The 55,822-nt window shown below is 21.8% G+C and overlaps 4 protein-coding genes across 7 annotated transcripts; all 4 read left to right on the top strand.

Moving 5' to 3' along the window:
• The first annotated feature begins 9,448 nt into the window (after window positions 1-9,448).
• Window positions 9,449-14,164, top strand: LOC122511269 (polycomb group protein Pc-like). The gene is made up of 3 exons (XM_043626414.1): window positions 9,449-9,856; window positions 11,445-11,589; window positions 13,225-14,164. The coding sequence occupies exons 1-3, from the start codon at window positions 9,842-9,844 to the stop codon at window positions 13,518-13,520; spliced, it is 456 nt and encodes a 151-aa protein (XP_043482349.1). The 5' UTR covers window positions 9,449-9,841; the 3' UTR covers window positions 13,521-14,164.
• A 13,075-nt stretch (window positions 14,165-27,239) lies between these two features.
• LOC122511319 lies at window positions 27,240-38,877 on the top strand. Its single transcript, XM_043626478.1, has 11 exons — window positions 27,240-27,871; window positions 28,152-28,489; window positions 30,782-31,015; window positions 31,414-31,665; window positions 31,931-32,091; window positions 35,218-35,488; window positions 36,177-36,546; window positions 36,963-37,297; window positions 37,370-37,603; window positions 38,118-38,369; window positions 38,523-38,877. Exons 1-11 carry the CDS (start codon window positions 27,315-27,317, stop codon window positions 38,681-38,683), a joined length of 3,165 nt encoding a protein of 1,054 aa, XP_043482413.1. The 5' UTR covers window positions 27,240-27,314; the 3' UTR covers window positions 38,684-38,877.
• A 334-nt stretch (window positions 38,878-39,211) lies between these two features.
• LOC122511161 (probable cytochrome P450 6a14) lies at window positions 39,212-45,263 on the top strand. Its single transcript, XM_043626230.1, has 6 exons — window positions 39,212-39,789; window positions 42,612-42,975; window positions 43,093-43,427; window positions 43,541-43,774; window positions 44,047-44,298; window positions 45,020-45,263. The coding sequence occupies exons 1-6, from the start codon at window positions 39,603-39,605 to the stop codon at window positions 45,181-45,183; spliced, it is 1,536 nt and encodes a 511-aa protein (XP_043482165.1). The 5' UTR covers window positions 39,212-39,602; the 3' UTR covers window positions 45,184-45,263.
• A 659-nt stretch (window positions 45,264-45,922) lies between these two features.
• On the top strand, window positions 45,923-55,531 carry LOC122511159. 4 transcript variants are annotated; one of them, XM_043626227.1, is made up of 4 exons: window positions 45,923-46,610; window positions 48,812-48,914; window positions 49,019-49,151; window positions 51,275-55,531. In XM_043626227.1, exon 4 carries the CDS (start codon window positions 52,759-52,761, stop codon window positions 54,016-54,018), a length of 1,260 nt encoding a protein of 419 aa, XP_043482162.1. In that variant the 5' UTR covers window positions 45,923-46,610; window positions 48,812-48,914; window positions 49,019-49,151; window positions 51,275-52,758; the 3' UTR covers window positions 54,019-55,531. The 4 variants fall into 4 exon arrangements, with proteins under 4 accessions (XP_043482162.1, XP_043482164.1, XP_043482163.1 ...); XM_043626229.1 differs by having other exon boundaries at window positions 48,812-49,151; window positions 51,275-51,493; window positions 51,782-55,531; XM_043626228.1 differs by adding an exon at window positions 50,508-50,519 and having other exon boundaries at window positions 48,812-49,151.
• Window positions 55,532-55,822: the final 291 nt, after the last annotated feature.

Genomic DNA, 55,822 nt, shown 5'->3' with positions numbered 1-55,822 from the left:
TATTTACTTATAAATTAGTAGTAAAAATTTTCTAGTAAAAATTTCGATATTTAGTAAATTTTACTAGTATTTAGAAAAATTTACTAATAAATAGTAATTTCTATAGTAAAAATTCCAATATTTTACTAATAAATTTAATATTTACTTAAATTTTACTAATATTTAAAAACTGTTACTAATAAATAGTAATTTTTACTAATAATTTAGTAATTTCTACTAATAAATAATTTCTAGTAATAATTTCAATATTTAGTAAAATTTTCTAATTCATTATTTTTAATTATTTCAGTACTTAGTAAATTTTACTAATAAATTAGTGATTTCTGGTAACAATTTCAATATTTAGTAAATTTTACCAAGACATAGTAATCTCTACTAATACATTAGTAATTACTATAGTAAAATTTTCAATATTTAGTAAATTATTCTAATAAATTAATAATTTCTAGTAAAAAATTCAATATTTAGCAAATTTCATTAATATTTTGAACAATTGACTAATAAACTAGTAATTTTTCGCAAAAATTTCAGTATTTAGATAATTTTACTAATAAATTATAGTAATTTCCTTTAACAATTTCAATATTTAGTAAATTTTACTTATATTTACACAAATTTACTAATAAATAGTAATTTCTACAAATAATTTAGTAATTTCTACTAATAAATTAGTAATTTCTAGTAAAAATTTCAATAATTAGTAAATTCTACTAATTCACTATTTTAATTATTTCAGTACTTAGTAAATTTTATTATAAATGAATAATTTCTCGTAAAAATTTTAATATTTTGTAAAATTTACTAATAAATTAGTAATTTCTAGTAAAAATGTTAATATTTAGTAAATTTTACTAATATTTAGTATAATTTATTAATAAATTAAATAGTAATTTCTACTAATAAACTAGTATAGTTTAGTAAAAATTTCAACATTTAGTATATTTTACCAATTCATTATTTTTAATTATTTGAGTATTTAGTAAATTTTACTAATAAATATAGTAATATTCACTTATAAATTAGTATAGTAAAAATTTTCTAGTAAAAATTTCGATTTTTATTAAATTTTACTAGTATTTAGAAAAATGTACTAATAAATAGTAATTTCTATATTAAAAAATTCTAATATTTTACTAATAAATTTAATATTTACCTAAATTTTACTCATATTTAGAAACATTTACTAATAAATATTAAATAGTAATTTTTACTAATAATTTAGTAATTTCAACTATTAAATTTGTAATTTCTAGTAAAAACTTCAATATTTAGTCAATGTTACTAATAAATAGTAATTAAATACTAATAAATATATAATTAATTAAATTAATTTTTTTTCATAAATATTATTATTAGGATTAATTTATATTTTTTCTTAACCGGACTCGGAGTGATTTATTATTTATTATGAATTTAATTTTAAAAGATGGACTCACTGCTCATTAAATATCACGATGATAAAAGTTTGGGTCAAATTGACCCAGTGAGTTGATGTCATGGCGTGGCGAATAATTACGTTACCAACGGAAAGTTAAAGATTGAGTAATAATCTGGGATCACAAAAGGCTAAAAACAATAAAAATGATAAATAAATGAAATGAATAGAAAATTAATACAGAAAAAAATAGAAAATTAATTGAATGATTAAGAATAATAGTGGATCATAGAAAGTTTACAAAGATAAAATTTGAGAAATGAATAAATAAAAAATGCAAATAGAAAATTAATGGAATGATTAAAAATAATAGTGGATCATAAAAAGGTAACAAAGATAAAATTTGAGAAATAAATATTATATAGAAATTGAATATAATAATGGTGGATCATAAAAGGGTAACAAAAATAAAAATGATAAATAAATAAATACAAAGAATTAATAATAATATTGATGGACCATAAAAAACAAAAAAGAAAGATAGATAAATAAAAAAATAATAATAATGGTGGACCTTTAAAAGGTATAACAAAGATAAAATTTGAGAAATAAATAAATAAATAAATAGAAAATAAAAATTTATTTCGTGCATGTATATATATAATAAAATAGATGAAATATGTCGGAAAATTTCTTGAGCCGAATTGAATTTTTGTGCTTGCAAAATTATCGAAAAACACAGACACACGTACCATAATAAATAAACATGTCTAATAAATATAACAATTGGGAGATAGTGAAGGAAGATTATGGTAGCCATGGGATTTATTGCAAGAATCCTCCAGGTGATGTTCTCTCTATGGGAGTGTCGAAGGTGTGGAGGGGTGCCTAGAATCGTATCGACCGACGGGGTCACGCGAGGTCACTAAAGTTCATAGCGTCTCCTGGTTCCCGAACCCTCCGAGTTTTGCTTTTCCCCTCAAACCCCCAACTTTGTTTTCCTATATTTCTAATTCTCTCTCTATACCCGCATCTATGTATCAGAGCAATTTCAATTATTTTATTATTTTCAACTCTAATCAAATTATAAGAAATTCAATAATAATTATACTCTTTTTGTATCAAAAATGCAAGAAATTATTTCTCAAAATCTGTTCTTTCCACATTTTTTCGAATTTTTATTTCTAATTTTCGAAAATTGTTTTTTGGATGAATGAATTTTTTTTTGTTTTTTTTTTGTTTTTGTTATCTGTTCGCAAGAACAGATTTTCAGAAATATTTTTTTGTACTTCACACTTTACCTGGAGACAATTTTCAAAAACTAGAAAAAAAATTAAAATTAAAATACAAAAAGAAAACGATAGAAATTTCTACCGTTTTTTTAAAACAAAATTTAAAATAAAAATACAAAAAGAAAACGGTAGAAATTTCTACCGTTTTTTTAAAACAAAAACTAAAATAAAAATACAAAAAAAAACGATAAAAATTTCTACTGTTTTTTTTTTTTTTGTATTTTTATTTTAATTTTTATTTCTACTTATCGAAAATTGTTTCCAGTTGTAAAGTGTAAAGTAAAAAAAATGGAAACATATATTTTAATTTTTATTTTTATTTCTATTCTTCAAAAATTCTTTCCACTTTTAAAGTGTAAAGTATAAAAAAATTATTTCTCAAATTTTCTTCTTTCCACCGTTTTCAAAAACGTATTTTTGTTTTAATTTTTACTTCTTTCAAAAATTGTTTCCAGTTAGAATTAAAAATAAAATGAAAAAAATACCGAAAAATTCTTTCTATTTCTATTTCTCTTTTTCAAAGATTATTATTCTCGGTAATAAAGTGAAAAGCACCAAACTACAGATTTCGTGTGGAAAAATTCTCTTTTATTTCAACATTTCGAAAATTGTTCTCAAGTGTAAAGTACCAAAATAAATAACTAATAGAACAATGTTTCCTCCTATATACCTTTGGAATGTATACGGATTTTTCAATTCTCGTTTCGAGAAGCTTGAATGAACATAAGTAAAATTTACGAGAGCTTTAGAAAATAATGGAAAAAGAGGTAATTCCTATATGAAATACATATTTGAAAACTTTAAACTTTACTCAAAGTATTTTTCACTTGAATGATTTCTTTTTATATAAATATAAAAAAAAATCGAAAAGAATTTATGATTTTATGACGAGAAAAAAAATAAGAAAATTCACGTCTATTCTTCTTTGCTGACTCGACGATTTTTGTGTTGAGATATGAATCCTTTTTCTATATAGGAAAGGAAAAACTATTCTTCTTCAGGTGAAAATTAAATAAAATACCGCTTATGTAAACAGAATGTTGAAGCTTTTCCTTTGGAAAAAAAATTTTTAATAACTTTATAAAACTCAATAATAATAATATAATTATAATAATAATAAAAAAATATAATAATAATAAGTTTAATAATAAATTTTACTAAAAACTATAGTCAGTTCTACTAATAAATTAGAAGTTTCTAGTAAAAATTTCAATATTTAGTAAACTTTACTAATTCATTATTTTCTATTATTTTAATATTTAGTAAATTTTATTATTTCAAAATTTTAAATTATTTCTGTGTCTAGTAAATTTTATTATTTCAAAATTTTCAATTATTTCAGTTACTAGTAACTTTTACTAATTCATTACTTTCAATAATTTCATTATCTCGTGAATTTTACTGCTACGTTAGTAATTTCTAGTAAAAATTTTTAAATTTAGTAAATTTCAATATTGTTTAAAAAAAATGAACTAATAAATAGTAATTTCTAGTAAAAATTTAACAATTTAGTAACTTACACTAATTCATTCTTTTAAATTACTTCAGTATTTAGTAAATTTTACTAATAAAATAATAATTTCTAGTAGAAATTTATTTATTTAAATTTTAATTTAGAAATTAAATTTTTTAATTATTTAGTAAAATTTACTAATAAGTTGGTAACTTTTCGTAAAAATTTCAGAATTTTGTAAATTTTTCTAATAAATTAGTAATTTCTAGTAAAAATTTCAATATTTAGTAAATTTTAGTAATATTTAGAAAAATTTACTAATAAATAGTAATTTCTAGTAAAAATAATATTTAGTAAAATTTACTAAAAAAATAGTAATTTCTACTAATAAATTAGTAATTTCTATTGAAAATTTCAATATTAAGTAAATTTTACTAATGAAGTATAGTAATATTTCGTAAAAATTTCAGTATTTAGTAAATTTTACAAATAAATTAACAATTTCTAGTTAAAATTTCTATATATGACGGGTTCCACGTTAAGTGACCCAGGTCAAAATTTTAAATGTTTGGGATCGGGTTAAAATTTTGCAGAAACAGTAGTCCTATTAGATACAATTAAAAATACCAAATATTATTAATTTATTTAAACAAATATTAAAACTGGAGGGGGTCAAAGTTTAAATTTTTGGTCTAACATGGAATATTTGAAAAATTTGTAGTTTCTTTAAAACAAAACGAAAATACGTTTTCTATTTTGGGTTTTTCTGCTGTTTTTCAACACTCTCTAATGGTGTAAACAAATGTAGAGAAAAAAAATGTTAGACCTTGAAAAATTAAATTAAAAAATAAAATTTCATTTTTTCATCAAATGGACAGTTTTTATTTTAAAAAAAAAATTTTTATCATAAAGGTGACGTTTTTTCCTAAAAAAAATGTATAGGTCAAAACGTGGGACAAGAACTTTTAACTGGTCGAAATAAACATTTACTTCTGCAATCCACCGCCCCTGCTCGTTGTTGGGCTATATATTGTTTATAACAATTGAAATAAATTATTTTATGCTTTATTAATTATCTGGTGGTCATATTGGATGAATTTAAATTGATTTAGATCATGTGCATCAACGAAATAAGAAAATAAACCTCCTTTTTTTAAAAAAGTGTATTAATTTGTTAACTTTGATTTAAAAAAAATTATAAATAATTAAAATCTCCAAAATCTGCCTCGAAGGATGTCTTAAGAATTTATTCCCCTTTAACTTAAGACAAAGAACACTCAAATCGGTTAAAAATTGTAAGCTATAGACATTTTTTAATAGTAAATTGTAAAAAAAATTCCACTGTGGGACGGTGCACGGCAGAAGTAAATGCTTAATTTGACTAGTTAAAAGTTCTTGTCCCACGTTTTGACCTATACATTTTTTTTAGGAAAAAACCTCACCTTTATGATAAAATTTTTTTTAAAAAAATACAAACTGCCCATTTGATAAAAAAATGAAATTTTATTTTTTAATTTAATTTTTCAAGGTCAAACAATTTTTTTTCTCTACATTTGTTCACACTATTAGAAAGTGTTGAAAAACAGCAGCAAAACCCAAAATAGAAAACGTATTTTCGTTTTGTTTTAAAGAAACTACAAATTTTTCAAATATTCCATGTAAATTTTTGACCTGGGTCACTTGACGTGGAACCCGTCATATTTAGTCAATTTTATTAATATTTAGGAAAATTTAATAATGAATATTAATTTCTAGTACAAATTTCAATACTTATTACCAAAATTTTACTAATATTTAGAAAAATTTACTAATAAATAGTAATTTCTACTAATAATTTAATCATTTCTTCTAATAAATTAGTAATTTCTAGTAAAAATTTCAATATTTAGTAAATTCTTTTAATTTATTATTTCAATTATTTCGGTATTTAGTAAATTTCAATATTTAGTGAATTTTATTAATATTTTCTAAAATTTACTAATAAATTAGTAATTTTTCGCAAAAAATTTAGTATTTAGTAAATTTTACTAATAAATTAGTAATTTTTCGTAAAGATTTCAGTATTTAGTCAATTTTACTAATAAATTAGTATTTTCTTGTAAAAATTTTAATATTTAGTAAATTTTACTGATGTTTAGTAAAATTTACTAATAAATAGTAATTTCTAATAATAAATTAGGAATTTCTAGTAAAAATTTTAATATTTAGTAAATTTTACTTTTAAATTTTTTTTAATTATTTAAATATTTTTTAGTCAATTTTATTAACAATTAGTAATTTCTACTAATTTAATAGCAAAATTTACTAATATTCAAAAACAAAAAGTCAGTAAATAAATTGAAATTAGTCAACATTTTTACTAATCCAAAATTAAGAGAGAAAGTTATTAAAAAAAATTTCTTTTTTTTAATTAATTTAGTTCAGTTTAATTAAATTACAGATATAAAATATTGTAATTTAAAAAAAAAACGATTTCATACAAGACAAACTTTTTTTATATAAAATATTTGATATGAACTTTAATAAGAAAATGGGTGGAAATCAGCTGTAGAATAGGAAAGATATATAGATATACGAAAGAATAGGAAAGAAAATAGGTGGTTAATTTAAATGAAATGAAGTTGAAATTTTTCTTTTTTTCTCTAATAATTTAGGATGATCGGAGCAATGCCAGCCGTGGCTGTTCGTCACGAGAGGAGAAGACAAGAGAAAAGGTTGAAGCGACCAAGCCAGCTTTACATAGGGGGCCAATGGATGCCACCCCTTCAGGGATCACCACCTACTCCAAGTCCACACACTCATAATGCTCACCTTGATCCAATGCCTGAGCTTTATCTATGCGGCAAGGTAAATTTTTTATAGCACAATACAACATCGAACAAACTTTTTTTTTCTTCTTCGCCCCTTAAAACAAAAAAAAAAACAAAAAAAATCAGAAGTCATTTATTCATTCCCTCCGGTAGGAATTAAAATGTTTTTTTCCACATTTATATATTGGAGAATATTAAATGAACGCCTGTCAATTTTTCTGGATTATAAATAAGAAATTAAAAAAAAAATTGTTTGTAAAAATTTATTACAACTTTTTTAATAAAATAAGGTTTTAATTTATTTTTTATTAAAAACTTTTCCATTTCGTTCAGTTTCTGATAAAAACTTCACCAGGGGGTTGATTGTGGAAATTTCTACTTTGACTTTCATTTTCACTTGAAATTTTATTTTGATAATTTTTATATTTATTTTCATTTACACCATGGCAGGTTTATTTACTTTCAGTTTAGTTTTTATTTTTATTTAAATAAAATTTTTTAATTTACTTTCGGTTTTTTCAGTTTCTTTGTCACTTTCATTTTTAGTTTGATAGATTTTTATACTCATTTTCATTTTCACTTTGATAGCTTTTTATTTTCAGTTTCATTTTCACTTTAATTTTTATTTTGATAGATTTTTATACTCATTTTCATTTCAACCAACACTTTTTATTTTTCAAAGTGAAAATAAAAATACAGCACAGTAAAAATAAAAGTAAAGTAAAAATAAAAATCAAAGTGAAAGCAAAAATAAAAAATGAAAATTTGAATACAATGAAAAGCTGGACATTAAAGATCGATTTTTGTATTTTTCATAATCGAATTATCAAAATCTATGCATGTGAATTGAAGAAAAGAATCATGTCAGCGAATAAATAATGTTTAGCACACTGCCAAGCAATGTGTGCGTAATGGAAAATATGCATATATGTATATGAGAGAGATACGTATATGTCTACTTTAAAAACCTCAGGAGGGATGTGAGAAAGCTTTCAACCCTTATATGCATTAACTTGTGAACACTTTCAAGCGGCAAATGTTTCCAGAAGAGTGCACTAAAATGAAGCAAAATTACAATATATACTGTATATTTCTAAAAAGCTGGAAGATTTCCAAATTTAATTTTATTCAAAAAAGAATGAAAGAAAAAAATTAAAAAAAGGATTTTCACAAGTGTGGAAATATTTGATTTTTACAACCTACTGCTTATATAGACTTAAATTTAAATAATGCTTGAAATTACAAAAGTGTACTTAAACTTGGTACAGTTTTCCTTATTGGAAGGTTTTAAATTGGTACTAAATAAGAGTTTAAAGAATGGGAATGAGCTAAAGGGACTATAAATTTAAAGAAAGAGTTGTGCACTAGTATTGCGATGATTCTTTGGAAAGCCGAAAGTGTAATAAAAAAATAGAGAATAATAAGAGAAAAACTAGAAAAAAATAGAAAAATCTAGAAACAATCGGAAGAAACTGGAAAAAATTAGAAAAAATAGAAGAAGCTAGAAAAAATCTAGAAAAAATTGTAAAAAGTGGAGAAAAACTAAAGAGAAACTAGAAAGAACTAAAAAAACTAGAGAAAAGTTACAAAAAAATTAAATGGAAGCTACAAATAACTAGAAAAAGCTCCAAAAAAGTCAAATAGAAACTACAAATAACTAGAAAAAAGCTCGAAAAAAACTAGAAAGAAACTATCAAAATCAGAAAAAAATAGAAGAAATTAGGTAAAATCTGGAAAACTAGAAAAAAAACTAGAGAGAAACTAGAAAGAACTAAAAACTAGAGAAAAGTTACAAAAAATCAAATGGAATCCACAAATAACAAGAAAAAACTAGAAAGAAACTGTAAAAATTAGAAAAAATAGTATAAATTAGGGCAAATCTGAAAAACCAGAGAGAAACTAGAAAGAAATAAAAAAACTAGAGAAATGCTACAAAAATCAAATAGAAATTACAAATAACTAGAAAAAACTATAGAAATAAACTGTAAAAATTAGAAAAAAATAGATGAAATTAGGGCAAATCTGGAAAAACTAGATAGAAACTAGAAAGAACTAAAAAAATTAGAGAAAAGCTACAACAAAATTGATAGAGACTATAAAGAACTAGAAAGAACTTAGAAAAAACTAGAAGAAGTAAAATAAAACTAGAAAGAAAGTAGAAAACAATATAAAAAACTGGAAAAATTAGAAAAAAAGAATAAATTAGTACTAAAAATCTAGAAAAAACTGTGAAATCTAGAGACAATCTAGAAAGAAATTAAAAAAATTAGAGAAAACAAAAATAACAAAAATCACAGACTGTTTGTTAAAAAATTAATTTTTAAATAAGAAAATATAAGATATTACAGTTTTTTAGATAAAAATTTTAAAGTAATTAACTAATTAGGTAGTTTTTTTTGGTAAAATTGTTTGTTTGTATGTGGAAGTCAAAAATATGGACAAATATTGGTTATGAATTTCATAAATTCTTCTATTTTCGAATATCCGTCTTTGTGGTTTTCCGTCAAGGTTTTGGTCCGGTGCCTGACGGAAAATCAAAGTTCCATTATATGTTGCTGCGCAAATTAATATTATATCGAGAATTAAAATTGAAAATGTATTTCGACAATTCTATTGTAGTAATAGAACAATGACGTGTGAGTCATTCACAAATTATATCGACGAGAAACCAAATTTTGAGAGTTAGTACTCGATCCGACGTTGAATAGCTTAGTTGATTATATTTGTAATTATATTTTATGAATTGTGTGTAAATTGTAATAATTTTATTTAATTAATTTTTGAAACTGTTGTTCTCTCTACGAATGTGAAGTAAAAAAAAGACTGTGTTAAACTGACTATTAATCTTTATTGTGCAACTCTATATATTATAAACAAATTATTAAATCGTTGCTTTGTGTAGTTCGTTTATATGTTCAAAATAAATGTGAGTTGTGACAATGTGATTTTGGATTACTTTGCATTCCCCACCAATCTACAAAGAAAATTCTAAGTGAATTATATTTCTGTGGCTTTGTAAGATTGTTCATTATATAAAAAACTAAAAAACTAGAGAAAAGCTACAAAAAACTAGATAGAGACTATAAAGAACTAGAAAAAAGTTAGAAGAAATTAAATAAAACTAGAAATTAATTTGAAAACACAAGAAAAAACTCGAAAAAATTAGAAAGAAATAGAAAAAATTAATACTAAAAATCTTGAAAAAACTATGAAAACTAGAGAGAAACTGGAGAGAAATAAAAATCTAGAGAAAATCTACCAAAAAATAGAGAAAACTAGTAGAAACTAGAAAGATACAAAAAAGAACTAAAATACATTAGAAGAAACTAGAAAAAATCTATAAAAAACTAAAAACTAGAGAAAAGCTAGAAAAAAACTAGATAGGAACTAGTAAGAACTAGAAAAAAGTTTCAGAAAAATTAGAAGAAGTTAAATATAACTAGAAAAAAACTAGAAATAAACTCGAAAAAATTAGAAATAAATAGAAAAAACTAGTAAAAATGTAAAAAAATCTGGAAAAACTGGGGAAAAGTTAAATCAAAACTAGAAAAAAAATCTAGAAAAACTGGGGAAAAGTTAAATCAAAACTAGAAAAAACTAGAGAAAAGCTATAAGAAAACTGAATAGAAACTACAAATAAGCAGAAAAAACTAGAAAGATACTGTAAAAATTAGAAAAAAATAGAAGAAAGTACGACAAATCCGGAGAAAAACTGGACAAAGTAGAAAAAAACTAGAGAGAAACTAGAGAGAACTAAAAATCTAGAGAAAATCTACCAAAAAACAGAGAAAACTAGTAGAAACTAGAAAGATACAAAAAAGAACTAAAATACATTAGAAGAAACTAGAAAAAATCTAGAAAAAACTAAAAACTAGAGAAAAGCTAGAAAAAACTAGATAGAGACTAGAAAGAACTAGAAAAAAATTGAAATAAAAATGTACAAAACAGCTACATAGAAAACAGAAAGAATTAGAAAAAAGTAAGAAAATATAGAGAGAACTAGAACAAACTAGAGAAAAGTTAAAAAAAACTAAATAAAAACTGGAAAAAATTTGAAACAACTGAGTATAGTAGGGAAGTAGAAAAAACAGTAAAAACTAGAGAGAAACTAGAAAGAACTGGAAAAGAAACTAGAGAAAAGCTATAAGAAAACGAAGAAAACTGAATAAAAACTAGAAAGAACTAGATATAATCTAGAAAAAACTAGATATAAACTAGTAAGTACTAGAAAATTCTAAAAGAAACTGAAAAAAATTGTAAAAATATAGGAAAAACTAGTGGAAATCTGGAAAAATTAGAGAGAAACTAGAAAAGTGTTAAAAACAAGAGAGAAACTAAAAAGAACTAAAAATAAACTAGAGAAATGCTAGAAAAACCAGATAGAAACTAGAAAGAACTAGAAAAAAGGTAGAAATTGAAGAAAGAATGAAAAAATTATTAAAAAATAAAAATATAAAAATTGAATTTTATATATATATATATATATATAGCATAAACATTTTTTTGGTTTTCAGATTTCCGGCTTACAAGCGGTGGTATCTTGCCTTTTGTTAGGAGCTATAGTTCTTGTGGTCGGTTTGGTTCAGCTTGCTCCAGGAGCAACAACTACCGACCACCGACTTGCTTTACTCATAGCTGGGGCTACTTTGCTTCTTATGGGTAAGTTCGCTTTGATATTTTTTCCCCGGCGTTATAAAAAAAATTATACACTTTCAATTTTCAAATAGGTCATTCCATTATACACTATACGATCGAAATCGTTACGCCGTAAATTTTCAGATAATTTCCAAACGTACCACAATCCAACTTTTTATTTCACATTTTTTTTTATTTAAAAAAAAAATTTTTTATTTATTCATTTTTTTAAATTAATTTAAAATATATCTAATTTATTAGAAAAAACCAATTTATTTAAAAATCCAATTCAAATACTCGATTCCTTGATTATTATCGAGAAAAAATTATTGCCATGGAATAATTTTCCGAGTCAGTCAAAATAAATTTCGAATAAAATTTACTTAATTATTTAATTAATATAAAATAAAGATTTATATCAATAAAGTAACAAGGAAATTTATTTAAAAATAATTATTTGGATTAAGTGGATTTTTCTTGTTAAGTAATCGTTTATTTGAATTTACTATTTTTATGTCTCTAAATGTTTTGAACGTCAATATTTTTGTTATTACTTCTTTTACTTTTTATTTAATTATTATTACTTTGTATATTAATAGAAAAAATTCTAGTCTATACAAATTTTGAATAATTACGTTTTTTTTCAATTGAATACAGTAACTTTGGAAATTATTTTAAAAAAAAAATTCCATCATTTGAACGTTGAAAATTTTAGTGAAATTATATTCAGTGCGTGTTATTATTTTAATAGAAAACAATAGAAGAACTGAAAAAATTTAGATAAAAAATATTTTGTCACTGGGTAATTATTATAAATAGTCTAAATTTATTCACGGCAATTTGTTTAATGTGTACAAAAATTTTGAAAAAACTATGTATATATGTAAAAATTGATTTTTAATGTTATCTATTAAATGTCAAGTCTTTAGAACATTATATGTTTATACTATATATTAAAAAGTAATTATGACTATTTAATTCTACAAAGTAGAAAAATACAAAATTTGATATAATTTTCAAAAATTGTTACAAATTTTCTGAACGAAAACACAATTGAAATTTTCTTCGTCATTAAAAATTAATTATCACCATTTCTATACAAAGAATAAATTAATTTAATCATTGATAATTTTCGGCCTTATTAAAATAAATGAATACACTGAGTTAAAATGATTTTAACTTTGACTGAAAATAAAGAAACATATTGTTCTACTTTCTAAATCTAAATTAGTAGAACTGTTTAGTAATTTTAATTAGTGACTGATTTTTTGCTTTTGAATTATTCAAATTTACTAATAAATATTAATTTCTACTAATTTATTAGTAAAATTAACTAATTCATAAGCATGAAGTTTAATAGTAAATTTTTACTAATAAATAGAAATTTCTACTAATTTATTATTAAAATTTTACTAATTGAAAAGCAAAAAGTTTATTAGTAAATTTTACTAATAAATAATAATTTCTACTAATTTATTAGTTGCTCACTTTTAATTAACTTTACTACATTTAAAACTAATTGGAATTTAAAATATAGAGAAGAAAAAAAAAGAAAAAAGAAAAAAGTAGAGAGTAGAGAAAAAAATAAAAAATAAACGAAATGAAATGAAATTTTGATGGGAGAATTAATTGTTTTATTTCGGAAAACAATTTTTGCAGGCATTCTATTGGCAGCTGTTAGGTGTTACGTTTTACACTGCATACCCCTGTCAAGTGAATCACCCTTGGCCACGCCGTTGCCGCAAACAGTTTCCGAAGAATCACCAGAAACACGAGCCACACTCGACCTTCTGGTAGGTCACGAAAATCAACCAGAAACTGATACTCCAACGAATGGAGATCGCGCTCGTCAACACCAGAATCATCACCGCCATCATCAACATCATCATCATCATCATCATGACAACCACAAGAAAAAACGTAGCTCTCAAAGCTCTCACTCAGAAGATGCTTAACTTCCTTAATAATAATAATAATAATAAAAATAATTAAAATAACATATATAATAAATATGCTGGGAGTACCATTTTAGATTCAATGAATAATGTCGTGCCTAATCGATGTACACTTACATACAAAAAAAAAGGAGAAGAAAGGAGATCAAGAAAGAGAAAGATTTTTTTTATTGATAATAATTTTTAAATTCTTTTCTTCTATTTTATACAAACACAAAAAATTTAAATTATTGAATTTTAAATAATTAATTTAATATTGAAAATTGAAATAATTAATTAATTCAATTAATCGATTATTTGAATAAATAAATAAATAAAAAAAATAGACCAAAACAGTAACTGACGATCAATGTTAGAAAAAATAATCCTACACAGTAACAACAAAAAAAAAAAATTAATCTGGATTTTCAAAATTAAATGTCAATGAAGTTAGGGTTGACGCTATTGTTTTAGATTTTTAGAAACGAAAAAGTCACTAATTCCACGTCTTTTCTTTATCTAGAGAACTAGCAACTTCTTACTGCCTTTTTAAAATAAAATTAGCAATTTTAAAAATAATAAAATTTGAAAATTTTTTAATTTAAATTTTTGTTGAAAACACTAAAAAAAATTTTATTTTGGAGAAATTACAAATAATTGCAGAAATTCAATTATTTTCAACAACAACAAAAAATTCTTCTTCTAAAATTCTATGTTCAAAATTTGAAAAAATTTCTCGTAAAAATCCTAATTATCTTTATAAATAATAAAATTCTTCTCCAAAGTTCAATTATTTTCATAAATGTCAAAAAAAATTCTTGTCCTAATTTTAATTATTTTCAAAAAATTTTCTAATTTCAATGATTTTCAATATCTAATATTTTAATAAAATTTCCCAAAAAGAATTCAATTATTTAAAAAAAATGTTAATAAAATTGTATGCAAACATTTAATTATTTTCATAAAAAATAAAAAACTCACAGGAATTCAATTATTTTCATAAATAATAAAATTTCTTTAGGTAATTCAATTATTTTCAAAACAAAAAAAAAATTCAACTATGTTCAAAATTTAAAAAAAATTCTCGTAAAAATCACAATTATCTTTATAAATAACAAAATTCTTCTCCAAAGTTCAATTATTTTCAAAAACTTTTCTAATTTCAATGATTTTCAATATCTAATATTTTAATAAAATTTCCCAAAAAGAATTCAATTATTTAAAAAAAATGTTAATAAAATTGTATGCAAACATTTAATTATTTTCATAAATAATAAAAATTTTACAGGAATTCAATTATTTTCATAAATAATAATTTTTTTTTAAGGAATTCAATTATTTCCAAAAAAAAAAAAAAAAAAAAATTCAACTATGTTTAAAAATTGAAAAAAATTGTCGTAAAAATCCCAATTATCTTTATAAATAACAAAATTCTTTTCCAAAGTTCAATTATTTTCAAAAATTTTAATTAAATTCTTGTCCTAATTTCAATTATTTTTAAAAAATTTTCTAATTTCAGTGATTTTCAATATCTAATATTTTAATAAAATTTCCCAAAATGAATGAATTAATTAAACATTTAATTATTTTCATAAATAATAAAAATTTTACAGGAATTCAATTATTTTCATAAATAATAAATTTTTTTTAAGGAATTCAATTATTTTCAAAAAAATTAACTATGTTCAAAAATTTCAATTATTTTCAAAAAATTTTCTAATTTTAATCATTTTTAATATCTAATATTTTAATAACATTTTCCAAGAAGAATTCAATTATTAAAAAAAAATTTTAATAAAAATTGTATGCAAACATTTAATTATTTTCATAAATAGTAAAACATTCACAGGAATTTAATTATTTTTATGAACAAAAAAATTTTTTTTAAGGAATTCAAATATTTTCATAAAAAATAATTTAAAATTCTAGAAAATAAAAATTAAATTAAAATGATGAAAATGATTTTGATGAAGTCACAGTGACAATATTCTTATAATATAATTGAATTGATTTTATCACTCGGTCATTTTTAATTTAGAAAACATGAACATGAACAAATATGTTTGTATTTTTTCGGATTTGGGAAAAATAATTGTTTTCGACTTTCAGCGTCGACGCTAATTTCAAAGACCTTTCAAAAGAAATTTATATAAATTATAAAATTGAAAAAATTCAAATTAAGCAAATTAAAATTCATTGAAACCTAAAAAAATGAAATTTTCATTTATTTATTATTTAAATTATTATTTAAATAGGTATAAAAATTGAAAACTCAAAATTAAGAAAATGAAAATTCACAAAAAATAAAAATTCGTATAAATTAAGAAAAAAATTGAGTTGCTCATATTGTGCCAATATTTAAACCAACTATCAGTATTCAAGAGTAAATGGAAACTTTCTCTCTCTTCTTCTCCGACGATTTCTAAACAATCTTTCCTACTTTTAAGAAAATTATTTCAAGAAAAAAAAGAATAACTTTTAAATACTTAAAAAAAATTGATATTAAAACGATCTGACTGCATAAAAACCGGATTTAATTCAAGAAAAAAGAATATATATTGTGGCACAGAAAATTCTATTTAAATGCCAAAAACAATGAATATTTTTATTCCATTTTTACTCGAAATGTTTATTACTCTTATCAATATATTTAACTTATATAAAAGATCAATATTAATAATATTGACTTATGGAATTAATATATGAATTGAATATGATTAGGATATTGATATATTATTTTTATATTTGTATTTATAATTTATACTCTACATTATTGATATATTTATTAGTATTTATTAGTATTATTGATAATTAATATATTAATATTTTACACTACAGGAATTTATGAACTTTCAAATGATCCTAAAATTCTGCGGGTTCAAATAAACGGAATTTTATTTACATTCTCTTCAAATTCAAATTTTATTAAAATAATATTTTGTCAAGAATTAAAAATTAATTTTTAATTTTTTTGACTCGGAGCCAACTAATTTTATTAAAATATTATAATATTGTGTCAAAGTATTAAAAATTAATTTTTATAACCGGAGAAAATTTTTTTGACTCGGAGCCAACTAAATTAACAAATAAATTTTATTTCATTCAAATAAATATTTTTTTACGTTCGAATAAATTTTATTTTTATCAAGAAAATTTCATTTGTTTCAAAATAAATTTTATTCAGATGAAATAAATTTTTCTTGGTTCGAATAAACTTTATTTTGTTCAAATAAGTTTTATTTGTTAGAAATATAATAATTTGGTTCAATTAAATTTTCATTTGCGCAAAAAATTTTTGACTTTTTTTATATAAATTTTATTCAGTTCGAATAAATATTCTTTAGTTAAAATTTATGCCGAGTGAAATTTTGATTTAAAACAAATAAAAAAATTTACTAAACTCTGAGAAAAATATATTTTTATTTACATTTTTTTTTTCTATTGCATTTTTTCTCGCATAATTAAAATTTTATTATAAAATAAGATTGTGCTAAGTATTAAAAATTAATTATTCATAAAGTTGAATTTCAAATTCAAAATGTGTTATTTACAGTTTTTTTTTTTTTTATTTTTCAGTGAATTTTTTATTACATAGTTTAAATATTATAAAAAATGAAATTTATTTAAAAATATTATTAAAATATTGTGTTAAATATTAAAAATTAATTTATAAGCTTTCAAAATATTTGTTTAAATTTTTAACTTTTTATTAAAATCAAATTTCGAAAATATTTTTATTGCAAAAATAAATATATTTTTATATTTTTGAGAAATATTTATTTTATTTGAGAAAATATTTCGTTCATTTGAACATTCAGAAATATTTCGCAGTACATTTTAATTAACCTAATTAATTACTGAGCAGCAACTTTCGAGTCTATTGTTTTTTTTTATTTCCATTCTGGAGATAATTATTATTGTTCAGAATAAAAAAAAAATTACGTAAGTATATTTGACTGAAGCAAAGCGAATAAGAAATTGTTAATTTGAAAAAAAAAAATTTTTTTAATGAGAAACGAAAACTATGTAAAAAAAAAAAGAATCTCCTACTCTTCCCGTAAAATAGTAAATTTAAGACGATTTTGTAGTGTTTTATTGCAGTTCAAGTGCATAGAACAAAATGTATATTAAATACATAAATGATATAATTTATCCTGCACTTGCACAAGCTTTGATACTGTTGAACTATACATTATAATATTATTAGTATTATAAATATATATTATAATTACATGCGGTAAAAGTAGAATATAAATTAGTCCAAGTGTGTTAGTATAATTAGGAATTCACTGATAATTTTGATTGCACAAGTAGTGTATCTGATATTTAAGTGTCTGACAGCTAAAACCAAAATCTACTTAAATTCTAAATGTTTTTCTTTTAAATTCGAATTTTCAAAATTTTCTTAAACCGCTAAAAACAAAATCTACTTAAATTCTAAATGTTTTTTTTTCAAATTCGAATTTTAATTATTTTATTTTAATTTTTTGTTTACTTAAGGAAATGTTAAAGTCGATGCAATTCGATGAAAAATTCGAATTGACTTTAATTTTCCCTGAAAAAATGTAGAATTTTAGAAAATGATTTTAATTAAAAACAATTTTGTGATAAATTTCTAAATGTCTTCTAAGTAAAAAGAAAATTTTTCTACTCCTCTGTATAACGAAGTTCTTCCAAATAAAAATATCACGTTTTTTGCAACATTTGCAAAAAATCTGAGGTCAATGCAAAAAAAAATTCTTTCTATATGTATACATATTATAAAAATAAAGTCTTCCTTCATTTTCAACGAGTATTTTCAAATATATTTTCAAATATATTTTTAAATATAGTTTGAAATTTATTTTAAAATTTATTTTGAAATTAAATTCAAAATAATTAAAAATAATTTTTTAGAAAAAAGATTGCGCGACACGAACCTCAGTTTTTAAAATTATATTATTAGGAATTTATAATCTCTCAAGAACTGTAAAGCAAAGTGAAGTTGGAATCACTTTGTATCTTATCACGGGTCGATGGAAAATATTGTAGATTGTTTAGGCTTTAGTGCCTAGTGAATTTTTCCATCATAATATAAGAATAAGCTCTTTTAACTATTATAAATACTATTTTGGGGTCCATTTTCAAAATTATTTTAAAACAAATTTTCCTCTCTCTCTCAAAAAAAAAAAAAAATGAAAAATAAAAAAAGTTTCCAAGTTTTAAGAGAGAAAAAAATAATTTTATAAGGCAAAATAATTTTAAAAGCAATGAATGAAAATTTTTAAAACTAAATTTTCGAAATCAAAATAATTTTTAAAAGCAGAATGAAAAAATTCCAAAGCAAAATAATTTTAAAAGTAAAATAAAAATATTTTCCAAACTAAATTTTCGAATCCAAAATAATTTTAAAAGCAGAATAAAAATTTTGAACCAAATTTTCGAAATAATTTTAAAAGCAGAATAAAAATTTTGAACCAAATTTTCGAAACCAAAGTAAAAAACAAAATAGTAATTTTAAATTTAAACAAAAACAAAAATTTTGAGAATTAAATTAAAAAGGAAATTTAACAACAAATTAGAAAACAATTTTTATGGACAAATGGAAACATTTAAAAAAATTTAAATTTGCGAAAAATATATCAAAAATTACGAAAAATATTGTAAGTTTATGAAAAATAAGAAAAAATTACGAAAAATACTAAATATTACGAAAAAATATTAAAAAAACAAGAAAAGCGTTTTAAAAAATACGAAAAAAAGTTTTGAACTAAAAACAATGAATAAAATTTGATTCGATATTTATCCAGAAAAACTTGTGTTCGATCTCACTCATCGACATAAACTGAATTTTATTTACCCCCCTTTTATACGATAGATCTGTATATAACGATAATTTATTATGTATTATATTTCGAATATTTATAACAACCGATAAATTTTATTGAAACGACGAAATGCGAATTAAATGGTTAAATAATATATAATAGTTTTTAGAAAATAAAACCGTTTCCCTTTCTCTCTTTCTCTCTCTAAATATATAATATATAAAAAAAGTATATTTATGTGAAATCACTATATATTGCAGTAGTTAACTGAAAAAAATTCCATAAATTATAAAATAATTATTTAAAAAAAAGGAATGAAATATTTTAATCAATAATAAATTGACTCAAATTGTATCTAATCTCAAGATGCGCTTAGTTCTTCGACTAGAAAAAAAATTCTTATCCAATCGTATACACGAAATATAATTTTAGTTCCGTTTACAATAAAATAAAAAAAATATTAATTAATTAAAATTTTAAATTATTAAATTACTATTCCAAATAGTAAATTTGTCAAAATTTTGTCAAAATTTTTTGACAAAATTTTGTCACAATCTTTCAAAAAATTTATATTCAGATATTTTGATTATTTACCTTTTATTTATTTTTACTATCGATATATTTCGTTTATGAAAAAATTTATAAATATGTGAATGGTGCAAATGCAAATAAGGAAAAAAAATACTGTATATTAATTGTCCCGTCCAATTTTCAATTTAATTTATTTTCTAACTAAATAATTACTAAACATAATCATAAAATATTTTAAAGAATTAATATGTAATAATTTGTTAAATAAAAATACAAGAATAAAAAAATTTTATTTTATCGACGATAAATTAAATTAATTCTACTAATATTATCAACAGATATATTCTATTTTATATTGTTAAAGCCAAGAAAGTAAATAATTGGTAGAAAAATTTTATTGAGACTGAAAAATGCAAATTAAATGTAAAAAAAAAGAAAAATACTTTAATATTTGTATTTTTTTATATATCGTTAAAATTAAGTTTCTTTTTCGTTTCCGAAAAATTTAACAACTGACTTTCAGTCAGTACAACTCATTTAGACTTTCAGAAAAATAAAATGAAAAAAATGTATGACAAAATTTTTGGAAAAAAATATATACCATTGAGACTGATATGCAAAAAAAAACAGTCGAGGAAAAAATACATTTTCTTTAAATTGTTGTTCATCACAGTTGAAAAATTTTTAATATTTCAAAAAACGAGAATTTTCATTTTCGAATAAAATTAAATGCAACTCTAATTTGTAAATGCAAATTTAATAAAATTTATATTTTATGAATTAAATTTAAAATTCAATTTAATTAATTAATAATTAATTAAATGAAAATTCAGTTTAACTAATTTAATCAATAATTAATTGAATGAAAATTCAATTATTCATATAAAAATGAATTGCAGAGAAAATTGAAATATACATAAATTATATGTAATTATGTATAATAAATTATGTACATTGTATGTTGGGTAAAAAATCTATTTAAAAGTTAAGAAGTTTTAAATACATACAGGACCAAGAAAATTATAAAAATTACAGAATTAACATAAAGCCGTAAAAAAATATTAATGAACAACAAAAGGAAAACTAAAGTTGAAATTTATAAAGTTATATTCAAAAGTAATACAAAATTTTTTACGATAAATTCCAAAATATTATTTAATAAAGAAATTTATTATAAATAAAAAGATTTATTGAACAAAAAAATTTATTGAACAAGAAAAACTTATTCAATACAAAAATTATTGAACAAAAGAATTTACTGAACAAAAAAAATTTATTCAATACAAAAATTTATTAAATAGAAAAACTTATTGAATACAAAAATTTATTGAATACAAAAACTTATTGAATACAAAAATTTATTGAATACAAAAATTTGTTGAATACAAAAATTTGTTGAATAAAAAATTTTATTGAATACAAAAATTTACTGAATAAAAAAATGTATCCAATGAAAAATATATTCAATAAAAAAATACATTGACTAAAAAATTTATCACATAAAAAAATGTATTAAACAAAGAAAAATAATTCCATAAAAAATATATTTAACTTTCAAAATCAAAAATTCTTTTCTTAACAATGAATGGATTTTTTTTTTAATGTAAAAAATGAGTGAATCGGAAATAATAAATTGTACCAAAGACTAGACTTTATTAAAAGAATAGCACTGAATTGAAAAACAAACGACGTGAACTACTTTAGCTAAACTAAAGCTAAAAAACTAAAAAAATGATAAAAAAAACTATAAAATTCAAAAAAGAGTTAATTTTCAAAAAATAAAAAAATGTTTCGTTTCCAAAAAATAATAAAGAGAATCGTTTGATATCTTTTGGATGCAAATTAAAATAAGTAATTTAAGACTGTGATTTAAAAAAAAACAAATTGCCAAAAAATATAATTTTACACGGCCGATCTTTAAAGCACGATTACAAAAAAAAATATAAATATATAAAAAAATATCAACAGTTATTCCAGAGAAAATTTCATGCAATATATTGTATAAAGATACTACTACTACTACTACTACTACTGTGAAAAAAAAAAATTATAAATTGTTGCTACGTGATATATAATTATTATTATTAAAAAAAAACACATATATAAAAATATTTACTAAACTATCATTGTTAAATATTATTATAAAAAATAGATGAAACTTTATTATCAAGTTAATTCGTTTTCTGTAAACCCAAAAAAAGGAATGGTGCTAAGCGTTAAATTATATTATGCGGAAATGGAGAAAAATGTTAAAAGAAAAAATGTTTCTTACAAATTATTTATAACCCTCAAGTTTAAAAGAAAATATTAATAAGATATTTAAAGTAAGCACGATTTATATAATATAAATAATTGCACATATAGATTAAAAAATGTATCAACAAAAATGAATGTGAAAAAATATTTTAAAAAAAATTAAACAAATTCAAAATTAACTAAAATAGGGTTTAATTAATATAATTAATTATTCAACACAATTATTATAAAATAATAATTTATATTTAATTAGTAGTATTTTTAGTTTTACTTTTATTAAAACAAAAAGATGAGAATATTTTCTTTCCATTCATTGTTGTTGGCTCTAATAAAAAGTGTCATATTTATATAAACTAAATATCTAAAAAAAATGTATGAACTATAAACTGCTAAACCTTATCTTGAGGGTTACTATGAACTATTGTGTAGAATAAAAATAATTATTTATTAAATTTCGCAAAAATTGCGAAAAAAAAACTTTAAACTGATAAATATCTAAAGAAAAGAAAATTGTAAAATTAAAAAAAAAAATTAATAATCGTTTAGAAAAATATTTTAGTTTAATATATTTCGGGAAATATTTTCATTACTGAAGTACTACATTCTAAATTCTTCCCACGTGACTTAATAAGTTTTTTACTATTTCCTATAAGAAAAAAAAATACAAAAAATATATAAACTTTCGAGAAAAAAAAAAATAACTGATACGTACAAAAAAACTATGAAAATAAATTGAAAATTATTGTCCAGATTTTAAATAATAATTCGTATATAATATCATTTTTATTTTTTAAAAAAAATTTTTATTTATTATATTATTATTATAATTATAATTATTTTTAATAATAATAAAAATAATTTATTATTTATTATTATTTATTTATTTGCATTGACTCTCGGAGTGATTGTTAACTTTCCACAATTTCTAAACTCTTATTATTATTTACTATAATAGTATAATAATAATATTAATAAATAATAATAAATAATAATAAATAATAATCTAAATAATGATAATGATAATAACAATGATTATTTGCTATCACATAATACAATATCTAATAACATCAGAACGGTATTATTCTAAACAATAAAATTTTAATAAAAAATAAAATATGAAAAATTAAATCGAATAAAAATTTTCAAACAAAGTGACAAAAATTATGATTTAAAATCAGGACAATATTTTATTTAATAAATCAAATTTTCTCTAGTTCGCCTCTCCTATAATAAAGTTCTTATTAATCTTTCTCTCTTTTTGTCTCTCCGCTTCAAGTTAAATAACTATTTTATAGAACTTTAGATTAAATTGAAAAAAAAGAAAAAGTAGAAAAATCGAATTAAGCCTCTCCTCGTATTATTATTAATAGAAAAGTAAGCATACAGAATTAGTATTATTACCCCCTGTTGTTATATAATTAAAAAATGTATTTTAAGAATTTTTTTTTCCTATTCTACTTTATATCTGAATTTATAATTAAATCTGTAATTACCACGGATCTTAAGATAATTTACATTTAATATAATTATGATGCTATTCAGATTGGATTAATTTCTCGAGTGTGCAATTCACACTCAATTATTTATTAATACTATTGATACTATCTGTAAAATAAAATTTCGAAAAAGAGAAAAAAAAAATTTGGAATTCCTTACAATGAAAAATAATTTAAAGCGCCTAAAAAATTATTTTATATATTCATTATATACGTAATAATAATAATAATAATAATAATAATAATAATGCATCAGTGCACGAAATTATTGTAAAAGAAATACAAACAGAAAATTAAAAATTAAAAATTAAAAATTAAAAATTAAAAATTAAAAATTAAAAATTAAAAACTAAAAACTAAAAACTAAAAAATAAAAATTAAAAATTAAAATTAAAAAATTAATTTTAGAATATTTATTTTGTAAATTAGAAATTCTTTCGTATGTGAGTAGTAATTATTATTACTGTTATTACTGCGCTAATTATTAACAACTAATTATTATTTATTAACGAATTATTTTTTTATATTTCAAAATAGTTATGAATTAAAAATTAATCTCTAAATTTGAATTATTAAAAATGTTTACTAATTTGACTTAGTGAATGACTTTTTGCTTTTGATTTAGAAATTTTACTAATATATAGTAATTTTTACTAACTTAGTAGTAAAATTTACTAATAAATTAGTTTACTAATTTGAATTGTCAACTGACTTTTTGCTTTTCAATTTGTAAATTTTAGAAATAGTAATTTCTACTTTTGAATTAGTAAACTTTCCTAATTTAGAAGAAATTTCTATTTTTTTAGTCAAATTTACAAATTTAAAACTTAAAAGCAAAAAGTCAGTCTCTAATTAAAATTAGTAAACATTTGAAGAGAAAATTATAAAGTAATTAATTCTGCAATACGTAAGCTATATTATATTAATATTTTATAAATCTCGAAAAATAATAATATAATATAATAACTATATAATATGATAATATAATAGTATTATAATTTAACAATAGATTATAATAATAATATAAAATAATATAATTTAATATAATATAGCAATACCATATAATAATAATATTAATATTAAATGAAGAAAAATAATAATATAATGATAAAATTATATTATAATAAAATAATATTAGTAATAATAATAACAATAATAATAATTAAATAAATAATGTTAAGATCCGATTATAAAAGAATATAAGTCTGCCATTTTCGCAAACATAAAAGTGATCGATATAGTCTGGCGACACAATGAGACCAAGAAACTTAAATAAGTAAATTTATTAATAATAGAATTATTGTTCTTATAAAATGTATATCAGAATAAGATGGAAAAAACGCATCGTTCTATTACTTGCACTCTGTATATAATAAGAATTAATAAATAAGTTTATATGTGTGTATAATTATACATGTAAAATAACAAAATAATTAGCATTTACATGGGGGCTACGATAACTGATGTTTTAATTGTAGTATTTGCTTGGGAAAAAAAAACTATTCAAATATTTGTAAAAATAATTATTGAAAAAATGTTATTTTTTAATTAATTATCTGTGATTAATTACAATAATTATTTTTCAATTATTTTTTATTCATTTAACTTTTTTTATTTATTTATTTTTATCTATTTCTTTATTGTATTTTATTTGTACTTATTTATTTATTATTATTTATATTTATTTATTATAATTTTTTTTCTCAAATAGAAAATAGCATGGAATTTGCTTAAGTTATTTTTATTTATTTACTATAATTTATTTTTACTCATTTATTTTGTTGCAAAAAGAAAATAGCATGAATTTTGATTTATGTAATAGTTTTTTTTCTGAATTATTATTGCTGATAAGAGCAAAGTCTAAATAAATAAATAGCTACCAAGCAAAAAAAGTAAGAGAAGCGTCCCCCCACCGCGTAAAAACACGCTTCCCCATTGGGTGGAATGTCAAAGGGAGGGGATAAAGACTCGCATGGTGGGGGGAACGCTTCTCCCAGTCTAATGCGTCATTATTATAGCGAAAAATGACGAAAATAAAGTAATTTGAATGATTTTAATGAGAAAAACCCTTTATTAGTATGAATGTCTATAAAATGATAATTGAATCATTTTCAATAGAAGAATGTAAATTATTTCGTGCTTAATAATTCTTCCACGTATTTTATTTTATTTTTTTCTTTTGCGGCTAGTGATTGTGAATCTTAAATAGTAATGTGATTCTGTATTGCTGAAAAAATATTCTATCGCTGAACTCTGAAAGTTTAATAAAATGTTTTCACTAACAAAACATTCTACTCTTTATTTACCAAAAAAGGAATTCAAAAAAATTTTAATTTCATCATTTTAATTTTGAAATCACTTTAAAAAAAATTTGATAAGATCGTAAATTGTTTGGAAATCGAAAATTTATTTATATATTTATTATCTTTTTTCCGAATTTAAATAAAATTCTGTCGTCAATTTAAATTTGTAATTACGATTATTTATTACATTTTTAAATTTATTTGTTAATTGTAATTTTTTTTTAAAGAAAGTTATTAATCAGGATTATGTTGTCATCCGTGAACGATTAGTCTGATTATTAAATAACAAAACAATGCACACATTTTTAATGAGTTTTTTCAACTCTTGTAATAAATTAAACTTTGGACCCAGTTCTCTAAGAATTGAAGCGAATAAAAATTTTCGCTATAGAAATGAAAATTTTAATTCTTTAAGTACTTGTGATTAATAAAAATAATATAAAAGACATTTCATCTTTTCACTAAATCTTAAATAGCAATTTTTAAAAATTAATTATTTCTTTAATATTTTCCAATAATTAAAAGTGAAAAAAAATGTCTAATTAATCAAAATAGAAAAATGAATGTGAAGTGAGATTGTAATTATTATCAATGAATTGGACATTGTTTTTATTGAATCTTATCATTAACTAAAACAATTAATCTATCGCAGAGTAAAAACAATTTCTTAAAATTTTGCCAACTCATCATTGCAATTTTTTGACAGATTTTATTTAAATTTCAGATTCAATTTCAAAATTGTAAAAAAAATTCAAAATAAAGAGAAAATTGTTTACTTTATTTACAAAAACTGAACTTTATTTATATAAAAAAATATAATTTGCTACATAATTAAAAATATTCGATTGGTTTGATTTCTTTTGATTAGATAATAAAAATGGAGATAAAGTGAAAAAAAAAGATCTTCTTTATTCGCCCAGGGCATTCAATCAAAATCTCAATTTTTCCAATCACTTGAAAATCATTCATGTAATCATTCAGGTATTTATAAATTTCACTCTAAAGATTTTACATAACGAATTAAAAATTTAAAATAAAATACCAAATTGCTCAAAGTTTGAAAAAAAATTTAATTTTCAAAATAGTTTTCAAAAGAAAAAAGTGTTGATCGACGAAAAGAAGTATTCGATTGTTAGCGAAATTCACAACTGTAGTCAACAGTATTGAAAGGAAAAAATATTTTTCAATCCAAATTTTTGTTCCTGAAATTTCCTGAATTTATTGAAATTAATTTATTTCAAAGTGTACTTAATTTTCAGATTTTCTCTGCGAACAAAAAAAAAATCGAATGGCACTTGGAAAAATAAATTCAATCGCAATGGATTTCAAAATTATAGAATATTAATTTATTAAAATAAACAAAAAAAAAAAAAAAAAATAGTGAAATAAGAAAAAAAATCAAAAAGTGTTTTTTTTTAAAAAATGGCAATAATTTTTAGTACTCTCACATTAAAACTTTTAGGAGTGATATTCTTTATTTTAAGTGGTTTTTATATTTACTTCAAGTTCGTTTTATACACATATTGGCGAAAAAAAGGAATTCCCTATTTAGAGCCAGTGATTCCTGTGGGTAATTTTCTCAAACTTGTGCAAAAAAAATGTCACATTGGCGAAACATTTGCCTATGGCTATGAAAAAATGAAAGACAATAAAGTTTTTGGAATGTATACATTTCATAAGCCATGCCTATTAATTGTTGATCCAAATTTAATTCGTTGTGTTTTAACAAAAGAATTTCAAAGTTTTCACGATCGCGGTGTTTATTGTAATGAACGAGTTGATCCATTGTCGGGTAATTTATTTTTTCTACCCGGAAAAAAGTGGCGAAATCTCAGGACAAAAGTGAGTCCGGCAATAACGCCCGGGAAGATAAAATTAATGTTTTGCTGCTTAAAGGATCGTGGAATTATTTTAAATCAATTTTTACAAGAGAAAGCACACAGTGGATCTATTGTTGAGGTGCAGGAATTATTCGCAAGGTTCGTAATTTTTTATCACTAGATCAAAATTAACAAAATTAAATTAAAAAGTTAAAAAAAAATAAAATTAAAAAATTAAAAAAATAAATAAAAATAGAATTAAGTTTTTTTTTAATTTTTCCCTTAAATTATATTTAGAAAAATCGTAATTAAAAAATAATTAAAATTGAATTAAAAGAAATGGAATTGAAAGTTTTTTCTAATGGAGAGAAATTTTAATGTGGGAATTTTTTAATTACGCAATTCAATTAACATTTTTTTTTTCCTCATTATGTTAAAGGTTCACTACTGACGTGATAATGAACACAGTGTTTGGCGTGAATTGCAATACGTTGCAAAATAAAGATAATGAGTATCGCTATTGGGGAAAACAGGTTTTTGAACCGCACACATTTAAGAATGCAATTGGATTTTTCGCGCCACAAATTTTGCATTTCTTCTCGATACCATTCAATGATGTGGGAGTGCAAAAATTTTTTATAACAGTTTTTGAAAATACCGTTAAACATCGACTAAAAAATAATATTAAATGCAATGACTTCATGGATCTTATTATTCAATTAATGAAAAAAGGTCACGTGAATGATGACAATGATATGACTAATGGAAGCATTTCAGGTATTTCGAAGAAATAATTTAATTACATTAAAAGAAATTAAGCTAAATTTTTAGCAAAATTTTTCTTTATTTTTTACTACGGAAAATAAAATTTAGGCGACTTTTGAAAAACAGATAAAATTTTGATTTAAAAAAAAGTGGCCCCAAGGTGGCCACCATTCAAAGATTCACTGAAAAATTAAAAAAAAGTAGTTAATAGAAAAAAAAAATAGTTAATAATATAATAGAATTTGAAAATTTTCTAATTTAAATTTTTGTTGAAAACCCCAAAAAAATTCAATTTTGGAGAAATTACAAATAACTGCAGAAATTCAATTATTTAAAAAAAAAATAAAATTCTTATAAAGTTCAACTATGTAGAAAATTTAAAAAAAATTTTCGTAAAAATCCCAATTATCTTTATAAATAACAAAATTCTTCTTCAAAGTTCAATTATTTTCATAAATCTCAACAAAATTCTTGTCATAATTTCACTTATTTTCAAAAATAAAATGCATTTTTCTAATTTTAATGATTTGCAATATATACTTACAATTTTAATAAAATTTCCCAAAAAGAATTCAATTATTTAAAAAAAATTTTTAATAAAATTGTATGCAAACATTTAATTATTTTCATAAATAATAAAAATTTCCCAGGAATTCAATTATTTTCATAAATAATAAAGAATTTTTTTAAGGAATTCAATTATTATTTTTATATTATAATTTTCTTTTCAAATATTTTCAATTTTAAAATTAATGTATTGAAAGTCATCGAATTGTTGCAAAGAATATTATCAAAAAATTTAATGATAATGGAATTCCATCAAAGAATTTTATTATTTAGAAAAATAACTGAATTCTTGTAAAGAATTTTTATTAAAATTTAAAAAAATCCTAATTAAATTCTTTTGAAGAATTCAAAAATTTTCTTTGGATTTTTTTAAACTGATGGAGTTTCTTTAATAATTTTAAATTGAAAATTTTTGAAAGCAATTCAATTTTATGAAGAAGAATTTTATTAAAAGTGAATGGAAAATAATTGAATTCTTGCGAATAATTTTACTATTTTTAAAAATAGTTGAATTTTGTCGAAGAATTTATTAAAATTTTAGGACATAATTGAAATTTATGGAAATATTTAAAAATATTTGAATCCATCCGAAGAAATTAATTAAAATTGTTTTGAAAATAATTGAATTCCTTCAAAGGATTTTACTATTTATAAAAATAATTAAATTATTGCAATAAATTTTTTCTATTTGTAGAAATAATTAAAATGTTTCGAAGAATTTATTAAAATTTTAAGAAATAATTAAATTGTTATGAAAAATTTTATAGAAATATTTGAAAATAATGAAATATTTTCGAGAATTGCAATTAAAGTTGTTTCGAGAATGACGGAATTTTTTAAAAAGAATTTTATTAAAATTAAGTATATTCAAAATAATTGAATTCATCACAAGAATTTTATTATTTTTTTGATAATAATTGAATTCTTTCAATTTTTTTTTTTTTTTTTGACGAATGTATTTAAAAATTGCATTGAAAGTAATTTAATTTTTATCTAGAATTTTTTAAAAACATTTTTGAGAATAATTGAATTATATTTAGAGAATTTTTAAATTCTTGTTGAAATTGCATTTTATGGAAATTTTTGAAAATAATTAAATTCTTTCATGTGATTTTATTTTTAAATTTGATTAAAAATAATTTAATTCCTGCAAAGAATTTTTGTATTTATAAAAATAGTTGAATATTGTTTCGAAGAATTTATTAAAATTTTAAGATAAATAATTAAATTGTTATGAAGAATTTTATAGAAATATTTGAAAATAATTGAAATTTTTTCGAGAAATTCAATTAAAGTTATTTCGAAAATAATTGAATTTCTTTAACGAAATTTTATTAAAATTAAGTATATTCAAAATAATTGAATTCATCACAAGAATTTTATTATATTTTGATAATAATTGAATTCTTTCAATTTTTCCTTTTGACGAATGTATTTAAAAATTGCATTGAAAGTAATTTAATTTTTATCTAGAATTTTTTAAAAACATTTTTGAGAATAATTAAAATTTTAGAAAATAATTGAATTCTTTCGTGAAATTTAAAAAAGATTTTTGAAAATATGAACAGCAATAATGAATGAACATTCAAATTATTATATAGTTAATATTTTTCTTCGGAGTGCGGGAAAAATTTAATTAATATTTTAATTTTTAAATACATTAAACATTTAAACTTATTTTCAAAATATATGTTCAATGATTTTCTTTCTGTTTACTAAAATCGGTGATTTTTCTAGAAAATAATAATGAAAACATAACAATGGCCGAAGGAGCTGCTCAGGCCTATATTTTCTTTTTGGCCGGATTTGAAACTTCATCCACAACAGCAGCCTTTTGCCTTTATGAATTAGCTATTAATCAAGATATGCAGGAAAAAGTGAGAAAAGAAATTTTTTCCAAACTGGGAGAAAATGATGAACTTAGTTATGACAGTCTCAATGAAATGACCTACCTTCACAAAGTTATTTTAGGTACTTTTGTCTTCTTTTATATAAATAACAATACAGAATAACAAACAAATATTAATTTTAAATCAATTTCAAATTAATAATGCAATCACTAAAAATTATTAATTTTAAAATGATAGTAAATATTAATATTAGTTTAAATTAATTATTATAGAGTAAAGATTTTTTTTTAATTATTATAATAATTAATATTAATTAAGCTACAAGACCCAGTAGTCGATCACTATTTTGCGAATGATTCATAAACAAATAAATAATAATAGCTTAAATTAATTAAATAATTATAAAAAAAAACTTTTTTTTTTTTTTTTTTTTTTTTTTTTTTTTTATTAATTAATAATTATTTAATGAATAATGATAAATAATAATAATAAACTTGCAAATAAATTTTTGCTTTACAGAAACTTTGAGGAAATATCCACCGGTGTCTTTATTAAATCGCAAGTGCACTGAGACAATAAAATTGCCCGACACGGAAATAATTATTAATAAAGGCATTGACATTGTCATTCCAGTGCTTGGAATTCACAGGGATCCTAATATATATCCTAAACCAATGGAATTCGATCCCGAAAGATTTAATGAGGAAAATATCGCTGCTAGGCATCCCTATGAATTTTTACCTTTCGGCGAAGGACCGAGAATATGTATTGGTAATTATATTATTAAAAATTAATTACTAAATTATAATCAAAATATAATTTGAAGTTTGAACAAGAAATAAATAAATTTCGTTCAAAACTTTAGAATTAAAATTTTATATTTGTTCCGTTAATTTAATTTAATTTAATTTAATTTAATTTAATTTAATTTAATTTAATTTAATTAATTAAATAAATAAATAAATAAATAAATAAATAAATGATATTAGTAATAATGTTCTTTTATTAAAAAATGGGTGTTTTGCTATTTTTTCAGGAATGAAACTCGGATTAATTCAAGTAAAAGTAGCGATAATAAATTCATTAAGGAATTGTAGAGTTTTAGTAGGATCAAATACACCGATACCAATGCCAATTAACAATGAGAAAATGGCTTACGCACCAAAAGTAGGCGTTCATCTTAAAGTAGAAATGTTATGAAAAATCTGAATAGTTATAATACATGTGTACGTATAGAAAAGTCAGGAGCCTATTTGAATTTAATTTCAGTGAAAAAAAGAAAATTCTGCAGATTCTTTCGAATAAAATAAAAATTTTGTAACCAAGCTCTTTTTTGTATAATTTTTAATATTATTTTTTTTTAATAAGTATAATATAAAAGTAGAAGTTAGTTTTTGTGTATGCTTTCTTTTTCTTTAAAAAACATTGTTTGACAAATCGAAAATATGCAGGTATTTTTTCATGATTTATAATAAAATAATATTAGAAATTAGAAAATTAAAAAAAAATTCTGATTAACAAATAAAAAATATACACATTTTGTTTGTTATGTGCTTTTTTCTATAACAAATTTCGTTTGACTGATCTAAATTATTATACAAATTATTCTCCTTTTTATTCATAAAAAATTCTAGAAAATTGTTAATTGTTAAAAAATTTTGATTAAGAAGTAGAAAATATACCCATTTTATTTATAATTCATATTTCTCAATAACAATATTGTTTACAAACTTATTTTTTTCTTTTGCGAAGAAAAACATTAGAAATTCCCGTTTCTCAATATTTTTTGGAGAAAATTCCTAAATTTTCATAAGGATATAATTTGCATCAATTCTATTTCTTAATTTCAATTGTTTTAATAAAATTCAAAGCTTTTTAAAAATAAAGGAAAAAAATGTTTATAAATTATATTTGTCAATTAGAAAATTTAATTGAAAATGAAACTGAAAATTTTTGAATTTTTAGAAAATAAAGGAAAAAATTTTATTGAAAAAAATGTTCTGTTAAATTTATTTATACGAATATCTTTAATTGTAAAATTATTCGAAAACAATATTTTCTTTTTTAAATATTTTAAATATTTAATTATTATTATTATTATTATTTTTCCGTAGGAATTAAAATTCTTCAAAACATTAAAATTCAAACCTTTTTGAAATTAATGAACTTTAAAAATATTGTTTATTATTATAAAACATAAAGAAAACGATTACTCCAAGGCGAAGACTCGGAGTGATCGATTTCTTCATGTTTTAAAATGATTAAAGAGAATCGAGTATTAAAATCATTATTTTATATTATAAGAATATTGTTACTATAAATTCTTAAAAATTATTTTTATATTCTATTATTATATCTAATATTTAAACTAAAATTCATTTTCAAATCAATTTTTATTAGAGAACTCTACGAGAATTCAATTATTTAAATACAAAAGTAAATTATTTATTTAATGATAATTGAACGTTTCTAAAAATTTAATTATTATAAAGAATTTTATTAACAATCTTTTAAATAATTGAATTCTTTTGGCGAATTTTAATAAATTTTTTCAGAATAGTTACATTTTTCAAAGAATTTGATTAAAATTGTATTAAAAATAATTGAAATTTTACGATGAGTTTCATTATTTCTGAAAATAATTGAATTATTGAGAAGAAACTTTTAAAAAATTTGTAAATAATTGAATTCCTGATGTGAAATTTTTATTATTCATGAAAATAATGAAATGTTTGCGTACAATTTTATTAAAATTATTGTTTAATAATTGAATTCTTTTCGGTAATTTTATTAAAATAGTAGATATTCAAAATCATTGAAATGAGGAAAATTTTTGAAAATAATTGAAATTTTGACAAGAGTTTTTTTAAAAGTTTTGAAAATAATTGAATTTTTAAAAAAAAATTATTATTTACAAAGATAATTGAAATTTTGAAAAGAATTTTTTTTAAACTTTCGACCATAATTGAATTTTTGCGAAGAATTTTATTCCTTTTGAAAATAATTGAATTCTTGAGACGAATTTTAATATTTCTTTTTAAATAATTGAATTCTTTTGTGAAATTTTATTGAAATAGAAGACATTGAAAATAAATAAATTTTGCCAAATTTTTGAAATTAATTCAATTTCTACGAAGAATTTTATTAAAATTATTTTAAAAAAAAATTGAAAGAATTACATGAAATTTTTTGAAAATAATTTTTATTATTTATGAAAATAATGAAATGTTTGCGTACAATTTTTTTAAAATTGTTTTTAAATAATTGAATTCTTTTGGGTAATTTTATTAAAATACTAGATATTGAAAATCATTTAAATGAGGGAAATTTTTGAAAATAATTGAAATTTTGACAAGAGTTTTTTTAAAAGTTTTGAAAATAATTGAATTTTGAGGAAGAATTTTTTTATTTATAAAGATAATTGGGATAATTGGGATTTTGCAGAGATTTTCTTGTAAATTTTGAACATAAAATTGAATTTTGTGATAAGAATTTTATTACTTTTGAAAACAGTTGAATTTCTGCAATAATTTGTAACTTCTTCAAAATTTAATTTTTTTTTAGTGTTTTTAACTAAAATTCTTCTATAAATCCATTATTTTTAATAATTAGTTAAATATTTATTGAAAAATTTAACTAATTTTAGAAGATTTTGAATTATTAAAATTTTTCAAAAATCTAAGTTCATTAAAATTTCTAACAAAAAAGAAACAAAAATTCAAAATTTTCTTATGAATTCTAAAAATTTAATTTTTTCAATACTTTTAATAAAAATGCCTGACTTTCCCCTGAATTCCCTAAGTCAGAATATATGATAATTATAATTATTATTATCAAATATAAATTTAATAATTTTCAATATGATGTAACTGAAAGAGAATTAAATTGCAAGCAACAATGACTTGCTTACTACTGAAATTACCCAGTCTTTAAATTAAATATAATGTACAAAAGTTACATTATACCCCAATTTTGTAATTATAAAAAATAATTAACGTATAGATAGAAAATAAATAACGTAAATAGAAAATTAAATTAAAAAATACTCCTTCCAATATAAATAAGGTAATAAATTCTCTCTAATTCACAAAAAATAATAAATAAAATTAATTCACATTACACTATATTCAAATCATAAATTAATTTCAACTCAACGTTGTACGTATGCCGTTTAATGACGAAAAATTTTTAAGAAAAAGTCATGATGAAGTGAAATTAATTTTTGCACTGTCAATGCTGCTAAGAAGTACACTTAACATAATTGCATGTCTATTCACTATAATTAAATATTCAATTAGTAATTCAAAATGAAATCTATAAAAGTTCAAGACAATCAAATTCACTGTCATTTTGCAAAGTTTCTTCATTCATTCACTAAAAACAAAAATCAAAAAAAAATATTCAAAAATGGCAATTTTTTCTATTTATATTGTAATGCAACTCGTGGGTGGATTATTTTTGGCTTTGGGTGCCTTATATTTGTATTTTAAACTCGTTTTGTATAACTATTGGCGAAAACACAATGTTCCCTATTTGGAGCCATCGGTACCTATGGGAAATCTCGCTCCAGTTGTTACCGGAAAAATAAACTTGGGTGAGTCAATGCATGTAAATTATAATTTATAATTTTGAATGGAATATATGATAAGGACGAACTATATTTTTCATTTTTTTTTTCATTAAACTAAATTTTCTTGTCTCAATTAATTTTTTTTTCTTTCTCATTTTATTTGGTAAATTTGCAAGAGAAGTTAATAAGTCAATGTATATTAACTAACTAAATTATGAACTAAAGTATAATAAAAAAAGCTTCAATAGAATTTTACTGTTAGGTAGAAATTTGCACAACTATTTTTTTAATAAATAAATTAATATCTATTAATTAATTTTAATTTAATTAAAATTAATAATAATTAGTGCAATATTTCATTATAATATTAATAATAATTAGTATAGTTTTTAATTAATATTAATAATAGTTAATATAATATTAATATATTGTTAGTACAATTTTTCTTTTTTGAATTTCGCGCCAAATTGTTCGTAAAATTGCCGCCTAGATGGCATGAAAGTTCTCTCACAAACGAAATGGAGTGAATTTTTTCGAACGTTCATATGAATAAAAATTTGTTTCCCTTTCATTATTTTTCAAAAATCCGATACTAGAATAAAACATAATTTAAGAAAAACTTTATTTAGTTGAAAATTAATTTCTTTAATACAAATTTTTTTTAAATTCGTTTGTATTTTAAATTAATAGAAATAATTAAAAAAAATTTTAGGTTTCTGTTATCAAGACGCCTATGAGAAATTCAAGAAAAATCGAATATTCGGAATGTACACATTTCACAAACCTAGTTTAGTTGTTGTTGATCTTGACATTGTCCGCACAATATTGACCAAAGAATTCGGCCACTTCCATGATCGTGGATTGTATTGTCACGAAAAAGTGGATCCACTCACTGGTCACATTTTCTCTCTGCCTGGACAAAAATGGAGAAATTTACGTGTTAAAATGACGCCAACATTTACATCAGGAAAAATGAAACAAATGTTTGATGCCGTTAAGCATAGAGGGGAAATTTTGAATAAAGTTTTGAATACCAAATCACAAGATAATGCAGTTTTTGAAATCAAAGACATTTTCGCAAGGTAGATTTTTTTAATTTTTAGCTTCTATTTTCTTTTCTTTCGTATCTCTAAATTTTCAATTTCAATTCTTTCTTAGAGAAAGAAACTTATTATTCAATTAAATTTTTTCTGTTTTTTGAATTTCGCGCCAAGTTAGTTCATTAAATACCCGCCTAGACGGCATGAAAGTTCTCTCACAAACGACGTGCGAAGTGAAAAGAGTACTTATGGTGATGATATAAAGTCGTTTCTTTTCAATTGTAAAGTGAATAATATGAATAAAAAATTAATTGCCAACAATTCTTATTAATAAATAAATAAAAAATATAAATACATAAAAAATATAAATAAAACAAAAAAAACGTTTAATAAAATTTAACAGAAAAAAATTAATAGAACATTTTTCGACTGGATTCGCATTAAAAATTCTTTTTCAGATTCGCCACGGACGTGATAATGAGCACATCGTTCGGAGTAAATTGCGACAGTTTAACAAATCCCGATTGTGAATTTCGCTATTGGGGTAAAAGAATTTTTGATCCTGCACCAGTGAAAAATACACTCTCCTTCTTTGCGCCACACGTCCTCTATTTTCTCAATGTTCCATTTTTTGCAATGGATGTGAGAAAATTTTTCATGTCTGTCTTTAAAAAAAATACCGAATATCGTACAAAGCACAATGAGAGGAGAAAGGATTTTATGGATCTTTTGGTGCAATTGATGAATAAGGGATGCGTTGAGGGAGATGAGGGTCAACCAGCTAGTATTTCAGGTAAACAAAAAAAGTTGTTTCTTTTTTTAATTACTTTTTGTCAAAAAATGCTTTTTTTTCTTTCGATTTTAGAATCAGCTGATGGTAAAATAACACTGGAGGAAGCAGCTGCTCAGGCTTTTGTATTTTATCTTGCTGGTTTTGAAACATCATCGACAACAGCGACAAATTGTATTTATGAATTGGCTCAATATCAGGAATTACAGAATAAAGTTCGTCAAGAGATTCATTGCAAGTTGAAAGAATATGGGGAACTTACTTATGAATGTCTTAACGATATGCCGTATCTCGATAAAGTTGTCAGTGGTAAGCATTTCTTTTTTCGTCAATTGGAATGATAATAAATTTTTGAACTGTTTCTGTTCAAAAATTTATTATGACAATTTTCAAACAACAAAAAGACTGTTGAGAAAGCATCAAATTGCAGCGAATTTGTATCAAAAAATGTGGATCAAAACATGGATCCTTTTTGGTATTCGATCCGATTTGGTAACAATTTGATACTTTCAAGAGTACTCAACTATTTTTATAAACAGAACATTGGAAGAAACTTGAACTACTCAGATTTATCAGATTGCAGCGAATTGATGGCAAAAATTTGGATCATGATTGGATCCAAATTTTTGGTATCAATTCGATCCGATTTGGTACGAATTTTATACTTTCAAGAATATTAAACTATTTCATAAATACGACTTTGGATTCTTTGGAACAAAACTTGAAATAAGAATTTAGATTCTAACTACAGATTTTTCTGCAACTGCGAAAATGATAAACTTCCGAAAAAATTGTACAAAAAAAAATGTTTTTTGTTGGAAAGAAACTTTAAGGATACATCCACCAGTGGCAATTCTAAATCGAGTCTGCACTAAGGATATTGATCTACCTACTACCAATTTGCATATAAGCAAAGGAGTAGATGTAGTAATTCCAGTTCTTGCTATTCAAAGGGATCCAAACATTTATCCGGATCCGATGAAATTCGATCCCGAAAGATTTAACGAAAAAAATGTGGCCAATCGACATCCATATGCTTATTTGCCTTTTGGAGAGGGCCCAAGAATTTGCATCGGTATGTTGACTCTTACAAAAATATTTATCTAAAATTCCAAATTTAAATTATTAAATTTCAAAGTTAGGTTCAAAACAAAAATACAAATATAATATATATATTTGCAAACATTGGGAAATTAATATATTAAATTAAGATGAAATTTTCCAACAGGAATGAGATTCGGTTTGGCGCAAACAAAAGTCGCTTTAATTAATGCACTGAAAGACTATCGTTACACTTTGGGACCAAATCAAAAAGTACCATATCATGTTGATCCAGGAAGTCTTGTTTTTGGAGCAGACACTCTCGAAGTACGAGTTGAAAAAGTGTGAATAAGGACGAAAATCAAATTTTTAATGGATATTCCTAAAGATTTAATATTTATTCAATATTTAATAATAGCACTATTTATTATTTATTTAATAATTATTTATTATTAAACATTTAATATTTATCGGAAATAAAGAAAAATAAATTTGCTGCAAATTCTCCATTTACTCCAACTTTCGTTTTTTTTCGTTTACATTCTTTTCAAATTTTCTAATCGTATTTTATTTTAAAGTCTAATAACTGTATCGTTATTAAAAGTTTATTATAGAGTTGAAAAGTTGAAATTACTTGAAAATAAACTTAAAAAGAAGTAAAAGTAAAAAACTGTAAAAATAATAATGTGGACAAAATAAAAAGGTAAAAAGAAGAACAATAAAAAAATTAATAATTCTACTCGTATGTCTAATAACTAAAATTATATTTCGAACTAAAATAGTACTTTTTAATTATAAATGACACATTTTCGTGCTTAAATAAAAGATTAATAATTAAAACACTAATTATGTTATTAAGAGCCTAATACTAACACCTCCCACTACAATTTTTTTTCTTAAATTACTTTGACAATATAACTTATGCCTAAAAGTTCGTTTCCATCTAATGGCATAACGACTGATATATAAACTGAAGTCACGAACGTTTGGAATGCGGAGTTTTTATTTTCAATTAAACTCAAAAATTATCTTTTTAATTTGCCACATCACATGAATTAATAATAGTGCCGTTACTGTGTGTTATTAGAAATCTTTTTTTTTCTCATAACCTTTCGTGAAATAATAAATTTAATAAAGAATTTAGTATTTTTCTAATTTTTAAATAAATTTAAAAATGTTACCTTCTTTTTAGTAAATGAATAAAAATAAATTTAAATAATTTTTTGAAAATCGAGAGAAATAATTATTGTAATAAAATTAAACGAATATGGCAATAAGTTTGAGTAATTTTGTTCTGGAATTTTTTGGAGTTGTGACAGTAGTGCTCCTTGGTGTTTACTTGTATTTTAAATTATTTATTTACAATTATTGGGAAAAAAATGGAGTCCAATATATAAAACCCATAGTGCCAGTTGGGAATATTTTGAACGCCGTTATTGGAAAACAGCACATTGGTATTTATTGCAACATAAATTATTAGAATAATATCAAATAATAACAAAAAAAATTAAAAAAAAAACAGGGAACATAAATAAAGAAAAGGAATAATTAACATCAGAATGAAAAGAGTTAGAGAAATAATTAAAAATATTAGAACAAAAAAATAATAAAAATCACAGGGCTCGAACCAGTGAAAGTATAAATTAAAAAATTGAATTCAATTTTTTAAAAAAAATTAATTTGAAAATTCAATTATTTTTAAAAATTCTCGCTATATTGCTTTTAATATTCAATTATTATTTTAAATTTTAACTGAAATTAATTTTTAAATTAATTTTCATTAGAAAATTCTACTAGAATTCAATTATTTAAATACAAATTTAAATGCAAAAATGCAAATAAATAATTTATTGAATAATTGAACGTTTCTTAAAATTCAATTCCCATAAAGAATCGTTATTAATAAATTTTCAAATAATTGAATTATATTAACGAATTTTAATAAAATTTTAAGGAATAATTACATTTTTTGAGAAATTTGATTAAAATTGTATTAAAAATAATTGAAATTCTGCGATTAGTTTTATTATTTGTGATTTGTGACAATATATAATAAATAATAAATATATAATAATATATAATATATATAATATATATAATATATAATATATATAATATAATATATAATAATAATAAAATTTTTAATAATAATTACATTTTCCGAGAAATTCGATTAAAATTGTTTTAAAAATAATTGAAATTCTGTTATGATTTTTATGATTTATGAAAATAAATCTCATGAAAACAGTTGAATTTCTGCAATAATTTGTAACTTCTTCAAAATTAAATTTTTTTTTAGTGTTTCAACTAAAAATTATTTATAAATCCATTATTTTTAATAATTTTAAAAAAATTTTCTTGAGAATTTTCAAATTTATTTCCTTTTAACTGAAATTAATTTTTAAATCAATTTTTATTAGAAAATTATACTAGAATTCAATTATTTAAGTACAAATAATTTTGAAGATTTAATTTAATTCTTGAAAATAATTGAATTTTTGTTAAGAATTTTATTACTTATAAAAATAATTGAATTTTTCTAAAGAAATTTATCAAAATTCTTGAAAAGAATTGAATTTTTGCTAAGAATTTTATTATTTATAAAAACAATTGAGTTTTTGTGAAGAATTTTGAGAAACTATAAAAAAAACGAGAAAGTATCAAAAAACATACAAAAAAAAAAAAAAATAAATAAATTTTTGAACTTTATTAAAATTCTTGAAAATTATCGAATGTTTGCTAAGAATTTAATTATTTATAAAAATAATTAAATTTTTGTGCAGAATTTTATTAAAATTCTTGAAAATAATTAAGTTTTTGCGAAGAATTTTATTAAAATTCTTAAAAAGAATTAAAATTTTGCTAAGAATTTTATTACTTATAAAAATAATTGAATTTTTCTAAAGAAATTTATCAAAATTCTTGAAAAGAATTGAATTTTTGATAAGAATTTTATTATTTATAAAAAGTAAAAACAATTGAATTTTTGTGAAGAATTTTATTAAAATTCTTGAAAAGAATTGAATTTTTGCTAAGAATTTTATTATTTATAAAAACAATGGAGTTTTTGTGAAGAATTTTGAGAAAGTATAAAAAAACGAGAAAGTATCAAAAAACACAAAAAAAAAAAAAATAAATAAATTTTTGAACTTTATTAAAATTCTTGAAAATTATAGAATGTTTGCTAAGAATTTAATTATTTATAAAAATAATTAAATTTTTGTGCAGAATTTTATTAAAATTCTTGAAAATAATTAAATTTTTGCGAAGAATTTTTTTAAAAAATTGTAAGAATAATTTTATTTTTAGATAAATTTGATTAAAATTGAATTAAAAATAATTGAAATTCTACAATGAGTTTTATTATTTATGAAAATAATTTAATTCCTAAAAAGAATCCTAAAAAGAAATAAAAATTTTTACGAAAATACTTGTAAAAATTTTATTATTTATGAAAATAATTGAATTATTGCGAAGAAATTTATAAAAAATTTGCAAATAATTGAATTCCTGTGAAATTTTTTTATTAATTTATGAAAATAATTAAATTTTTACGTAGAATATTATTAAATTTTTTTCTAAATAATTGAATTCTTTTGGAAAATTTTATTAAAATATTAGATATTTAAAATCATTTATGACTTGAGGACAATTTTTGAAAAAAATTGAAAGTTTGCAAAGAGTTTTATTAAAATTTTTGAAAAAAATTGTTTTTCAGAGAAGAATTGTATTATTTCTAAAGATAATTAAAATTTTGACGAGATTTTTTAAAAATTTCTAAACAGAATTGAATTTTTACGAAGAATTTTATTACTTTTGAAAATAATTGAATTTCTGCAATCATTTATAATTTCTCTAAAATTTCCCACATTATGTCGTACAATTTACATACGAACTATTCGTCCTTTTTTAATCAAATTACGGACTTTATGAACCTTTTTTTAGAAAAAAAACCAACTTTTACGGATTTCTAGCAAAGTTACAGACTTTTACGGGATTTACGGACCTAGTTCGAGCCCTGAAATAATTATGATTAAATAGAATAAAAAATAAAAAGTAAATAAATAAAATAATTAAAAAACTATTAATAAAAAACATTAAAATAAAGGAAGAAGAAAAAAATGATAATAAACATTAGAATAAAGTAGAATAAAAAAACAATTAAAAAATGTAGAGTCAAAGAAAATAATGATAAAAAATAAAGAAAAAATAGAATAAAAATAATAATAAATATTGGAATATTTTTTAAATTATTAATATTTTTTTTGTATTTCAGGTGTTTTTTTCGAAAATGCCTACGAGAAAATGAAGAAATATCGATATGGTGGACTTTATACATTTCACAAACCATGTTTAATGATAGCCGATCTTGATTTAGTAAAAATGGTCTTAACAGAAAAATTCCAACATTTTCACGATCGTGGACTTTATTGTAATGAAACAGTTGACCCTCTCTCGGGACATATTTTTTTTCTATCGGGACAAAAATGGGAAAATTTACGTGCAAAATTGACACCAATTTTCACTTCGGAAAAATTGGAAGGAATGTTTGGTATTTTTAAAGAAAAAAGTGATCATTTGTGTTTTACTTTAGAGAGTCACAAGCAGAAAATTATTGAAGTCAAAGATATAATGGCACGGTAACTATAAATTATTTCTCTAAAAAAATTTTATTAAATAAAATAAAAATAAATAATAAAGAAATAAATTTTAAACAAACAACTTGTATAATAAATAATAAAAAAAAATTTTTTTAGATACACAACTGATGTGATTTTTACAACAGCATTCGGTGCAAATCCAAATAGTCTTGACAATCCAAAAAGTAAATTTCGCTACTATGGGAAAAAATTATTTGAATTAAGTTCAACAAAAACTGCCCTTGCATTTTATGCACCTAGTATTATGGATTTTCTCAAAATTCCCCTAAACGATAGAAGTTGTAGTGAATTTTTCATGAGAATTTTCACTGAAACATTTGAACATAGAGTCAAGAATAATATAAGAAGAAAGGATTTCTTGGGTTATTTAATACAACTTGTTAATTATGGACATTTAGAAGAAGTTGATGCAGAAACATCGAAAATAGCGGGTAAATTTATTATTTATTTTTCGAAATATAAAGAAAAATAATTTTCAAAAATAATAATAAAAAGGAATAATTATTAAAATTTCCTCTCAATTGATGTTGAAATTTATTTTCAGATTCTTTGGACGGTAAAATAACATTTATGGAAGCTGCGGCGCAAGCTTTTCTTTACTTTGTAGGCGGTTTTGAAACTTCATCGGCAACAATTTCCCATTGTTTATACGAATTGTCTGTTCATCAGGAAATACAAGAAAAAGTTCGCGAGGAAATTAAATTTGCCTTGGAGAAACATGGGGAACTCAGTTATGATAGTTTGAATAGTATGCCGTATCTTCATCAATGTGTTTCTGGTAATTTACAAAAAAAAACAAAAAAACAAGAAAATATAAATCAGGAATTATTCAATTTAAAAAATTTTTGTATAATTATTAAACAATCAGGAAAAAGTTGTGTTTGAATCAAATTTTGTTGAATAAGCCTTATTTTTGAGCTATAAATAAATTTTGTTTAAATAAAAAAAAATTTAATTCAAATACTTAATTTTATTATTAATTTAATTTAAATTAAATATTTAATTTAATTAACCAGTTCAGTTTGAAAATTTTTTATTTTTCCAATTTAGAAACTATGAGACTGTATCCAGGACTGACTTTTTTTAATCGAAAGTGCACGAAAGACATCGATTTACCAACAACTAATTTACATGTGAAAAAGGGTGTCGACGTTGTGATTCCTGTTTTGGGAATTCATTTGGATCCGGAAATTTATCCCGACCCTTTGAAATTTGATCCCGAAAGATTTACTCCAGAAAATATTGCCGCTAGACATTCATACGCTTATTTACCCTTTGGCGAAGGTCCAAGAATTTGCATTGGTAACGTTTAATTTTTAGTAATTTTACAATTAATTTTAGATTACATTTTACTAGTTAATATCAACTGTAAAGTATTTTATTATTAAATAAATTAATAATATATTTACACAATTTTTTTGGCACAAATAAAAAATATTTTTTGCACAAATAAAATTTATTTGAACCAAAGAAAATTTTTATTTGAAACAAATAAAATTTATTTGAACCAAACAAAATTTATTTAATCTGAATAAAATTTATTTAAAACAAAAAAAACCTAACAGTTTCTTGGCGCAAATAATTAATAAAATTTATTTGTAACTAAAAAGATTGTTATTTGAACCGAATAAAATTTATTTGAGCCAAATAACAACATTTTTATTTCAACTAAATTAAAAATTGTTACTTTAACCAAATAAAATTTATTTGAATCAAATAAAATTGTTTTTTGGTGCAAATAAAATTTATTTGAACCAAATAAAAAAATTTTTATTTCAACTAAATTAAAAATTGTTACTTCAACTAAATAAAATTTATTTGAATCAAATAAAATGGTTTTTTTAGAAATAAATTTAAATTTATTTGAAACAAATAATAATTCCTTGACGAAAATAAAATTTACAATTAAAACGTCTTTTGGTATGAATAAAATTTTTATATATAAATTTATTTCAAATAACTTTTTTTGTTATTTACTAATGTGAAGAGAATTATTTAATAACAATTGGTTAATTTTTTTCAGGAATGAAATTTGGTTACACTCAGACAAAAGTAGCCTTGGTCAATGTTTTGAATAAATTTCAAGTGACTTTGGGACCAAATACTCCAGTGCCACTTGTAATTAATCCAAAGTCCATTGTCACGTATTCATCGAAGGAAATTAATTTGCGCTTTGAGCGATTGTAAATATAATAATTTTAAAAAATTATATTTAAATAAAAAATGTCAAAAATCCAAAAAAGTAAAATTTCAAAGTAAAGATAAAAATTTAAAATAATAAATGTATTACAGAAAGTGAAAGTGAAAGTAAAATTAAAAACTAAAAAGTATCAAATAATAAAGACTGTACAAATAAAAAATACAAAAAGAAAAATTAAAAACTAAAAAATAGCAAATAATAAAGACTGTAAAAATAAAAAATGCAAAAAGTAAATAATAGCAATAATAGTAGCAAATAATAAAGACTATAAAAAATACAAAAAGTAAAATTAAAAACTAAAAAGTAGCAAATAATAAAGACTGTAAAAAATGCAAAATGTGAAAAATAAAAAAAAGTTTAATATTTATAACCAAAATAGTTATTCTTAAATTATTTTCGCGCCTTAAATGAAAAATTTATAAATCCAAGCGTATAAAACACTATTTATTCGTAGTTTTACTTGAAAGAAAAAAAAATCTGAGGTCACACGAAAGAAATAAGAATGATAATAAAAAAAAATGTTATGCAAAAAGGACATAATTCTTTGATAAATAGGTACTTATTACTTAATAATTGTGCAAATCAGTCCATATTACATCGATTCATGAAATGCTGAGTTCATAAAGAATAGAAACTGTAAACATGTAATTAAAATCAGGAGCGATACAATTGATCTTGGTACCCTAATACTTACACCGCCTCTCCCACTACTCACTCTTTTCTTAAATTACTTTTATAATATAACTTACTTAACAGTGCGTTTCCATCGCTTGGCGTTGACTTATCATCACTTATATATAAACTTGAGTCACGATCGCTTGAAATGCGCAGTTTTTATTTTCAATTTTACTTAAAAATTTTCTTTCTAATTTGTCACATCACTTGAAGTAATAGTAGTGCCATTACTGCGTGTGTTATTAGAGAAATTTTTTTTCAAAACCATTTCGTGTTATTAAACGCTAATTTTAGTTTGATTTTCATCGTCTAATGTCAATACAATATTTTTGTAAAAATAACCAAAATCATGAAAGAAAAAGAAATAATTAATTTACAGATACTTTAGTATTTTTTCAATTCCTGCTCGTAAATAAATAAATAAATAAATTTAAAAAATGGTCACTTTTTTAATAATTAAAATTAAATAAGTCATAAAAAAATTTGAATTTTTTGAAAGAAATAAATTATTTTACGAAAGAAATAATTATTTTAATAAAAATAGACGAATATGGCAATAATTATGAGTAATTTTGTTCTGGAATTTTTTGGAGTCGTGGCAGTAGTGCGCTCCTTGGTGTTTACTTGTATTTTAAATTATTTATTTACAATTATTGGGAAAAAAATGGAGTCCAATATATAAAACCCATAGTGCCAGTTGGGAATATTTGGAATGCCGTTACTGGAAAAGAACACCTTGGTATTTATTGCATCATAAATGAGAATAACAAGTAATATAACAAAAAAATAATAAAAAAGGAAAAAAAAGAAAAAATAATTAACAGCAAAATAAAAAGAATATTAAAACATTATTTGAAATATTAGAATGAAAATAGACAAAAATTTTAGAATAAAAAATAATTTGGTATTTAAAATAAATATAAAAGAATAATAAATAATAACAAAAAGTAAATAAATATTTTTAAAAAAGAAAAAAAATTATAAATAAACATCAAAATAAGAAGAGTAATAATCAAATAAAAAAATAATTAAAAATATTAGAATAAAAAATGACAAAAAGTGCTAGAATAAAAAATAACAAAAATTTGTAGAATATAAAATGACAAAAAATGATAGAATAAAAAATAATTTACTATTTATTGCATTAAAAATATATGAAAATAATAAAAAAAAAATAATAAATATTCAAAAAAGGAAAAAAATGATAAAACATCAAAATAAAAAACATCAAAAAATAAAAAAAGTACCTATAATAAAATAATAATTAGAAATATAAGAATAAAAAATGACAAAAAATGTTAAAATAAAGAAAAACAAAAAATATTAGGATGAAAAATAACAAAGAATAATATTAAAAAATATTGTGAAAAATAAGAAAAAATAGAATAAGTAAAAAATAATAATAAACATTAGAATAAAGAAATAAAAGAAAAATAATAAAAAATACGTGCGTTCACGTAACTTTCACTTTCGATTTCACGCAAAAAATTTTCATTCTCAATTTATCCAAAAAAAGTTTTCACTTTCATGCAAAAAAAAAATTTTCACATTAAATTACACTTAAAATATTTTCAGTTTTAACAAAAAAATTTTCACTTTCACTTAAAAAGTTTTTACCTCCATTAAAAAAATTTTCACTTTCAATTTCGCCAAAAAAACATTTAATTTTCAATTAAAAAATTTTTGATGAAATTTGAAGTGGACATTTTTTTTTATAGAAAATGAAAATATTTTTGGTGAAAATGAAAGTAAAAAGTTTTTGATTAAAAATGAAAATATTTTTTGTGAAATATTGACAGTAAAAATTTATATTGTCGAAATTGAAATTAAGAATCTTTTAGAAGAAAGTGAAATTTTTTTGGGTGAAATTATAAGTGAAAATTTTTTCATAGAAAGTGAAATTATTTTGGGTGAAATTGAAAGTAAAAATTTATTGGCAAAATTGAAATTAAAAATGTTTTGGAAGTGAAAATTCTTTGGGTGAAATTGTAAATGAAAATTTTTTAATTGACAGTAATAGAGAAAATTTGTTGGGTTTCACTAAACTTAATTTATTTCTATTTATTTTATTTATTTATTTATTTTTTTTTTATATTAATATTATATAATATTATATAAATAAATATTTATTATATTTATTAATATTTATTATAAATATTTTTCACAGTAAATATTTTTCTAACTCTATAAAATTCATAATTATTATTTTTATTATTTATTTTCATTATTATTATTAATTATATGTTTTACTTTTTTATTTGTTTTTATTTTACTTTTTTATTTTTTTTTTGTGTAATCTTCTTTTATTTTAATCTATTTTTTTGTTTTAATTCTAATTACAAATTTTTAGTTAATTTAAAATCAATTCAAATTTCAATGCAAAATTGAAAAGAATTAGAGTTTTGATTTAGAAATTAATTTAATTAATTTTCCATTCAAATTTTGCTTTTTTTTATTTTGCATGTATTCAAATTTAAATGGAATTTAAATTAATTTAAAATTTAAAAGTAAAATAAATCAATTCGTTTTATCACCAGTTTGTATATATCTAAATAAATAATTTTCTATTCAAATTTAAATTAGATTTAGATTTATTTAAAGTTTAAAAGTAAAATAAAAATAAAAGATTAAGTAGATTAAAAAATGGTATAAGATAAAAATAAAAGAAGTAAAATAAAAAATAATAAAATAGAAATAAAATAAAAAAGGTGAAATAAAAATAGTAAAATAAATATAAGAAATAAAAATTTTAAATTAATTTTAAATTACAACTCTCGTTTTAATTTTTCAGAAAGAATTTTTTACTGAATTGGCGAATTCCATTTTTCTGAACGAAAAGTTTTGAAATTATTTTCTAAAAATACTTTTTATTATACATTACGTAATAGAGTATAGTAAAAATTTAAATCACCAATTAATAATATATATTTTTTTATATAGATACGCAACTGATGTCATCTTTACAACAGCCTTCGGAGTGAATCCAAATAGCCTTGATAATACAAAAAGTGAATTTCGTCACTAAGCGAAAAAAATACTTGAAGTAAGTTCAATTAAAGGTGCCCTCGCCTTTTTTTGGACCAAGTATTATGGATTTACTCAAAATTCCTCTGATTGAAAGAAGTAGTAGTGAATTTTTCATAAAAGTTTTCACAGAAACATTCGAATACCTATAGAGTGAAAAATAATATAAGAAGAAAGGATTTCTTGGATCTTTTAATACAACTTGTCAATAGTGGTCGTTTAGAGGAGAATGATGCAGAATCAACAAATATATCCGGTAAATTTTGTTATTTAATTAAAAGGGGATTTAACCCCTTCGCAGTCTAGTTGAAAATCGCTTGTGGTCCAAAAACGGTCCGAAAAAAAAGTTTACAAAAAAATATGATTTAATCATATATAAGGTTTTTGGGGTCGCTGAATTCGAATTTGAGGTTAATTTTTGAAAATTCAAAATGGCGGATCCAATATGGCGACCAAATATGGTGGATAATTTTAAAATTAAAGCGTTTTAAGGGAAATTCATTTCTCGGGGGTTTTCGAGGTCGCTGAATCCAAATCTGAAGTCAGATTTAAAAAATTCAAAATGGCGGACCCAAAATGTCGACTTCAAAAAAAAATTTTTTTTCAGATTCCCTTAAAACTCGTTACTCGGGGGTTTTCGGGGTCTCTAATTACAAATATGATGTCAGATTTTCAAAATTCAAAATGGCGGATCCAATATGGCGGATGATTTCAAGATTGATGCGAAAAAAATATGAAGTTACCTCAAAAACCCCTGAGTAAACATTTTAGACAAATTTGTCAACATTCAAAAAATTTGATCGACATATTGAATCCAAAATTTAGCATTTAGAAAAACGAACATCAAATTCGAATTCAGCGACCCCAAAAAACCCCGGGAACGGAATTTCGATCAAAACGCATAAATTTTGAAATTATCCGCCATATTGGATCCAACATTTTGAATTTTGTAAAACGAACATCAAATTCAAATTCAGCGACCCCAAAAACCCCCGAGAAACGAATTTTAATCGAATCGCATCAATCTTGAAATTATCCGCCATATTGGATCCGCCATTTTGAATTTTAAAAATCTGACATCATATTTGTAATCAGAGACCCCGAAAACCCCCCAAGTAACGAGTTTAAAGCGAATTTGAAATTTTTTTATTTTTCGAAGTCAACATTTTGGGTCCGCCATTTTGAATTTTTTAAATCTGACTTCAGATTCGGATTCAGCGACCCCAAAAACAGTAGTATGTACTTCGCTACTAAAATCAAATCATGTTTAGTATTTTTTTTTTGAGATGGCCATATATGGCCACAGACGCAAAGGTGGCACGACTTTTCGTGGCCATATATGGGCCATGGACTGTTAAGGGGTTAAAACAATTATAAAATTTATAAATTAAAAAAATAATTAAATTAAAAAAAATTATTAAATTAAATAAAAACTAACAGAAAATTTCCACCCCATTGTTAATTAAACAATGAGGTGGTCTTCTTTTTGAAATTTAATGCAAATTTACTATTTTTTAAAATTATTTAAAAAAATTTAATTATATTCAAAAAATTTTAATTACCATTTTAAAAAATCATAACTAAAATTGAATTTATATAAATTTATTTCCAGATTCTTTGGACGGTAAAATAACATTTATGGAATATGCGGCGCAAGCTTTTGTTTTCTTTTTAGGCGGTTATTTCAATCAAAAAAAATTTACTTGAAATAAACAAAATTTATTTGAACCAAAAAATATTTTTATTTGCACCGAATAAAATTTATTTAAACCAAGAACAAAATTTGTTTAATCTGAATAAAATTTAATGGAAACAAGTAAAAATTTCTTAGTGCAAATAAAATTTTTATTTCTATCCAATAAAATTTATTTTAAACCAAGTAAAACTTTTATTTGAATGAAATAACATTTTTATTTGAATAAAATAAGAATTATTTGAACCACAAATTAAGTTTATTTGAATCGAATAAAGTTTATTTCAAACAAATAAAACTTCTTTGGTGCAAATAAAATTTTTTCGCGAATTAAAAAAATAATGTTACTTCAATGAAAGAAAATTTACTTAAAAATAAACCAAATTTATTTGAACCAAAACATATTTTTAATTTGAACCGAATAAAATTTATTTAAACTAAATAAAATTTATTAGAAACAACTAAAACTTTCTTGGTGCAAATAAAATTTATTTTTAAACTAAATAAAGTTTATATGAACCAAACAACATTTGTTTGATCTGAATAAAATTTATTATAGAAAAAAGAATAAAATAATAAATTTTATAATAATCGAATATTTAATTTTACATAAAAATTGTAGGTAATTAAAAATATTTATTATAATTTTTAAGAGCTTTTTTTATATTTTAAAATTATTTTTTCAGAAACTATGAGACTTTATCCGCAGCATTGGCAATTTTAAATCGTATTCGCACGAAGGACATTGATTTACCAACAACAAATTTACATGTGAGAAAGGGTGTTGACATTGTGATTCCTGTTTTGGGAATTTTGATCCTGAAAGATTTACTCCAGAAAATATTGCCGCTAGACATTGAAGCGATACAATCTCATGAGAGATTGACTCCTGGAAAATGTTACCGGTCCGACTTCAAAGTATTTCCAAAATTTAATTATTTTCGTGTTCTCAATATTCGGCTAAGAGTGGGGCTTGGCGGGTTGAATCGCGGGGTCGATGAAAAGTGCGATTGATTAATTTATTAATTGACTTTCGCAATTCATCGACACGGGATCAACAGCGGCTACGCTCTCACGTGCCGGCCGAGGACACGGAAGGTAGTTTTTTTCTTAAATTCAAATTTATTTAAAAATTCAGTTTATTATTTTTTTGTTTTGTAAAATATGTGTTTCTTTTTGTGTTAAATATAAAGTGTGGCCGTTAATGACCATTGGATACGGATTTAATAAAATGAAGATAATTATTTATAATATTGGACGAATATGGTGACTTGGAAGTCGGAACCGGTCGGGAAACCAAAATCTTCCTCAACAGAACGAGTATTCTTTGCCAACTGTTGGGTGACTCGTAAGTGCACGACCGTAATTAATAAAATGGCCCTGGAGATTTCAGGTGCACAAATTTATAAATTTTGATAATTAAAATTAAATTATTATTTAAAAATGTCTATGTCTGATGGTATAAAAGAAAGAGAGTGATTTTAGTCGTGTGATGAATTGCGAATTATTCTTTTTAATTATTTTGTTTATTAATTTATTATTTTGATTGATTTCTTTTTAAATATTGTTATTTGGATGTGCGTATGTTTGTGTGTCTATTTGTCATTTTATTTTCTATACTTGTATAAATCCCTGACGTCAGGCCTATTTGAATTAAACTTTTGACGGAAATACACATTTTATTTCTTTTTGTAAATTATTTGTGTGTTTATTAATCGAGTATTTTGTATTTTGTGCAATTTCATTGTTTTATTTTATTATTTTAAATTCTTTGTTTTATAATTTTTATTGTTTTTGTATTTTGTATTGTCGCGGTTTTTATTTATTTTCATGAAATAAGAAAATCGTTACATTTTGGCGCCCGAACAGGGACCAGACGCGTGCCCAACTTTTTTATTGTATTCTATAAATTTGAAAAATTTTATTGTTTATTTGAACGTTTAGAAAATATTTGAAAACTTATAAATTTTGTATAATGATTATTTTCTGTAATTATATAACGGTAAAATGAATGTATGATTTTTGTGTATATGAATGAGCAATTTGTATTATTTTCGATTGAAACAATAGCGCTGACAAAGACAGAAGTAAAACAAAGAGAAGGTGACAAATGTAATTAGCAAATTTTATTTTTGATTTCTGAACTTAAATTATTTTGACAATTTTGAAAATGAATGTGAACAACGAAATATTTATTGGAATGATTTTGCGAAAATTAAATAAAAATAATGATTGTTGTCGAGATTGTGCCAATCGAGTATTCGAAACTCTCAATGATGCATTTAAAACTTTTAATTTTAATTTTGAAAAATTTGATTTAGGAGAATTTGAAAATCCGCATTATTTTCTTGAACGTATTGATAAATTCTTTGTTTTGAATAGAATTTCTATAAATGAGCAGTTAACTATTTTGAAATATTTATTGCACGGCAAGGTGAAAACTTGGTTTCACATACAACAATCTCCGTTTATTGATATAAACGACTTTAAAATTAAATTTTTAAATTATTTCTTTTCAATTCCGATTCAAGTTAACTTTAAATTAAAATGGTATTCACGACGTTTCATTCCCAAAAGGGGAAATTTGCAGTCTTATTTTATGAATCAGATCTATGAAGCACAATATTTGTTTTCGGAAATGGATATTGGTGAAATTTTATATAGAATAATTCAGCAGATGCCTAATCGCGTAAAGGATGCATTGGTAACTGTTGATTATTTAAATTTTGATAGAATTTTACAGTCTTTGGTAAATTTAGATTTGATTTATCAAGATAAACAAAATGCTCGAAACAATGAATGCAAAGATTTTTTAAATTATGCACCTCCTTTGATGCCTTTGTCATGCATGGATTTTGGGAAATTGGAGCAATCAACTAAAAATTTGAATATTAATGATAATGATGGTAGTAGTCAAGAAAGTTTAAGGGGGATCGATAAAAATGCTGTTTATAGGGGGATTGAATTTACAAATTTTGATTCGACAATCAGTCTCACTGAGCATGTTTGTGAAAAAGACTTTGTAAATAACACAAAATTATATAATATTGATGATTTTGATTTTCAAATGAATATTAATTCTTGTAATAATTCGATGAATGATAGTGGAATTGATTTAGAGATCGAAGAATCTCAAATTAATCAAAGTCAGGAAAATTCTAGGGATGAAGTTCGGGGTCAGACGACAGATGATCTGAATTCCACTTCGGAAGAATATTCTCCTGAAAGAAAGAATATAATAAACGATAAATTTTGTGATTTTTATAATGAAAAATTTTGTACTGAGAAATTGTTTGATTATTTTTGTTTGTGTAAAAAAATGTTGTTTGACATGAATTCAGCCTCGAGTTTAATAGCTGATAAAGATTTTAAATTTCGATTGATTGCTTCAAGAGATTTAGAACCTGACAAGGATGTTAAAGGAGAGTGAAGGGTGTTGTTTCTTATGCATGTATTTTTGTATAATTAAATTTTTATGATTTTATTTGTGGATTTAAAATTTAATATAATTATGGTAATTATATTACCTTAAAAAAAAAATCGTGCTCTAATCTGAAAGTTGCAACAAATTATGGTTCAGAGTTATATTTTGACAATTAATTTTGTATATGGTTCAGGCAGGTTCCATTGCAAGATTGTTCGAGAAATATACACTGCCATTTGTGCAAGTAAGAAATTATCAGTTCTGCCAGCTGTCATTTCGTTTTGGAGTTAGTAGTATCGATACATTTATTGTTATGAATATTTACTTTTGAATTTGATTTTTGATATGTTTAAGAAAAAAATGATGAATGATTTGTGTTTATTTTTTATTTTTGTGGATTTTTATTATGTTTAATATTTACCATCTTATATTTAAAGATTTATGTTTGTTTATAGTTGACATGAGTATTCGATTGGTATATCTATATAAAAAAAAAGGAACAGAAAATGTTGAAATTTATTTATATTTATTAAAATGAACCTCATGATGAATTTGATATTATGTAATTCCGAATTATTTTGTAATTGTCATGAGATTTTTGTGTAATTTTTATGTGTGTGAGTTAATGATTTAATTGTTTTACTTGATTAATTGAAAAAGAATCAAGTAAAAGGGGGATAATGAAGCGATACAATCTCATGAGAGATTGACTCCTGGAAAATGTTACCGGTCCGACTTCAAAGTATTTCCAAAATTTAATTATTTTCGTGTTCTCAATATTCGGCTAAGAGTGGGGCTTGGCGGGTTGAATCGCGGGGTCGATGAAAAGTGCGATTGATTAATTTATTAATTGACTTTCGCAATTCATCGACACGGGATCAACAGCGGCTACGCTCTCACGTGCCGGCCGAGGACACGGAAGGTAGTTTTTTTCTTAAATTCAAATTTATTTAAAAATTCAGTTTATTATTTTTTATTTTGTAAAATATGTGTTTCTTTTTGTGTTAAATATAAAGTGTGGCCGTTAATGACCATTGGATACGGATTTAATAAAATGAAGATAATTATTTATAATATTGGACGAATATGGTGACTTGGAAGTCGGAACCGGTCGGGAAACCAAAATCTTCCTCAACAGAACGAGTATTCTTTGCCAACTGTTGGGTGACTCGTAAGTGCACGACCGTAATTAATAAAATGGCCCTGGAGATTTCAGGTGCACAAATTTATAAATTTTGATAATTAAAATTAAATTATTATTTAAAAATGTCTATGTCTGATGGTATAAAAGAAAGAGAGTGATTTTAGTCGTGTGATGAATTGCGAATTATTCTTTTTAATTATTTTGTTTATTAATTTATTATTTTGATTGATTTCTTTTTAAATATTGTTATTTGGATGTGCGTATGTTTGTGTGTCTATTTGTCATTTTATTTTCTATACTTGTATAAATCCCTGACGTCAGGCCTATTTGAATTAAACTTTTGACGGAAATACACATTTTATTTCTTTTTGTAAATTATTTGTGTGTTTATTAATCGAGTATTTTGTATTTTGTGCAATTTCATTGTTTTATTTTATTATTTTAAATTCTTTGTTTTATAATTTTTATTGTTTTTGTATTTTGTATTGTCGCGGTTTTTATTTATTTTCATGAAATAAGAAAATCGTTACAACATTCATAAGCTTATTTACCCTTTGGCGAAGGTCCAAGAATTTGCATTGGTAACGTTTATTTTTTATTAATTTTACAATCAACATTTTTCTGTTTAATAAAAATTTTGTTTACAATAAATAAAATTTGTTGGCG

Source organism: Leptopilina heterotoma, unplaced genomic scaffold, assembly GCF_015476425.1.
Source record: "Leptopilina heterotoma isolate Lh14 unplaced genomic scaffold, ASM1547642v1 Lhet_81, whole genome shotgun sequence".
Classification (NCBI taxonomy): domain Eukaryota; kingdom Metazoa; phylum Arthropoda; class Insecta; order Hymenoptera; family Figitidae; genus Leptopilina; species Leptopilina heterotoma.
Note: the sequence above shows the minus strand (reverse complement) of the source record. Positions and strands in the feature narration are given on the sequence as shown.

Bases quoted from the DNA above. Each gene is read 5' to 3' on its own strand.
- LOC122511319 (XM_043626478.1), top strand. From the start codon at position 27,315: ATGGCAATAATTTTTAGTACTCTCACATTAAAACTTTTAGGAGTGATA. The intron at 28,490-30,781 runs GTATTTCGAAGA...TGATTTTTCTAG, and splicing joins GACTAATGGAAGCATTTCAG to AAAATAATAATGAAAACATA. The intron at 31,016-31,413 runs GTACTTTTGTCT...TTTGCTTTACAG, and splicing joins CCTTCACAAAGTTATTTTAG to AAACTTTGAGGAAATATCCA.
- LOC122511269 (XM_043626414.1), top strand. The intron at 11,590-13,224 runs GTAAGTTCGCTT...CAATTTTTGCAG, and splicing joins GGCTACTTTGCTTCTTATGG to GCATTCTATTGGCAGCTGTT.
- LOC122511161 (XM_043626230.1), top strand. From the start codon at position 39,603: ATGGCAATAAGTTTGAGTAATTTTGTTCTGGAATTTTTTGGAGTTGTG. The intron at 39,790-42,611 runs GTATTTATTGCA...TTTGTATTTCAG, and splicing joins TATTGGAAAACAGCACATTG to GTGTTTTTTTCGAAAATGCC. The intron at 43,775-44,046 runs GTAATTTACAAA...TTTCCAATTTAG, and splicing joins TCTTCATCAATGTGTTTCTG to AAACTATGAGACTGTATCCA.
- LOC122511159 (XM_043626227.1), top strand. From the start codon at position 52,759: ATGAATGTGAACAACGAAATATTTATTGGAATGATTTTGCGAAAATTA.